This window comes from Mya arenaria, chromosome 12 (genome assembly GCF_026914265.1).
Source record: "Mya arenaria isolate MELC-2E11 chromosome 12, ASM2691426v1".
NCBI lineage: Eukaryota > Metazoa > Mollusca > Bivalvia > Myida > Myidae > Mya > Mya arenaria.
The window spans coordinates 237,628-309,716 of record NC_069133.1 but is presented as its reverse complement, the minus strand read 5'-3'; the positions used below and the strand labels follow the sequence as shown (position 1 = coordinate 309,716).

The 72,089-nt window shown below is 33.2% G+C and overlaps 1 protein-coding gene across 1 annotated transcript; it reads left to right on the top strand.

Moving 5' to 3' along the window:
* The first annotated feature begins 49,020 nt into the window (after positions 1 to 49,020).
* LOC128212256 (uncharacterized) lies at positions 49,021 to 51,212 on the top strand. The gene has a single exon (XM_052917621.1). The coding sequence runs from the start codon at positions 49,129 to 49,131 to the stop codon at positions 49,984 to 49,986; it is 858 nt and encodes a 285-aa protein (XP_052773581.1). The 5' UTR covers positions 49,021 to 49,128; the 3' UTR covers positions 49,987 to 51,212.
* Positions 51,213 to 72,089: the final 20,877 nt, after the last annotated feature.

Below are 72,089 nucleotides of genomic sequence, written 5' to 3'. Positions count from 1 at the left end.
TATGTATATATTGAAAATATAACGTTTTCGTTTTCAGTTTCATTTTCATTAAAGTCGAATGCAATATTGATTCCGTCAGAACCATACAGAACGGTTGTTCAAGTAATGGCATTTAATGTTGTAGTGGAAGTGAATAGAATAACCAGATACTGATGGCTGTTAATTTATTTCTGTTCAACTAGACGTGAAGCTAATTTTCTGTGTAGCAACCCACGGCTATCCCTAAAGATTATTCACAATGCACATTTGAAATGAGCACCTGCGACATCCAGTACTTTATTTGCTTTATAATGTTATTGGTTAAATATACCGGCTGATTATCGATTGTGGACAGAAAAAACTTCGCATTTATTATGTCATGAAAGAAATACGTCTCCGCGTCGCTGAATCAGGAGGGTTGTTTAAAAAAGAACATAGTTACAGCTTGCCGATTCTTGTCTAAGATAAATTCAAACTTAAATTTGGCCGAATCGGTAATTTTACCCAATTGTGCGTATTTCTTTAAGAACATTGGGTTGGGGGGGGGGGGGCTTTGTTAATACTATAATAGCAAAACAATATCGAAACCTCTTGTTTCACGGTTTAACAATTGTCATTGTTAATACTGTAACATACAAATGAGCTGAAGTAGTTTCCATTTTTGGTGTTACATTCATAAAATGTTATTTGTGTTCCATGAAAGCATTAAAAAATATAGGGTTAATTGAATGCTTATCTAGTCACAGTCCTATTTTAATTTTGTATATTCGCATTAACGTATTTCAACATAAGACAATCTGTTTCTTAATGTAAAATGTGTATGTACCTTATTGTATTTTGTTTCGTTTTTTATTAAACATTAATTTCACTATCCCATGTTTAACCAAAAAAGACAGAGTGCATTAAATATTGTATTATAAAAGAAAATAAACATTAATAAAATTAATGGAAAATGTTTAAAATTAAAGCATCAAGTCGTGTTTCCGGTAAATATAGAAAACAAATGTTCACCGTAATGGCCTATTAACTTCAGCGATGTATACAGTTAATAAAAATAAAAATTGAAAACATTGATGTTTCAAATTATTCGAGAAAGGTTTTCAAATCAAATTTGTGTTATTTCCATCAAGACAAAAACTTCACAAGTCTATATAATCGTATAAAAGCACGCGTTGTGTGTAGAACGACATGTGTTATGTGTAATAAAGCGGTTAAACGCAGACTTTATTTTGCAAAGTAAAAAAAAAGAACTCGAAGCAATCCAATGATTGTCAAGGAGGCTATAGTTAATTTCCAGCATTATTTCAAACAAAGAGGCTGAATGGAGCAATATTCTAAAAACATAAGATGAAGTTAAATTAGACAATGACAACTACAGTGACAATAACGTCAAAACAACAAATATATATCCATTAAGAGGCACTAGGTAATTGATCATTTTGCAAAAAGTATAAATTCCAAGTTGTGTGCTATTGCATACTACATCTCCCTTACATACGTTATACACATGTGGTAACTACAATGCCTAACACTTTGGCGTCATTTTCCAATTGTTTGGATGCTTCAACATTTCCTTATTGGTATAAATAATTCGTCATCGAATTTTCCTATCTACACAATGTTTGTTTGATTAACTTTCTACGTATATGTTAATTTTTGTCAGGAAGAAGATACGAATTATACACAATTGTGAAATGTTTCGACTTTTCTGTAATTTCATTTTACTATTTTTTAAACTGCAATAAAAATTCGTTGTTTTGTCATCGAATATTGTGGCTTTAAACACCATATCTTCCAAAAAGCAAGTTTCAATTTTCGGCACAGATTTTAAACAGTTTGAATGCTAAATAGTTCATTACAAACTCGTTAACTTTGCTTTAATTTAATATAAGTTTAATTTTTAGCGTTGTTTTACTTCGCTATTTTTTCAACACTTTTTGCGCTTCAATAAATTCTTCATCACAATTCGTGATTTTTATACACAAAACGTGGCTCAATTCATCCTACTTCACTCATTTGATCTTTTGCCTTACTATCAAACAAAAACCAAAAACAAATGGCTTTAGGTAGAATTTCCATTCTATACATTTGTTTATGTAAAATGAATGCAATAAAGATACATATGATCTGCTACTGTACTCTTTCAATTTGCATTATCACATATGATAGAATGCCTAAAATATGTCAAAGTGATTATGTCTTAGGAACATCTTCACATGGGGATTGGCAAAATGGTAGAGATTATTCCTGAACGCACAGACAAGTTCATTGGGAAGTCGAATAAACCGAAATGTTAAGTTAGGCAATTTAAATTTGCATATAATGACCATGTTTAAACTAATTGAGAGATACAGCAGGACCTGCGTACGATAAATGCTGAAAAAGACCTTAACACTCCTAATAAATCTCATCTTTTCCAAGGTTTTACAAACTTTGCTTACAAACATTTCAAAATAAGTACGTGTCAAATTTTGTTTTTGATATATGCATGAAATATATCCAATACTGTATAATATTTTGACTTATGGTGATTGTTTTTCCGAATTGATTATGGCTACACTAAAAATAGAAATTGCTGCCTTATCTTCTTACACCTTGTGTCCAAAATCAATTATATAATACACATGACCAAGTTTTTTTTATTCATTTATGTGGGACATTTTTTTCCGCATTTCGCGAGTGAAATAAAGATCTTTGTTGTTTTGTGATCGAACATGTTTTTTTTCACACTATGTTGATCAATTTATTTACTACGTAAGTGTTATCTATTTGTCTCGACCTATAGACCAATAATATTCAATTTTATTATTTTATTATCCTTCAACATTATTTTGCGATCCAATAAAGACCTTATCTTTGTTGCATCAAATGTTTTTTTTAATTAAAAATTAATTTATTTGTCAAGGTGATGTTACTTACACTGTGTTATTCTTGTTTACCAGGGGTAAAACATAATCTGTGTGACACTTTTCGACTTTTTATTACTGCTTTATACATTTTGCACAATGCTATACAAGTCTTTAATACTATGTCATCGCTGCATTATTTACTATTTGTCCGCAATTAATATAAGACACTTGTTTTTACTTTTAGGGTTGACACAGATATGACAGACAGGTAAGACACAGACAAGAACAATGGCCATTTTTTGTGTTTGATGGATTATTCCCACATCTTTTTGTTCAAACGTTTCGACTACTGTGCTTGTTCCTGTAGTCTTTCATATAAATACTGCAAGTACTCCTATTGTTCGATCTCAAATTCGGTGTTTCTGCACAACATGTGTGTCATGTTTACTAACTTATTATGTTAAAATTTAGTCTTAACATAACACGATATGTATCCACTTTTTTACATTGTTTGTGATTGTTTGCTTGAATAAAGACTTTTTTGTTTTGTCATCGAATACTGTAATTCTACACAACATAATTGCCAAATAATGGACATATCACGTGCTATCTGCTGGTCAACTTAGACAAAGAAAACATTGCGACATGTTTTCAATGAGTGTGATTTTGATCACATTGCTCGTGCTTTAATGAAGGTGTTTCATCAAATGTTGTTATATTTTTCAACACATTTTTATTTCAATCACATTTGTTGCGCAGCATGATATTTATTCATTGAGTTTTGTGATTGTTCTAATGTTTGAATATTAGTATTAAATGTACCTCCACATTACTTACTTCAGCCGAGTTGTTATGAGAAACTTGCGCTATTACTTCACAACAAGTCCATCCGAATGTGTTCTGTACTAATCTCTCTTCATGTCTTAAATTTCACAATACATTTAAATAAAATTAATTCGTAACAGGTGGAAAAACACGTTCTGTTCTGTAAAATAAACAAATTCCTCTTATTCTTGATGTCGTAAGCGTTTGCCTTCCTTGACATTTTTAATAATCAATTTACTTGGACACAGGCGGGCGCAAAATATATTTGACAATCGGCCAGATCTGCAAGACTGATAATCGCTAATAAATAGTAATTATATATATAGTAACATATGTATTAATATAAACATAGTGAGAGAAAATCATATTAAATCTATTTTTATCAAGTGTGTTTTGGATAAGTTAGATAAGTTGATCGGACTCAAGAAGTGTACTATTGCTTGATTAGTGCTTACAAATGACTATAACTTTTAAAAAGTGTTACACTTTATGCTTAAGTTTTCTCAATGCGAATTTTGGGACTAATTTATACTGTTTTGATTGTATTTGCCTTTTTCATCGCTGCAATGAAAGTCAGTGTTGTTTGTCACCGCCTGTTGTTTGTTCCAATTGTTTAACCAACGTAAACCGTTGGTAGTTACTCATGCGAATTAGTGGCATAATTCGACAAGTTTGTGATGTTTGTAAAGAACTTAGTATTTTGTCCTCTACCCTTTTTCTATCATTTTGACACATTTGTAAATACATGTTGCTTTTCATCGGTTTTGTGATTATGCTCAATTGAATATCCACTTATTTTATGTTTTTCTCCAATTAAATAACGTCACATGTTTAACTAACGTCACATGTTTTAAATAAGCGTTTGTTAGTTGAAAGTTGATGTGTGCCGATTTAATCATATACACGAATTTAAACGCTTTGAATTCACCTAAAGCTGTCGAATAACCATTCCGTTTATTTTTTTTACTTTTCCACTTATATACTACCGTAATATATTGTTTAGTTATCAAGTAGTCCCATTGTAAGACATGGAGAAGCATTTGTCACAATGTATGTTTATTTTTATGTTTTGACTAATAGTCATTAAAACAATTTTCATGTAAAATAAAATGAGCTTGTGTTCGCATATTGTGTCCCTTAGTGGTTCTTAGGTAATATCAATGTATGGATTGTTTAAAGGTACACTATATATTGCACCTGAAAAATATTTATACAGCTTCGTGTTGAATTTTTACAAAACATTTTTTAAACTGATTCAAAACACACTTGATTGCGAAAGATTCAAAATGTTTCATCGGCAGCTGTTCTGTAACTTGAACCTATATGGTATACATTCAATATTAAAGAAAGAACTTAGATGACTTGAAATTTGATACTGAAAGTAAATGTTTATAACATATGATATGTGTTTCTCTCACTATGTTTAATTCCATGGTAGATATAAAATGCACTATTGCAATCATTTCGCTTCTTGGTCAAGAACCTAAAGTCATCACGTGTTCAATAATTTGAATTGGCATATCATACTGAATGGGCAAAATTATCAATTTCGATTACATAAAATATATAAATATTAGAGAAAGATATTTCTAAAAAAATACATTTCCTCAAAGAAATGGATAGTTAACAGCTAAAGGTTACTGTTATGCGTAAACGCTTCTGTATAAAATGAATTGGTAACAAATAATCTCTCAACTAACAAATTGTTATTCGAAAAGTGTTAAGTATGTCAGTAAAATCACACAACTCAATGAAAATAAATAGTTGACTTTACATTTTGAAAAAGGTAAAGGGTTGAAAACATTTCAAGCACTACATCATCACTCAGAGGTCGAAAAATGTCACCACATTGCATATATGTCGTACCTATATTAGGACCAACAGTTAACATTAATTGAGAAATTATAGCTTGAAAGAATACTACAACAATCTGTGACAGAACAACACTGGCTTTTGTTGCAGCAATAAAATAGTGAATACAATCAATAAGAGAATAATTATGTTAGCAGAAACCTTTTGGCGACCGTGAAATATAAACTCTGACCATTTCAAAAGGTTTTAATCAACTTCAAAACTTATTCAATCAGTTGTATACATATTCTGTAAATTAATGAATTGAGCCCGAGCAACTTCGTTTTTTCTCATCCAAAGCACACTTGATAACAAGAAATTAAGTATGTTTTAACGCCAACCCTGCTGTAACTTGGAACTTTATGGCGTACACTAATTATCGAAGAAAGGGATCTTGTAAAGTACTCTTCATAACAATTAAATATGTCTCATCGGTGACCCTTCTGTAACTTGAAACTAAATGGCATACATTCAATATAAAATAAAGAGCTTGAATTACGTGTAATTTGATACTTCAAGCAAATGTTTATACAGTATAATCAGCTTGATTCACTCACGATGTTTATATATGTGTACATGCTTTTTGAACAAATAAGACGATGAAAGCATGAATTTTCATAAGTTACGAGCTTTTAAGGTTCTCATTATTCAAATATTTGTAACATTTTGTAAATTTTATCAAATTAAATACTACAAATAATGACACATCAAGCAATAATGGTATTTGATGAGATGGCATTTGTAGTAATTGATGCAAATACATTTACACAACCGAAGAATTTATTCTAAAAAATGATTTTGATAATTGGAGGGTGATTAAATATTATAAAAATAGAGAGTTTAGATAGGGGAAAACGCAATATGCCTCGGGAGATGAAATGAACGAAGCTTAAAGTCGTACGGGCATGTATGATCAAATTTGATTAGAAAGTATAGTGGTCATTTATTTATTTTTACTGCCAATTGGGTTTTTGCATTAAGTATTCAAGTGAAAATAGTTAAGTATTGTTCTTCTGTACTTTGAGCTAACGTTGTAGAATGTTGACTTTCTCGTGACTGTCCGTTCAAATTGTGAAAATAGTTAATTGACATTAATGTTTTAAATAAAGCAACAATAGCTACAGGTCCAAGTAAGCCATTTAATCTTAACCGGACCTCGATTGTTTATATACTATGACAACAAACAGTCAAAACAAATCTTAATCTCAAATTGTTTCGTTTCTTAGTCAAGACCATAAAGTAAACACGTGCGTTATTAGTTAGGTTTCCAAACCTACGCAAGGCGATGGCATATCAACAAAGATTGGAGTTCAAACTATTTGATAAACATAAAAACAGGTAGGAAAATGACACATAATATAGGTTATTTTGCCCTTTATAGGTCAAAACGAATGTTTCCGTTCATAGGTCAAAAATAAAAATCGTAAAACGTGTGTAGTGAGTACATTTGCAACGCATTGTGTGTAAAACCATAAAATTACATGGCATTTACTGAATGACTTGATATGTTACAAGAAGTCAAAGAATGTCGACAAAGTGGATGAATTTTGTTTCTACGTCAAAAACAATCATCATGTGTGTACTACGTTAAATCAGTATACTAAAGGGAATGTGTAAAACCATGACACCGATGATTTATAAACATACGTATATAGTATGAAGGAAAGCGCTGTCTTTCTTGTTTGTGATTTTTTTGTGTTTGTGTTCTATGTCTTTGGCGTTTACCCTGTGCCGTTAAACGGGGTTTATGTTTAATATTTTGGCTACTGAGCTTGTTTCTGTAGTTTTTCGTATTTATATTGAAGGATTTTTTCGAAAGTTTAGCTTAAGTTTAATAATAAGATCAAGGGCGACGTACAAGGAGTGCAATTCAAACATGTGTCGTTATGCAACTTTATATAAGTACACATAAAGAAAAATTTAAAGACCTATACTTCACATACTCGTACCTGAAGACATTATTCACATTACATGCCTTTTCTGAAAACGAAAACGAAATATCTAGATACATTTCCTTTATGAATATAAAATATTTTCTACAGATTTACAGAAAACAAATATATAAAAATATTTAAGTGGTAAAAACGTTATTTGCAATGCATGGCATTTAAACAAATAATTTCGATGCAAAGAAGCATTTAATTTTAACGCGGAAAATTTGGAAAAATCACTTAAAAAATAAAATAATACACAAACTTTGATTTTTATCGTATCTGGATAAGGACGAAATATTTTCATACATGAAGTAAGTTAATTCGGCAGACAGTGCGTAAAACAATTCACGTAACAACCTAATACAGTCTGTATTTCAGTGCGAAATATATTTAAAATAATTGCAACAATTGTAGGGAAATCATAGAAAATGGGTTTCTGTTTGTGTTTTTGGAAAATACAATGTCACATCTAAAGAGTCAACTACAAATATCTTAAGTGAAGCGTCTAAAATGTGTTAACATATCACAACAAGCTTCCAAAGTCAAAAGACTAAGAGTTTCCACATTCGTAGTAAGTTAAATTTTACACACATAGTGTGTAACATCACATCATTCGATGACAAATGGCCAATGTCCTTTTGCTTTCTTTGTGTTTCTGTCTAAGGGAAGATCTATAGTTGACTCTGGTGAACTAAGTTAATTCATCGTGTGTAAAAACCAACAAAGAGGTCTTTATTTTAGCTAGAACATTGTGAAACGCAATCACAAACAAGTCATGTTTAATTGATTAGTGATATATCGCATGCAATCCCACAATGTTCGATTAAAAATCAAGAAAGACATTTTGGCAGAATCTTATAGTTTGCAAAAGATTTCTACAAAAAAGGAAATATCAACAGATATTTTTGAAAAGAAAAAGGTATTTTAGAACATTAGAAACATATCGAATTTTGTCAACAACTATGATGTCATATGTATGTTTAAACAAAAAGTCAACATTAGTTAAATAAATTTATTGGGCAAATATTACTTGCAATACGACAACATTCGGTGACGAAACAGCATTTTTGTTATTGCAGCAACTAATTATGTGAAAACAATAACAAATATAATTAAATTGTAACAAAAATCTACTTGATGACCTTAAAGAATAAAATTCTAATAAACATTAAAATGAACTAAGTATAAACGACCAGTTAAATTCATCTTCTGTATATAATAATGAATTTGGTTGGGTTCATCCAAAACACACTTGATAACAACGATGAACTGTATATGTTCAGGTTAACAATAAATGTTCTGTTAGGTTCTGTTCTGTTCACATCTGTTCTGATAAGCATTAGTATGGAGTATGATTGAAATGTAAGAGATAGAAAGTAAAAATGGTTGGAAATGCATAAAATGAACAAAGCTTCATTTCGATAGGACAGGCACTGATCAGAAAGAATATTTGTCATTAATTATTTATACCTGCAATTACGCTTCTTTCTATTGTCTTAGATTGGATAAAATTTTGTATCATGTTTAATTATTTTGATCCAACAGTGTAGAATTTAATCAAGGCTACGTATTGCAATATGTTTATTGTTGGTTGTATCTTCAGGAAGACCCGATGAGAAAGGGTAAAGGTAACCGCCATTAATACGGTTAATGAGTCATTATTGACTTTAACTATATACAATCATATGTGATTTTAATCTAGATATAACTACAAAAAAACATGATTTTATTAAGTGTTCGCGGTGTGTTTAATTCGAACAAGCATTTTCATGCTAAGCACGTTTAAACAATTTTTCTGGAAGTAAAATCAAAATATAACCAAGTGTGTGCTGGGTTAGGACTAGGGTTATGATTAGGGTAAATGTGTATGCATAAATATACCAAAACTATCAAATATTGGGACATTTAACAATTTTATTTACAGAATCAAAGCTATTCCTTTGATATTTAATGGATACCACTTAGTTTCATGTTACAGAAGAGTCACCGACGAAACATATTTGATAGGTCGTTATTAAGAGTACCTTGCAAGATCACTTTCTTTATTATTGAATATACCTTATATAGTTACATGTTACAGATGATTCACCGATAAAATATACTTAATTGATCGTTATCAACAATACTTTCCAAGATCACTGTCTTTGATATGGAATGTAATCTTTATAGTTTCATGTTACAGAAGGGTTTGCGGTGAGCCATATTTCATTTGTGGTTATCAAGTGTGGTTTGGATAAGTAAGAACAGTTACTCAGGCTCCATTCATTCATTTAGAAAGATTTGTAAGGCTGATTGATAAGTTTTTTTACCGGTTGAGTATTACTCTTACAACTGGCTAGACTTCATACTTCAATGTCTTTTAAATAATTATGTTGATATAATTTTTCTGTTGGTGATTGTTTTATCCTTTTATTGCTCCAATTAAGGCCACCGTTGTTCTGACACCATTTTTTTCTTTCAAGTTATGCCTTTTATTTTCATTGAGTTTGTGATATATTTGAGTATGTCTTTCCAATTAATTTCATACACAAGCGTTCACGCATTACCGACACATAGAGCTGTAAAATATCCATTTCTTTTAGGATGTGTATTTTTCAGATATTTCTTACTCTAATATATTCTAGTGATGGAAGTTATCTACCTGGAACAGAATACCATGTATTGGCACTTATCCTATACGAAGAAAAGGTTAGCAATGATACAGTTAGAATCGAATCTGTCATTTTAAAAAATGATAAAATAATAACTTAAAACTAATTCAACCCATTTAACAGGTGACCAAAAGCAATCTTTGACAAAGGAATATAACACAAAAAAATCCAATAACTCTTAGATTAAAGTTGACCGGAAACTTTCCACTTACGTTAACGGACACCAAGATGAATAACATATACAAATCCAAATCTATATCTTCTTTCAATTTCTATTTTTTTGTGTGAAATGTCCATTTGTTAAATTGATAAGCTGATTTTTTAAGTATTGAGGCTAACAAAAGTTTATTTTACAGGTGATTACGGAATTTATTTACTATTGTGTATAAATTCAATTTAAGACATATTTTTTTAAGTATATTCACTCATTTCGCTGACAGATTTTCGCTGACAGATTTTCATATTAATAAAATTAATTTTGTGCTTATAATTTATGGGCCAGATATCATCAATTCCTGTTTTCTATCAACATTAATATAAATTGTGTTTTCAGAATTGTTGAGTGCTGTGTAGTTACAAGCTTGTTTTGATAATTAATTAGTCAGCGGTGCCAAATTAATTAAGTTCAGTTTATAATAGTTACAATTTAGTTTCATTAGTTCTACTTGCATTTGATATATTTCTTTTGGTTTGTGGTTAAACTTTATTGATTATGGGTGTGCCTATAATTCTTTACTACTATTTTGTTATTTTTAAGTGACAGTGCATTATTGTGTTTATATTTTATTGTGGTTTAGTATTGTGAATATTATTGTTGGGAGGTGGAGGTGTAGGTGGAGATGTAAAGCCTGAGGTAAGACATGTAGAAGTATCGGAAGATGTTACATCTGCGGTGTACGGCCAGAATATGCCAAACATTTCGACATTTTATGGTGTTACAAAGATTATAACCAAAGGCGAAGCCACGTATGATGAATGGAAATATGAAGTCAGAGTACTGATGCGTGGTGGTTTTAAGAAAGAGTTGTTGTTACAAGGAGGTCAGTGAAAGGTGATGCCTCAAAATTTTTGATGAGACTTGTATATGTGTCTCTATTTGATGTTCTTGGAAAATTTGAAAGTGTTAATGGTGTTGTAAATACCAAAGAATATATTCTTGCAGAGTTTTGCCAAGCGCAGCTCAGAGATGAGGAGGATGTGACGGCATGGTCAAGCAGACTGGTGGATCTCTTATCCAAGGCAGTATAGAAAAGACTGGTAAAAAGAAATGAAGTGAATAACATATTGAGGAGAATGCTGTGGATAGGTTAGAGGTTAGACTTGAAAAATGTATGTGGTTATAAATTTGAACAAATTCAGGATATTGATGAACTTAGGATTGAACTGAAAACGATTGAGCTTGAACCTTCAGTAAGAAAGGCTGACACATTTAAGGCATCCATGAAAGTCCAACAACAGAGTGAATTGAGAAAAGAAATTGATGAATTGAGTGATACAGTATCTTCATTAAATAGCAATTTGAAAGATGTTTCAAAATCATTGAATAGTATTTAAGCAGCACAAACAGCTCAGGCATACGTTGAACCGCAGATGCCAGCTTATGGATATTACCACAAACGTCCATGGTCACGGAATACAGTCTATACCCAACCAATATGCAGGAACAGCCACGACAAGACCAGGATAACAATGGCCAAGAATCATTCCTGAAAGGTATTTTTTGCTATCGTTGCAATCAAGAAGGACATTACCAGTGGGATTGTAATGCTCGTTAAGATCATTTAAAGCAAAATTGGTCCTTATGAGAAAGTGTATTATTGGCCTTAAACAACAAACATAAAGCCTTAAAGATGAAATTGTAGGGCATGAGAACATATCAGATTTGAAATTGAATGGCATTTCTACTAAAGCATTGATTGACACTGGCAGTTGCGTTTCGTCAATGAGTTACAACTTTTACCAACAGAAATTAAGCAATTTAGAAATTCAACCACTTGATTTTATTTTGAAAGTTGAATGTGCAAATAGAGAGGAGGCTTCCATATTTAGGATTTGTTGAATGTAACATCAGTATTATTGTTATTCCAAACTTTTTTTATTGTAAACAACAGAGAATGTCATGAAAATAAACCTATTTTGATTGGTAAGAACATTTTGAATTATTTGATGAATAATTAATTGAAATCACATGGACCGAAATACTAACAGCTCAACTGTATTTGCCATGGTAATTAGCTTTAAGAAGTATTTCTCTTAGAGAAAAAGAATTGAATAAAACTAAAAATAGATTAGCTCTTGTGAATTTGGCAAGAATAGCACTGTGGTTGTCAAACCAAATGCTAGTATTATTATCAGAGGTTACATTGACAATTAAATCGATCATATTGCTACGTTTGCTATCACGGGGTCTACAAAATTTTCAACTGTTTCTTCAGATTTAGGTATTGGACCAGTTTTGATAAGCTTTAGTACTAAAAGCAGTAAATTAATTGTTATTCATGTTCGAACGTTGCACACAGAGCCATTGCAGTTTCACTAAAAGCCATTATTTGTAAGTTGCATCCAGTCAAGATGAAGGACATGGAAACAAAAATGAAAGACAAAATAAGTGTCATGGATCATATAACGATTTGAAATGAGGAGTTAAATAAAAACAGCTGTTCGAATTGAAAACACTAGTTAACAGATACGATCATATTTTCTCTCAAAAAGACGATGAAAGACCATTCAATCAGAAATATCGACCTATACCACCAGCGATGATTAATGAAGTTCTCCAGCATTTGGAACAACTTTTAGCAGCAGAGATAATCAGACGTTCACCTTCTCAGTACGCTTCTAATGTAGTTTTAGTTAGGAACAAGAAGGTGCTCTTCGAATGTGCATATACTACATATTACTTAACACTCGATTATACAAAGATCCGTACACGTTACCAAGAATTCAAGATTTAATGGTTGCAATGAAAGGTTCTAAGTATTTCAGTGTTATGGACATGTAATTAGGATATCACCAATTAGAAGTTATTGAAGAACACAAAGAAAGGACTGCATTTACAGTGGGACCCCCTTGGGTTCTTTGAATACAATCGTCTTCCGTTTGGTTTGAATACAAGTCCGAGTACGTAAGAAAGATGTATTGAGTATATTTTAGGTGATTTGAACATACAAATATTTTGTATCTTTTTGGATGACCTCCTTGTATTTTCAAACAAATTCAAAGAAAATTTGGAACGTTTGGAGATTGTTTTCAACAAATTAAGAACAGCAAATTTGAAACTAGCACCTCAAAAATGTGTATTTATGCAAAAAGAAGTTCAATATGTTGAGTATATTGTTTCAGAGAAAAGCATCGCTACAGATCCAGAAAATATCGACAAATTGAAGAACTTGCCTCGTCCAACCAATCCAGTAGAAGTGAGACAGTTCATTGGCTTTGCAGAATTCAACAGAAAGATATATCAAGAATTTTAGTAATTCTGCACTAATTTTAGCATACCCAGATTACTCATTACCTATTGAAGTCGATACGGATGCTTCAGGATTTGCATTGGGAGCGATGTTATGTCAGAAACAAAATGGAGAACAACGTGTGATTAGCTATGTGTGTCGTGTTTTGACAAAGAGTGGAAAGAACTCATGAATTAGAGTTTTTAGCATTAAAGTGGGCAGTCACGAAAATGTTTCTGATTATCTAATTAGACATAATTTTACAGTCATCACGGACAACAACCCTCTAGTGTATGTACTCTCAACTGCAAAATTAGACGCCATTGGCCAAAGATGGGTTTCAGCATTGAGTATATATAACTTTAATATTGTTTACAAACCAGGTGCACTGAACAGAGCAGACCCGCAATCCAGATATCCAGGGATGAAAGAGATCACCGCGGACGCAGTGAAAGCCACATGCTCATCAAACACTTCTACCCTGATTGATACCATAGTGCAAGGAGAAGACATTGACATTATTCAAGCCACAGATGCAGGTACATTAGGAACACAGATTGATGTAAGAGAATTGAGGAAAGCTCAAAGAGAAGATCCCAGTCTGGTTCAAAAATGTCTATATGACCATACAAAACGTAGGAGAAAAGCAACCAATTTTGACAAAAAAAAACACTATTATCGCTAAGAATTTCAAATATTTTAAGATGATAAGAGGAGTCATGTACAGAGAGATAGAAGATAAGGAGAAGACGAAATATCAGTTGGTTTTACCACATTGTTGATGCACTGAATGTTTGCCATAATCAACTAGGCCATCCTGGCAAGGAAAATACCGTCATGCTATTAAGAGAGATATTCTTTTGGCCAGGTTTTGTGGCAGATGCAGAAAACTGGGTATATAAATGTGAAAGATGTGTGAGAAGAAAAAGTGATTGTACAAAGTCACCATTAGTCAACACCACTAGCAGTTATCCACTTGAATTAGTGTGTATGGATTTTCTGAAGCTCGAATCATCTAAAGGAGGAATTTGTAACATATAAGTCATCGAAGGTAGAGAGGTCAGAGACATCATTGTTGTAAAAGAAACAGACCATTTACCAGAAGGAGAACATGTGGAGGAGGAACCAAGAGAACCCCCCGACAGACAGGAATACATAGAGTTAAGACGATCAACTAGAGACAGAAAACATACGAATTTTTACTCGTCTAACGACTGGAGAAAATAGTGTATATCGATCTGAAGAGAAAATGGATATATAGGCCCGGTTGTTGGAACATTCGTTAAATACATAACGATGAAATTTATCGTTAAAATGGCTAAAATCGCTAAATTTTCGTTAAATTCCTTCGTTTAATTAATTTCGCTAAATTTCGGTTGTTGGAAATCTTAACGATAACGAAACCGTTATATCAGTCGTTAAGTTAACGAAAAATTTAAAGTAAATTTTAACGAATCAGTTAACGAAAACCAAAATGGCTGCTGTAATTGGCTGTTTAGTAAATATTCCACGGAAAAATAGAGAATTTAGAGTAATAAACTTCAATGAAAGCCTAAATGATGCGGACTTGAGAAGAAGGTTCAGGTTTGGAAGTAGAGGAATAGAGTTTTTGGCTGATATGCTGAGAGAAGGCCTGGCTACGGAAACAAGTTGTAGCCTGTCAGTCAAGAAACAAGTCTGTATAGCGGTACTACGCTTCAGGTTCATTCATGCAGGTTGTTGGCGACACACATGGTCGACATAATAGTACTGTTGGTAGAGTTGTGGACAAGGTAACCAAAGAGATTGTGAAGCGTCATAGTCAGTACATTCAATGGCCAGATGATAAAGCTACCTGGAGACGAGTGAAGTCTGAGTTTAGCGACATAGCTGGATTTCCATGTGTTATAGGGTGTGTTGATGGTAGCCACGTCCGTTTGATCAAGCCTTCACCAGACCAAGAGAGAGGTTTTATCAACAGAAAAGGATTCCCGTCCATAAATGTGATGCCAGTTTGCGATGCAAAAGGTAGTATATTTAAAAAATATTAAACTGTAAATATAATACAGCTCTATATATAACATGAAATAAACTGAAACTTACCAGTCACTTTAATGCTGGTGTTGCTGAAGAACTCAAATAAGCAAAGTCCAGCCATATTTTGTTTGGTATTTGTTTTTAAGACATAATTACTGCTTCAGTACAATGCTGGTTACTGCCATTAGTAAGTGCTTTAAAATTCTTTGATCATACAGATTTGAAAAAAACTTACCAAGGCAAAAACATTTCTTTCAATGTCAAGGTCAACACATTTTAGTTATAACGTCTAAGAATGAAACGGTCAACATTCACAACTTCATAACCACAGTCATGTTATCTCCCCTTAACATGTTTTTATCCTTTTAGGAAAATTCACATTTATCAATGCGCAGTGGCCTGGATCAGCTCACGATAGCTTTATATTTCGAACTTCCACACTTTGATGCCACCTTGAGAGAAACCACAGGGGTTTGGAAGATGGGATTATTCTTAGAGACAGCGGGTACGTAAATGTAAAATACAATTCAATGTAGCTACATGTACATAATCATGAATTTTGACCAGATTTTATACCAGTATCAACTTATTATAATAAGCAATAACGTTCAACGTTTAAATCACTAATATTAATACTGACCAGGAAAAAAAGGTTATGTTTACTGACTTCAGCACAGTTTAGGAATGATTGTATTTGATTGTATTTGATTTAGATTACAAATGTGTTTTTAAATGTCACGATCGAATGGCCTTTGTTTCTCTTACCTGAATACCACAATAACAATAAGTGTCTTAAGAAGTATAAAACATGTTGTGTATGAAGGTATTAAATGTTTTTGTACACAAAAGGTATTGTATGATTTAATGCCGACTGTGTACTTGTGGCAGGTATGCTTGTTCAAGATACTTGATGACACCATACAGAGTTGCAGACACCAACCAAAAGACAAACTTCAATAGGGCGCTTTGCAGAACAAGGGTACTCATTGTGTATACGTTTGGACGTTGGAAGAGGAGATTTGGAATTCTCCATGGAGAGGTAAATACAAAATATTGGATTAACATATTATTTTTTTATTTATGTAAATTTATATACACAGCACAACTATACAAACAATACATCACATATATCAATTCAAAAACTGGTGTCGTCGGTTTTAAATGAAATTCTGCTCATGAACGTCTGATACTCTGTGTGACCTGCAAACAAATTAATGTGCTATTCTATAATTATTAGAAAGTTACATTAATTCAAAAATTAACGTTTTAGATATGACTTATGCGGTATAAATATGAAAAAAGGTGAGGGGTTAACCAAACCCCAACGCCAATGGCAACTGACCCTCAATGAGGCCTTGATTTTTGTAATTCACCCTAAGGTTCAGGCATAATGATAACTTTTTTCTGATGCCGTAAAAGCTATGACCATTGTGAAATGTTTCAGTTAAGAAAGACACCAGCCAAGGCATCGGAAGTGATTGTGCTGTTCTCCACAATATAGCCATCATGCTGCAAGAACCTGATATGCCTGATGATGACAAGGGCGAAAGTGCAGACGCACAAATGCCATATGCAGGCAGGGAGACTGGCTTCTTGTATAATGCATATTTGTATTATTGAGGTGAATTTATACAGCTTCTTCTTCTATGTATGACGCAAGGAATTTATTCGTGAAATACAACTTGTCGATAGTGTTTAGAATGTGTATAGTTTTGTAATATTTCTTGAATTCCTTTCACAACACATGCTACTTATTAACATTGGACATGCCTCCAACTGCATGAAAAAATGCAGCACTTCAACATTAATACATGTATGGTTAAATCATATGAACTTCTTCTTTTGACTCGTATAACTAGTACATGTAGCTGGTTTGCATTCTTTCTGAAATATGAGGACAGTCACACTTTTGCATTTATGCAAACGCAGAAAAAAAAACATTTGCCAGTTTAAAATTAAGTTTAAAATATATTTCATAGGTCATGTGTTCTTTGTCATTGTATCGGAATAGAAGTACTAAAATACGCCAAATGCACCAATTCAGAATAAAAATGCATACTAAAAATCGACGTGAAAAGACTAAACAATGTTTATGTGTTCAATTATTTTAAAATGATTAATCTTCAACATCTTTCTCATTTCAGCTTGAATAAACCTTTTGTTACATAAAAGACAGTTTTAAATACAATATAAGCTGCAAACCGTAAAATTCGCAGCTACATCCACTCCTTTCTCTTGTCTTGACGTCCCTGGCGTCTCGTCTACTGAATGACTTGCCTTATAAAAGATATATATGCCATTAGTATTAACATTTGTATCATCATTTATTATATTATAATTATATCTAAGTTCAAGTATCTAGCCATCTGTATGTTTATTCTCTCAAGGTTACACTCTTGAAAATATTTATTGTTATAACATTTTAAGCAGTTGCACATTAGAAAACAAACTTACAGAAATAAGGATGTTAATCATTTCATCATCTGCGGGTGCATGCCCTACGAATAAAATATACATATGAAATTTATTGCACTAAAATGTCAATTATTTGATGACTAAGGCATGTCGATTAATCAGTCAGAACAATCACTTTAGATCTTTGATCAGGTCAAACAAAATTATGTTGTTCGAGTTCAAGTAAAACCGTTTCACATTGGAACGTTTTGAGTAACAATCCGCCATTTTTCTTACAAAAATGTAAGATATGTGTGAAAAACTTATCATGTCAATAAGACTTTTTTCCCTTCTTTATCTATATTGTCAGCAAATCACCTCTATTTCTATATCGTAAGCTTATTGGTCAGCACTTTTACACGACCTAGTTTTCATACCGTTTCACTTTCGGACGTTTTGACAAACGTTTGCCATGGCTTATGACAAGCTAGCCGCCAATAAGTGTTTGGGTTTACCTACTTAAAAAGAAACAACGAAATAAAGGAAACAACCAAATACATCTTATAACACGCAGCAAATAAGGAAAATGATTACAAAATAAGGAATAATGTACTCCAGTTTCATAGAAAGTAGCATAATCGTAATAAAATAGAGGTTTCACCGAGCACCGCATAATAACTTCTCTCTTGGGATAAACTTGACCAAATCTCACCCCAAACATCTGGGTGCCCCTTATTAGGGGTCCAAGACGGTGGGGGTCAAGTTTTGTCGAGCTTCGCGTTCGGGGTCTCCTTCTTGCCAAAAGTGCCACTCAAATTTGTGCTATAATATACCCTGGTATGTATATCAAATCTTACGAGAACTGTATGGACAAAAAACAATGACCAACTCTAATATAACACAGTTGTTACTGTTGTTGTTATTTGTTTAATTGTACCAGTAACAATTCATTTTTGTTTAAAAGCTGAAGTAATATTTTAAATGAACGTGTTATCAAACTATTCTCTGGTTTAATATAAACAGCCGCTTCACAGTCTTTTGATGCTTTTTGGTTTGGGCGAATCTACAGAATGTCCAAAAGGTTCCCTTATCGCGCATTATTGTTCATAACTTCAAACCAGGGTTAACTTTTTTCTATACATACAGTGTTATTTTTTTCTTATCTTGTTATATTTCTTTTAACGATTTACATTTAAGATACTGTTTCATTGTGACATTGTTGTTGTTTAGCAGTATACTGTATACTACTATTGATTTTCTACTTATTGACTGCTAGATTCCTTTAACATTTCTTGTTTCGTGGTAAAAGTACTTATAGGCTGCTAAGTTCCTTATTTGCTGAAGTTATTGGCTGCGAACTTGTTATAGGTGAAAGAAAGCGTGTTCAATTATCAAAATGGATCACAATACTATCACGGATGTTCGAATCATGCCAAAATAGTTCAACTGCATCGGAAATGATCAACTACTTTAAAGAGGTAATACTAATTATGTTATAGTATTTGTAATTAAATTAACGATGTCTTCGATGAATATTGATTACAGTCTTGGGATTCCACGACTTTTAATTTTAGATTGCGTACAGTAACGTTACTATTTTTAGACTCATTTATTTTATTCACATATGCAGACGTTTAATTCTGTACTCTGTTTTTTGCATTTTAACAGGTAAAAATTGAGCAAGGGTATTGCTTTTATAAAAAACAGAGCAATAAAATATTGCACCAATAAACTCATTAATAATAACATCAGAAATTGTGTTCATACCAAGATCAATAACTGTCTCCAGTCCTCCAGAAATTCCACTGAAGGTAGCCTGATCCTTGCACAACTCTACAACTTTCTTGTGAAGTTCACCACATTTCTTTTCTGGGGGTCCACCTCCTGTTCCAGCAATTGACCTTTTCCTTACAACCTCATCTTTCTTCACCTCTCTTTGTAAATTATCCCATTAGTTTTTGATCTGGGATGCTGTCCTCACTGAAACTCCAACATTGCTCACTTCTTCGGCAATTTGCTGCCAAACTTTATGCCTTTTTTCTGGCTTCTTCACTACCGTAAATGTTTCTTTGTGCTTTTCATATTGTTCCACAAGAACACTTACTTCAGTGGAAGTGAAATTTAACTTTTTGTCTTTTTTTTTCAATTTTGTTGCTATCTTCGGCCATTTTGGAGGAAGTGAGTCAAGTGCATTATTTGTCAACCCAATAGATTAATTGAGCGTTAAATTTAGCGATTTCGCTACATATCTTAAAAATTCGTTATGTAGCGAAAATCGCTAAATTGATTCCATCAACTGAAAATTAAACGACTCGTCAGGTAACGGTAAGTGGGTAATTTAGCGATTGTTATTTTAACCATTCGTTATGATTTAGCGAATGTTCCAACAACGGGGCCATAGTCAATACATATGATTTAACCATTTTATTAAAAAAAAATTCAAAATATTATATATATATATATATGTAGATGGCATTATTATATTATGTTATAATTCGATGCATACACATATGTAGGTCATGTTTTTATACTTAAGTATTTCAGATAATACATACTTGGAGGGCAGTGTGTCATATTACTGAAGATAATTTTATATTCATGTTTTGTAATACTGGCAGATATTTATTATGCATTGAAAATTAATCATTTTTAGCAGGATGTGCCAGACACATGTATGATACTAATAGTTAAAGTATTGTATTGGGTGTAGGATATTTAAAGATGTTCTTTCATATTATTTTATTTACAGGATAACTTGTAATTTGTATAGACATTATTCAGTTCGGGTTATTTTGTATATTTGGTTGTCTTGACATTTTCAGAAAATGCCGAGACGTCATTTTTTTTCAAAAGGGGGAGCATGTGACCCGATGTGAATCGACCAATTAAAAATAGACGTTTTATCTTAATGATTTATTATAGGGTAGTTATTTTGAATCTGCACTCAGAAATCGAAACAAATCGTGTTGACTTGCATAACTGACATCGACGTGGCGTGATCACCTTCAGCTTTCTTAAGATTCAAAATATAGTTTAACATGATTAATATTATAAGTTTAAACAAATACAACTTGCAGGTTGGTGTTCGCTTTCGTATTCATCAGGTTATTGGAACTCTTTCTTTCGTATTCGCTATTTCTCGAACTAATCCTTCTTCAAATATTTACGGGCTAATATTTTATTATTCTTTACCTTGCACAATGTTTTAACAATGCATTTTGTTAAAAAGCAACACGGCATGCAGTGAGTAGTGTGTGGTAAGGGAGACTTGAGTGGAAATAAAGGGTTTGTGACATCATTTCGCATGTAATAACATAACCTGTTATTTTATGGTATTGCGACTAGACTACTATGTAGTTGTTGTTTTTTTTCTAGTATATTTATTAGTAAGAATGTATTTTTATACAATGTATATATCGACTGTAAAGTGATAAAGGAGCCACAAGCCGGAGCGAACTGTTTTCAACTATTGTGTATAGGAATACTTGTGTTTTTTAGTTTTAACTAAGTATTAATGTATTGTATGTTATGCATGTGAGAATGCCATTAGCACGTTTCAGCGTATCTATTTACAGATCCAGAACTTTGACAAATAGAGCGTTGTGGGGACAGACGAGCGAGCATTGATATGACAGTCGAGCTAGTAGTATTTCTGTGTATATCACATAAATAAGCATAGGGTTACATACATATTCTGAAAATTAATGAATTGAGTCCGAGCAACTTTGTTCTTTCTTATCCAAAATACACTTGATAACAAGAAGTTGATTTTGTTTCACCGCCAACCCTATTGTAACTTGAAACTATATGGCGTACACTCATCATCGAGGAATGGGATCTTGTAAAGCACCCTTGATAACGATTATTTAAATCTGTTTCATCGGTGACACTTCTGTTACTTGAATCTAAATGGCATACATTCAATATAAATGAAAGAGCTTGAATTACGTGTAATTTGATACTTCAAGCAAATGTTTGTACAATATAGTCAGCTTGATTCACTCACGATGTTTATATTTGTGTAAATGCTTTTGGAACATGTATGACGATGAAAGCATGAACTTGCATAAGTTACGGGCTTTGAGGTTCTCATTATTCAAATATTTGTTAAATATTGTATTCGTTATTCGAAATACCACAAATAATGACACACCAAGCCATAATAGTACTAGACGAGATGACATTTTTAGTAATTGATGCAAATACATTTACACATTCCAGGAATTTATTTTAAATAAATGATTTTATAAATGGAGGATAATTAAATCTATAAAAATAGAGAGTTGAAATAGGGGAAAACGCAATATGCCTCGAGAGATGAAATGAACGAAGCTTAAAGTTGTATGGGCAGGTATGATTAAGTTTGATTAGAAAGTATAGTGGTTATTTATTATACTGCCATATGGTTTTCTGTATAAGGTATTAAAGTGAAAATAGTTAAGTATTGTTCTTCTGTACTTTGAACCAACGTTGTACAATGTCAACAATACAACAAAAAGGTAACGATGAATAATGAGTTTTCCGTGACTGTTTGTTCAGAAAGTGAAAAATAGTTCTGTTCCGTGTAAGATAATATGACTATTTTAAGGAATTGTTTTAGTTCATTCCAAAATGGTTGTACCTTTTGGCATTCCCAAAAAAAGATTATAATTTGTCCCAGTATTTGACAAAATGCGCACAAGCGGTAAAACATGAGTAAGTATACAATTTTACTTTTTTCTACCAGTTCATATGTGTTACCCGTGCCCCGTCTCTTAGTATTTATAAGGAATATTACGGTTTCTGGTTTACACTTTATTTAAACTCCAAAGGTTTGACTTTGACAAAATCCTAAAATATACAAAATACTCCTATTAACCTCTTAATACCGGAAAGGTAATAAATTACACAATTCAGATAATATAAATAACTATCTAATACATCAAGCACGAGATAAATTCAAATGCAATTACAATACATCTCCAATAAAACAAAGTACTGTAAAGCAAAATACGTACCGGACAGAGGAATAAAATATGGAAAAGTTATTTTTAAGATGTTGACACCTCAAAACCTGACTCGAAAGTGATTTGTGAAAATAATAGCGGGAAATATGCAAAAATGTAATTTTCTATCAATAAAAATAAATAAGTTGAAAAACCAGTTCTTGTAAACACATACCCATGAAGACAGTGGACAGCACAATACATATACAACACAACTGACCACTCAGTCACACTTGAGTTCACATGTTAAATAAAAACCTGCTGTTTTCCTTATGTATTAACTTAATAAAATATGAATATGAAACCTGGGTAACATACTCCCTCCCAAAGGAAAAAAATGACTCCTGGCTTTTCAAAATATATGAACATATACATTATTACATCATAATACCTAACTAAAATACAAAAAAATTTTTAGGAAATGTACAATTTCCATAGAACATTGAAATCTGAGCTCAAAATACCTAAACATGACATTATACACAATGAGGTACAAAAGGTACATAATGAGCAAAAAGCAAAAAGCAAAAACACACACAAAAAACGTCAAAGTAAAACCCAATGCATTATCTGCATATTTATTCCTATAAAGTTTAGACATAAAAAACTGAAGGAGTCTCAGCTGCTAACTGATACACCCACTTCCCATATCGTTCCGGTGGTTTACAGACTCTGGTTGGCCTGTTTGGGGGTACCTCAGCTAGACTATTAGGGAGTACCTCAACTGAAATGTTGGGGACTACCTCTCCTGGTTGTTCTGAAACAAATGGAAAACTAGAACTTCCTATTATTACTGGCTTGGAATCGTATAGCGCTATGTCAGTCTGCTGCGACAGTTGTTCAGCTAGATCACGAGATGGAGTTCCATTGAGTTGTCTTTGGCCTGAAATTCACCTATGGTATTAGTACTAACAGTAGATTTCAAACTATTGTTATACCGGATAGGCCTTCTCCTTTGAGGTATGACATAACGCTCAGAGGACTCAGAACTCGCGTCAGACTCAGACTGTTGAAGTACCACACACTTGGACTTAGTTGTTCTTTTAGCTTTCTGCAGGCCTTGGACATCAGACTCCTTAGGTAGACAACTAAATTGCAGTAACATATTACGATTACGTGTCCTACCCTGGACATCTTCACGCCTCACTTCATTCACTGGGATATCCGCATTAGGGATGCCTACTACAATGTAAGGATGTTCCTCCCATCGGTCAGCTAACTTGTGTTTACCCTGATGACCTACTGACAAAACAAGAATTCTATCTCCTACTTCAAATTTGGAAGCCTTAGCTTTCCTATCATAATAGCGTTTACCCTTTTCGCCCTGTTTGGCGGCCTCATTTGAAGCTAGTTTGTATGCAAACTCCAGTCTCTCCCGCAATTTTGCAACATAAGTCTGACGTTCAGCAGATCCTCCTTTGGACCCAGTACCTAAATAAACGTCAATGGCTAATCTTGGGTGCCTTGGACAGACAGTATAACCTGGAATACCATAGTTTGGATTTTCTGTCACTACTTTTGTTATCTTATGATCTACATTTCTTGCAACACATGTAAGAGTTGAAGTTTGATAAGGTGCTAATCTCACAGACATTTTACCATGCAACTTTACATCTTATGAAGAGTATCTCAAACTGTCTACTGCCAACTGCCACGCCTCGGGTAATTCATCAGATGAGCTATCACGGAACAACCGAATCACATTAGTACCAAGAATAATGGGACAATAATTACTGAACTTGTTATCGGGGACTACCAACAATGGTACATACAAAGGAGCACTCTGAAAATCAACAGATAAAGTACATTCAATGTGACCTATATAGTCAATTGTTGCACCATTTGCTGCCGAAATCTCCAATCCAAGACTATCCAACGGTTTCATAACTGGTTTGGTTGGCATTTAATCAAGTTAATTCTGTGAAATCAAATAAATATTGGCATCTGTATCAATCAAACATTCCAACATGACCCCATTAATCATAACCACAGTGTGATTTGATTCGCCTACCAGACGTGAAAACAAAGTATCAGGACCCTTACTTTCACCAGCCCCTGTATGGTCAACAACAGAAGCGGTTACTCTTTTGACTGATCCTGTCCAGAGCCTCTGCCTCTACCCCGATATTATCCATATCCACCCCTTCTGTTGTTCTGAAAATCGTTAGAGAAAGATTGAGCAGAAGGTGGGTTACCTATCTGTTGACCTTGTGTTTTGGGTCCTAATCGTCTCAGTATTTCGTCAAGCTTCGACTCATATTTAATCTCCATTCTAGTTTCTACCTTAGAAATTTCATCTTTCATTTTTTTTTCTAACTGGTTAAATCTATCGTCTAAACTATTCATGATTGCTATTCAGCATGTGCATGGGCTTGAGTCTTCTTCGGTGCTGCTACCGACAGTGAAATCTCTTTCTCAATAGTGCGAATTTCCCTAAACAAAGAATTAAAATCAGAAGGAGTGTCATATTTGTGCCTGGTTTGACCTTTCAACGTTTCGCTATTCAGAGAAGTCCAAAATTTGTGTCGTAACAGATCAATTTTTGATTGTGGAGACATATGTCCATTTTCAATTGCAGTTTGTAATAATGGTTCTACCTTGCATGCAAAGGATGTGACATTTTCATCAACCCTTGTATGGCATGACAAAACTCCTGCATAATCATTCCATGAGTGGATACATCCCCAAACATGGCATCTAACTTCTCTAAAATATCTGTCACTGTCGCATTCTAAAAAAGCGGTATTACCAATCTTCTTGCAGTACCTCGTACCGACCGTCTGATAGCCTGTAACAAATAATGTTCATTAATATCCGGTTCTGAAATCAAACACTTAACTTCATAGCGCCATTCCACAAAAGTACATTCTGTTTTTGGTACTGGTGCATCACCTGAAAAGAAAGGGAGTTTAGGTATAAACGTTGACATATTGACAACCTGTGTGGAATTTCCTGGTTAGTTTCAGACAAGGAAATGCAACACTCCATCTCGTCCTTTGGGAAACTGACTTTCACCTATGAAACTTCTCAGGGGTGTGGACTTTGGTCGTGCTGAAACATCAAAGTTATAACCACCCCCTTCAGCTTCAGCCATATTTCTACAAACTGAAATTATACAGTCAAGGATATTTTGAGCTTACTAATAAATGAATAACAATCTACGGCAGACATTACTCAATATAAGCTAGTGTCAATATTACCCTCTAAATGCCTTTCTAATAATTAAATACACCATAAGCATGTAGAACCTAATGATATTGTTACTGAATTTTCTTCACACTGAAAACACACATAAGACAAACAAACAGAACATTACTTCATTCACACACCTCAGAATTTATTGGCAAATACTAATGTTAATCGAACATTAACAGTAAACACCTTAAATTTAAAAAACAAAAAAAAAAAAAAAAAAAACGTTTTACTATTATCCAAAATCTTCACTGCTACAGCATGATCCTATATGTTTATTTTTTAATATAACACAAAATGAGAGCAAATTTTCAAGCAAACATGCGTTACACAAACAATTTTAACTTCATCAAAAGCATAAATGTTTTACCATCAAATATGCAAACAAATGCAACAATTAATACTTATTTAATCTTGGTAAACATCTTAAAAATACTCAACAAAAATTTAACTCCTATCATTATGCTCAGAAAAGCATCCACTGTGAACATCAAAACGAAAGTAGAATTGGCCTAGATTTTTCTTATTGTAACTAAGTCAACAACAAAAGTAAATCACAATAATCCTCAAAGTGAGACGAATTATACTACTATCACGAAGAATTTTACCTTGCATTTACTTAATTTTTCAACAGCATAGAATTTACAACAAAATTTAACTTACTCACTTTAACAAAAATTGTTCTATTTTTTTATATAAACAATAGAAAACTCTATGTAAATATAACAATGAAAATAGTGAAAATTAACACCCAAAAACAACAGCAAAAAAGTATTCAATACTCACAGTTTGTCCAACAAAATTTCACAAAAACACTAAAAATAATCCTTCTAGTCCGTGAATTCCACAAGATCACTTCTCCAGCTCCTTATTGATCCTAACTGTTCCCAGGATTCTGCACGTCCAACTTTCGCACATGAAAATTACATTCCCTCAAACAACCATTCAAAACGACCAGAACGACCACTCGAAACGACCAGAACGACCACTCGAAACGACCAGAACGACGACGCCCAGGTCCGTGTCCCCTCGATCAACCACTCGAAACGACCAACAGCTCCTGATAAGGACTTTTACAAGTCGATACGTTAAACCATGATCTTGACTTGACCACAAATGTATCATTCATGTGCACACAAGAATGTTTAAATACTATATGTTTCAGTCAACATATAAGCATGTAGCAAACATCTCTCTGCAGATACTCTTTTACAGATGTATTTTACAAGTTACTTTCTGAAATATCTCCTGCATTCATATATTTACTTCCTCGCAGAAATACACTGCTGTTCCACAAAGTTCAGTTGAAACAACTTCAAAAATAAAGTTTAGAATGATGGGTAGGGCTTAAAATCAACAAAGAGGTCTTAATTGTAGCTCGACCATTGTGAAACGCAATCACAAACAATTCGAGTTAAGTTGATTAGTGATATATCGTATGCAATCCCACAACTTTCGATAAAAAAAGCATTTTTGCAGATTGTTATAGTTTGCAAAGGATTTCTACAAAAATGGAAACATCAACACATATTTTGCGGTAAATAGGTATTTTAGAACATCAGAAACATATCGAATTCTGTCTACAACTCAGATGTCGTATGTATGTTTAAACAAAAAGTCATCATTTTTGTTAAATAAATTTATTGGACAAGTTTAACTTGCAATATGCAATACGACATCAGTCCATGACGAAACAGCAAGGATTTTTATTGCAGCAACTAATAATGTGAAAACAATAACAAATATAATGAATTGTAAAGTTATCGCCTGACGGCGTAAACCACGCATCCACAGCTATTCGTGTAAATGCTCCACACAGCGTATATCATACTCCGCGCTCATACACTTCAGAAGCCACATGCGGCCCACCAGGGCCGGAGCCACGAAGCCACGGGATTAATGTGCAGTCTTCTGAGACATTCAAGATCCCGGTACTTGTTTCCTTGCGGCAAGAACAGCCCCCTTTTGGAGATGAAGAAGAATATGTTGAAAACGTCCATGCAGACAGTACAGGGTTTGAGTCTCCTATAAGACGTACGACAAAACGCTTCTTTATAGTTGGTTACAACAAGTCAATGACAACCACACAGCTGGCGGCCTACGTGAATGCCCGTCGCCCAACAGTATCGAATATTCGTATATTTCCCATGCGAAGGTATCCGGACAAAGTTATTGTCCGCCTGAACGCTTGCTATCTATGCTGACAGTTAAGCAGATCTTGTTCTGAATGACAATTTTTGGCCCGAATTTGTGAACTGCCAACCCTGGCAATCCTGGACCAATGTAAGGAAACAGCGACGGAGGTGGTCTCAAGGGCGTCCGCCTCGTTTCCAAAACGGAACCGGGAATACTGATACACGCCACCAGCCCGGGTATTGCGTGGATTATGACCGTTCCGAAGTGCAGCAAGAGGACGAGCGTCCCAGAAGTGAGGGAAGCATACAGAGTGAACAACGTAGCCATAATTATAATAGATTCGAACACTTGCGATATCTAAATAACACTGAATATAGCTACTAAAAGAGCAATGTTTACAAGGGTACTAGTTTTGACATATTTTCTAGTTACGAATGTAAACATTTTGACGTGGAATGTCACGGGTGTCTTTTCCAGTGCGACATTTCTTATTGATACACTGATTAGCAATGAAATTGATATATGTGGTATCTCTGAACATTGGCTGTATCCGGATAATGTGCATTTTTTAGACAATTTAACTTCCGATTACTGTGCTTATGCCGTTTGTGATAATGACTTATATGACATGACTAGGCATAGAAAGGTAGGAAAAGGCGGTGTTGCTATACTATACCACAAACGCTTGAGAGATAGAGTTGTGCCTTTACATATTAATGACGACAATATAATTGGTATTCAAGTGCAGATAATCCCCGATAACTACATGTTCTCTTTTCAGGTTTATCTTCCTTGCACGAATCATTCAATTACAATGTATAGGGAAAATATAAATAAACTGTATGACTTATGGAACATTTACTCCCCTGAAAGTATATGCTTGTTTCTGGGAGATTTTAACGCAAATATCTATAACAGTTCTTGTACTACTAACACTCGTAACATACACTTTACATATTTTTTAAGCAATTGCAACCTAGTACCAATGAATTGTACACCACTTTGTACTATCTCAAATTCTACCTTTGTTTCATATGATGGTCAATATCATTCAGTCATAGACTATATTTGTTTGCCATTAGAAACATCTGACTGTGTTGTTGAATGTAATGTGTTTGGTGACGATTGTTTAAATGTATCACGTCATAGACCGATATTTGTTAAATTAATGCTGCCTGATTTCGTGAATGCAAATTGTTCTAGTAAATTCATAAGTATCAATTGGGACAAGCTTAAGGCCGATAATATTTCACAGTACGAATGACAGAGATTTAAGTTCATTAAAATACGACAGCCTTAATAGTGTGGATATCGATAATGCATATGATCTGGTGAAAAATCGTATTTACGACTATTCTTCGAAATGTCTCCCACAGAAGTCGTATGCAAAGTTTCTGAAACCTTACTGGAGTGAAAATCTTAAAACAGCGCATAAAAATATGAATGACTGAAAACCGCATGGTGTGCAGATGGCCGGCCGCGGCAGACACTGTGTTTGTCGTACGTCAATTATAAAACTGCTAAACGTCAATTCAGACGGCTACACAGGAACAGTGTTAATCAGTATCTAGTAAAGCTTGACCAGGAAATAGACAGGAAGGCTGAAGAAGATTCAAAAGGATTTTGGTGTGTTGTGAAAAGGCAGAGAAACACTAAGAAGAATCTTGTAGGGGCGGGATTGAACTTTGATGGTTCCGTCGTCAGGGACCCAAGCGTAACTACGGGCAAATGGGCTGAATATTTCCAAGAATTATATACACCAATGACAGATGAAAGATTCGACAACACATGGAAGGAGACTGCTGAAACGGAAGTAAGCAATGGTTTAATAAATATTCAACCGGACCCGAAGTCACAGTTAACCCCGAGTGTGTCTCTAACTCTATAGCTGTCGCCCCAACATGAAAGGCTGCTGGTGACGACCGAATCCAGTATGAACATCTTAAGTGCGCCAAAGAAGTCCTATCACCGATTCTAACTAACTTATTCACACAGATGTTAAGGCAATGCTACATACCTGCATCCATGCAACGTGGAATTATAATCACATTGCATAAAGGTGGCCAAAAAAGAAAAGACAATCCATACAATTATAGAGCCGTTACGCTGATATCTACAATTTTTAAGTTATTCGAGCACGTCTTGTTGGCTCGTACACGTGATAACATTCTGTGTAACATTAATAAACAGCAAAGCGGGTTTCAAGATGGTTTGGGTTGCAATATGACGTCTTTCATTTTTAAGGAGAGTATCTATTTCGCACAAGAGCACGGTTCGGAAATGTACGTGGCATTTCTGGACTGTCGGAAAGCTTTCAACAAGGTTTGGCACTCAGGCCTCTTGTACAAATCAATGACAGAATGCTCCTTTGACCCGACATCGATCCTTGCATACGCCCAGATATACTCCGATGTGTCCAGCTGTGTCAGATATGGAGGCAACACAACATACAGGTTTCCGTCACGTCAAGAGAATCGACAGGGGGCAAAAGTTCACCGATCCTATACCTCCTCTATATTAACCAGCTTATCAACATGCTAGAGACAAGTGGTTACAGCATCTGTGTCTTCAACAACACGGTCAGCTCTCCTACAGTGGCCGACGACATGCTTCTCTAATCTTACTCCGCAAATGGCCTTCAGGCAATGTTGGACATTTGTAACAGTTATTCAGAGCGCTGGCGGTACGAATATAATGCCAATAAATGCTCTGGTCTGGTCTGCAATGACAATTTTGATAATAACAATGTGCCTACATTTCAACTAGGGAACGATATACAACATATAGCTAAGGAATATGTTCACCTCGGAATAAAGTGTGACCCATTCTTGTCCTGCACTGCTAATGTCGACGACGCTTGTGTGGAAATGCGTGGTACATTTCTTAACATCTGCAATAGTGGGTTATACCCGGGGAACCTCAATCCGTTTACATCATGACTTAATACAATTATATCGTTATTCCAAAAGGTTTATATGGCTGCGAGTTCTGGACAATGTCTACAACGGACCTAATTAAAATAGAAAGGTCTCACAGATTTTGTGTCAAAATAATACAAGTTCTCACCAAAACTACAAATACAGATTTTACATTATGTGCACTACAACCGTTGCCGTTGAAACTCTTGTAGACTTAAAGAAGCTTCAATTTGTGTGACAATTGTGTCATCTTCCGAATAAATATTTCGCAAAACATGCTTTAAACTACCGACTTGTTAGCTACTGTAATCTAGACAACCAGTCAAAGGGATTTGTGCCTGAAATACATAGAATCATGAAGAAATACAATCTTGAGGATATACTGTGGGACTATGTTCACAATGGAAAGTTTCCTTCGAAGTGTATCTGGAAGAAATTACTTGATATGAAAGTCAGGAAACCTGCACAGAAACCTTGAAGGTTCGTCATCGTTTGTTTTTGTGCCGGCGCATGTACTAAGGGAAAATACTGCCTCTGGCGTTTAGTTTTCAGCGAGAAAACATCCTCGACTATTGTTAATAAGTAGACAGTTACTACGTTCAATTGGTGCGCTCGGCTCAACTTTCATGCAAATGTCTGAAAAGTGTTATGTACATCACGACAATTACATAATACATAAATTGTGTTTCTGTCCGAGATTACCACAGTCAGAGAGAAACTGAGGGGTCAACTTATAATCCATCACGGATACACCAACTTCAAGGAACTATCAACTAGCTCTCTGAAAAATCAATGCCAAAACATACTAGGTATAACCACGGCTACTAACGATAATCAAGAAATGAAAAACGTATATATTGCAATACTCATTTGCAATATGCTCCGGCTGAAATGTTATATAGTTTCTTTTTAATATTTGAACTCATGCTTATTTGAATCTCTGGTACAATGCAAAACACGCTTAGTTATTTTAGGGTTTCGCTTTCGAACAGGTTCTCTAATTTAACGTACATAATGTTGTGCAGACACAAAAACCTAACGAATACATATTTAGTTGTATGTATTTTTGTTTGAACTTTGTATATAACTCTATTAAAACACGTTAATATTACTGTAAGTGATTGTGTACTCGTGGTTTGTATATAACTACTAATATGTACATATCATTTCATGGTTGTAAATATAACTCTGTTCAACTCTTCATGTATTGGAGGAAATAAAGATTCATTCAGTTAAATTCATCTTCTGAATATGAATGAATTTTGTTTGGGCTCATCCAATACACACTTGATAACAGCGATGAACGGTATATGTTCAGGTTAACAATAAATGTTCTGTAATATTCTGTTCTGTTCTCATCTGTTCTGATAAGCATTAGTATGGAGTATAATTCAAATGTAAGAGATAGAAAGTAATGATTGTTTGAAACGCATAAAATGAACAAAGCTTTGATTCGATAGTTCAAGGACTGATCAAGGTCTATAAGAAAGAATATTTGTCATAAACAATTTATAACTGCATTACGTTTACTCTATTTAGTCTTAGATTGGATAAAATTGTGTATCATTTCTAGGTATTTTGATCCAACAGTGAAGAATTCAATCAAGCTTACGTATTGTAATATGTTTATTGTCGGTTGTATTTTCAGGCAGTCCCGATGGGCTAGGGTTAGGGTTACTGCCATAAAAACGTTTAATATTTTATCATTGACTTTATACAATCATATGTGATGGTAACGTTTTTAAGAGTACTTTCCAAGATCACTTTCTTTGATATTGAATAAACTCATTATAGTTTCATGTTACAAGAAAGATCGCCGGTGAACCAAATCTTATTTCTTGTTATCAAGTGTGTTTTGGATGATTTCGAACAGATACACAATTGCTCAATTCATTCATATAGAAATATTTGTAAGGCTGATTGATAAGTTTGTACAGTTGATGATAACTTTTAATACTGATTACACTTCATACCTAATGTTGTTAAATTTGTAATGTTGACATTTTTATTATGTTAGTGATTGTTTTAACCTTTTTATTGTTTCAAAAAAGGCCACTGCTGTTCTGTTGTTCATTGAGTTTTGTGATTTTACTAACATACGTAACACTTTTCAAATAACAATTTGATAGTTGACATAGTATGTGTTCCCAGTTCATTTCATACCCAAGCGGTCAAGCATTACCGTCACCTAGAGCTGTAAAATTATTTTAGTATATGTATTTTTCAGATATTTCTTACTATAATATATTCTAGTGATGTTAAGTTATCAACTACAAGGTTTTGGCACTTATCCTCTACGAAGAAAGGTTTAGCAATGATACAGTTAAAAACGAACCTGTCATTTAAAAAAAAAAGATAAAATAAAAACTAATTCAAAACATTTTACGGGCGACCAAAAGCAATCTTTGATAAAAGAATATTACACAAAAAATCAAATGACTTTTAGATTAAATGCCAGCAACTTCCCACTTACGTTTACGGTACCAAAATGAGTAACATATACATATAACATATACAAATCCAAAAGAAATGTATCTGTGGTGGACTGAAACTTGGATGCTTAAAATGGCAGCTAAGTTTCCTCCAAAAATATTAGCTCCACTAGCTACGGGTATATTTTGTGGTTTAGCAAGTACTGGAATTGATAAAATATTTAGTTCAGGTATGGAAGACAATGCTACTATTGATAAAAATAAAAAAAAACATACATTGTGACAAATGCTTCTCCATGTCTTACAAAGGGACAATATTTATGCAAAAAGCTACAGAAACAAGTTCAGTAGCAAAAAGTTTAAACATAAACCCAGTTTAGTGGCACTGGGCAAACGCCACAGACATAAAACACAAAATCACAGACAAGAAACATAGAAGAACAGCACAAAACTCCACAAACAGCACAGTGCATGCATACTATATATATATATATAAACTAGGTATGTTTATCAAGAATTGTTAGGTAGCGCCTTGGAACGGTCAGTAAAATGTAAATTTACTGGGGGTTTATACCAGTTTATGTGCACAAAACTCACTCTTATCCCAACAATCCTTAATAAAGATCAAACGCAAAAGGTCAATCTTATCAAAGTATACAACTTTGCTTTATTACTAAATCGAACGGTAACATTCCACTAAGAATAACATTATCTCAACAGCTAAATGAAGGGCTTTTCTACAACTTGTGTGGGCATAAGCGGCACCTATAACAGCACCAATATATTCGGTATTGGTCAAGATTTACAAGTAGATTCGCACATAGGTCGATTGAATAAGTTCCCGGATAACCTTTTGATCTAAAACTATTCCAATCTCTAACTTTGACAATATTTTATGGGTAACGAAGTTAGTAAATAAGAATTTTAAGGGTGTATACACTTAAGATAAATTTATAAAAAAAAATGATATTGATTTTAAGGAGAATACTTTAGATAAAAATGAATGTCTTATATGACAAAACCGGAAATTCACATCATGGTGCTGCATAATTTCTCACTTTACTTTGATACATTTGGATTACCTCCATATAATAAAGTACATGCATCCCCTCAAATACAGCCTATTAAATGTCACGGAAGAAGGTGAGTACTTTAATGTGTGGCTACTTTTGTTCATTTTTAAAGAAGCTACAGGGAGGTTATTCTTATTATGACATACTCTACAAAGAATTAAAATCAATTAACCCATCCAAATAATGACGTCATTAACGTAACACGTACAAATATTTCAGATATTCAGTTTACTATCAATGGACATTAGGGTAAATAAGTGTTAATAATTGTTAAAAAAAATGAACACTTAGGATAGTGTAATTATGACACTAAAGACTAAGTTATCTTAACAATAAAGATATTGTTAGTTTTTCAAAAAAAATGTTTTTTTAATACAAGCTATAATGTCATTACTGAAAAGGAAAGAATAAAGATTTGCAGCAAAAAAAATTAAGAATTTGGTAATTAAGAACCTAACATTTAATTTAAACAAGGCGCTAGTCGTGGTATGTAAGAATAGTTATTTCAACCTGATACATAGAAATAGAGTTACCTGGGAAATGAGAAGATTGTGGTAAAATCAGTTAATTATGTAGAAGAACAGGAAAATCTCTAACAGTACATGTACATGTAACAGTACAGTAGACAATCGTCTTGACAGTTTAATCGATCCAAATTTAAACAAATGAATATTTAATACAAAGAATGTTTACTTAAAAACATACAACGATTTGTTAAAAAGTCTTACACGACTATCTTCGATTGAACCACATAAAATAAATAAAAAACATTTTTATATAATGAAAGGAGGATGCGAAACAAAATATACAATTATCCTGATGAATAAATTGACTTTCTAAAATTAATCAAAGTATTAAAAACTGTCTGAAATAAAAGACCACATATAATTAAAAAGGGAAATTAAATTAAGATGAATTACTAATGTTGTGGGCAATTACCGGTGGATGAACAGCAACAACGTTCAAAAATATGTTGATAATATATAATGAAGGAAATTGCATCAAAGAGAAATAAGGTTATCCAATCAATGCTAAGTGTGTATTTACAAAAAATAACATATTGATGTAAAAGTCTACATATGCTTTTTGTAAATAACTTAAACTAAGTGTGATTAGAATGAATGATAAATGCAGTCATAAAGGTGATACTAAAGATGTAAAATAGACATTCATTGGATAATGTTGCCATTTCTTCCACAAAAAGGATACACACTCCCAGGTACTGAATACCAGGTAATCCATTGAATAGTGGACAACCAGTTAATGAATTAGATGACATATGTGAACAACACGAACATTGTTATGACAATTATATATGATTTTGCGAAAAACAATGTAATATAAATTAAAACTATGTATGAGCAATCGTTTTGAGAAAGCATTGCAAATCATTTAGTTGTCAAATCTGTAACTAGTGCGATATATGAGACGTTTATATTATGTTAATACTGTCAAGTGTTATAATTTTCTAGAACTTACGTTCCTAGCCATCTCAATGAACAAAGTGTTATTAATCAAATTGATTATAATGTTACAGTGAGATTGGTCTGGGGATGGGCAACTTGTCAAGTGAACTTGCTGTGTAATCTTGGTAAAGTGGGCAAAAGAAGAAAAGTGCTATGTGTATTCAATTTGCCAGCACTAGCAACATCCCAGCAAACAATTGACGTTGGAATGACGTTGTAACAACGTCAGACACCGACGTTGGATAGACGTTGTATATTGGTTGATAATCAGTTTTTTAGACATCGGAATTACGACGTTGGAAGAACATTTATCTACATTCATTAGCAAACAACTCAGAGAATGTACACGTTTTATTTTCACAACAAATCTCTACAGACACTAAAGTGTTAACTGATAAAGGCACATTAAATTAAAAGACACATGGTAAGTTTATAAGTTTAGCGATGTAGGTTAATTAACTTGTGTAAACAGTTCGTCGTCCTCCACCTCCTTTTCTGTCTGGAGCGTTCTTTAGACAGGATCCAATTGACCCATCAACCTCATGTTCAGTAGCAGTAAAAACAGTGACACTTGCTAAATACATAACAATCTTGTCAAATAAAATAATAATGACTTGAAACTGCTGAAAATATAGTTTTGATATCAAATTCCACACAGCAAAATTGCTCCAGTTTTGGTACAATATTTGCTGTATTTTTTCACTATCTTTTAATTGCTATACTTATTTCAGTGACTAGAATCTGGGATCAAAGCTATCGCGTATGAAATTATTTTCAGTGAATAATTGCTTTGTTTTCCTTGAGCGGGCACTAGTGCCATTTTTATAAGAGGTGAATGCATAAGACTATACCTGGTACTCACTTTAATAATAACATAATTAAATGATTGCTGTCAAGAAGCCGATTTGACTTGGCTAGTATTACCTTGAACACCTTGAAAAACTGCTTTTGGAAAGTCATTTTCTCCTTTTTCCCTTCATGGTAAAGCAAGGCATTACATCATCCATCATAAACCTGTCAAAAAGGGGTACAGAATAATATGAATTTAATAACAATATATAGAAGTTTGCTGGATGACAGTGAATTTAACAATAACAATTGTAAATAATATGGGCCTTTCTGATCCTGATCAAAGATCAAAATTACACAGAAAATACTAGTATTTTCAGATATTATTTAAGACAACAATTAACATTGCTTTTTTTCATACAAAAAAGTACAAATCGGCGCGATTCCAATTGAGGGTGAATCGGGTTAAATTACATGTATGCTAACATTTCATTGAAACAACCTTGTAAAACACCAGAAAATTATTGCTATAAACCGTTAAACATGCATTGTATCAACTAACCTTGTTGTATTATTTAAAATATGAACCGTCGAGTCTCTAGAGGAGTAATTGACTCTTTCTCTCTCGTCAATATTCGTACACCTCATGAGCAATATGGCTAATCGAAATGGGTTCAAAATTGCGCGCGTCTATTTTAAGATAAGGACGTCGCGACCTAAATCCAACCTATATCCGACGTTGATCCAACGTCATGTGTTTGCTGGGATGGATTATCTACATCATTTTTAGGGAACAAGTGCTACTTAAGCGAGCTAAATGCATGCGTAACCTAACATGGTGCAAACTCGACTTTCGATATTTTTCGTAATAAATTTGAGGAAAAGTTAGGTAGGTTTTGTTCAGATTGGGTTTGAAAGCTGGAAGGAATAGGGCTGATCGAGTTTTGTCACGTAGAGCATTTCACGAAGAAATAGTTAGCAGTAAGCTGTAGCTGAGATCGGCATATGATGTAGCGGATATTTCTCGAGTTACGAAGATGATAGGTGGTAGTTTTCCAACAAGAAAGGGAATCATTGACAACAAATGGTGCGGAGACATTTAAATAATTATCATGTAAAATAGGATGAGCTTGTGTTCGCTTATTCTGCCCCTTAGTGGTTATAGGCAATTTCGATGTATAGATTGTTTAAAGGCACACTTTGTGTTGCACCGGAAAAAAATATAAAGCTTCGTGTTAAATGTTCTCTAATACTTCTTGAAATTTGATACTGAAAGCAAATGTGTTTACAACATATAATGTGTGTTTTTCTCACTATGTTTAATTCCATTGCAGGTACAAAAGGCATTTTTGCAATGATGTCAAGAACCAAAGTCATCACGAGTTTATTAATTTGTATTGGCATATCATACTGAACGTGTAAACTCATCAATTTCGATTGCATAAACAATATGAATATTAGAGAAAGACATTTCTAAACAAATCCATTTCCTTAAAGAAATGGATAGTTTACAGCTCAAATTTACTGTAATGCGTAAACGCTCGTGTATTGAATGATTTGGGAGCACATAATCTCTCAACTATAAAATCAAATTGTTATTCGAAAAGTGTTACGTTTGTGAATAAAATCACACATTTCAATGAAAATAAATACTTAGTAGTTGACTTTACATTTTGAAAAAGGGAAAAGGGCCGCAAACATTTCGAGTACTAAATCATCACTCAGAGGTCGAAAAATGTCACAAAATTCAATATATGTCGTACCTATATGAGGACCAACAGATGACAATAGTTGGGAAATTATAGCTTGAAAATATACCAGAACAATTTGTGACAGAACAACCCTGGCTTTTATTACAGCTATAAAATGGTGAATACAATCACTAACAGAATTATTATGTCGACATAAACATTTTGACGACATTGAAGTATAAACTTTTACCATTTTTAAAGGCTTTAATCAATTTTAAATCTTATTCCCTAAGTTGTATACATATTTTGCAAATTAATGAATGTAGCCGGGAGCAACTTTGTTCTTTGTCATCCAAAACACACTTGATATCCAGAAATTAACTATGTTTCATCGCCAACTCTGCTATAACTTGAAACTTTATAGCGTACACTCATTATGGAAGAAAGGCATCTTGTCAAGTACTCATGATAACGATTAAATCTGTTTCATCGGTGACCCTTCTGTAACTTGAATCTAAATGGCATACATTCAATATAAAATAAAGAGCTTGAATTACGTGTAATTTGATACTTTTAGCAAATTTGTATTTAATGTAATCAGCTTGATTCATTCACGATGTTTATATTTGTTTAAATGCTTTTTGGAACATGTATGACGACGAAAGCATAAAGTTACGGGCTTTTTAGGTTGTCATAATTCAAATGTTTGTAAAATATTGCAATCTTAATTAATTTGAATACCAAAAATAATAACACACCATAATGTAACTTGACGAGATGACATTTGTTGTAATTGATTTAAATACATTTACACAGCAGAAGAATTTATTTTAAATAAAGGATTTTAATAATTGGAGGATAATAACATATTAAAAAATAGAGAGTTTAAATAGGGGAAAACGCAATATGCCTCGGGCGATATGCTCGGTACTCAGCAATAGAGTAATACAACCATCAGCCGCAATAGCTTTACTCAACAAGACAGTAAAATAGTAATCGGCCCAAAAAGTCGCACTCCACAATCGAGGTAATCTAAAATTAGGCATCAATAGCTGTACTCCACCATAGAGTAATACAACAAAAAGGCCCAAATAGCTCTACTCCACAAAAGAGTTAAACAACTAAGGGCAAACACACACATTCCATAAAAGAGAAATATAACAAAAGGCTCCAATAGCCGCAGTCTACAATAGAGTAATATAACAATATGCTCCAAAAGGTCACTCAACAATAGAGTAATTTATAATAACAATATGTCCCAAAAGCAAAACTCACAAATAGAGTAAAACAACAATCGACCCCAATAGTCACTTTACAATAGAGTTAAAAACAATAGGCTCCAAGAGCCGTACTCCACAATAGAGTAAAATAACAAAAGGCCCCGAATAGCTGTATTCCACAAGAGTAAAACAACAATAGGCCCCAATAGCCGAACTATACAATACAACTCAACAATAGAGTTATCTAACAATAGGCCCCAATAGCCGAACTTTACAATAGAGTTATTTAACAATAGGCCCCAATAGCCATACTCCAAAATAGAGTTATATAACAATAAGCCCCAATTGTCACACTCCACAATAGAGTTATATAACAATAGGCCCCAATAGCCATACTCTACAATAGAGTTATATAACAATAGGCCCCAATAGCCGAACTCTACAATAGAGTTATATAACAATAGGCCCCAATAGCCGAACTCTACAATAGAGTTATATAACAATAGGCCCCATATGTACTCCACAATAGAGTTATATACCAATAAGCCCCAAGAGCCGAACTCCACCATAGAGTAATATAACATAAGGCCGCTATAGCCATTCTCCACAATACAGTAATATAACAATAGGCTCAAATAGCCGAACTCCACAATAGAGTAAACCAACAGAAGGTCCCCAAGAAGCCGTACTCCACAATAGAGTAAACAACAATTGGCCCCAATAGCCGAATTCCACAATAGAGTTATATAACAATAAGCCCCAATAGCCGTACCCTACAAAAGAGTAATACAACAATCAGCCCCAATAACTGTTTCCTACAAAAAGAGGTACACAAATATCGGCTCCAAAAGCCTTACTCCGCAAAAAAAGAGTTATACAACAATCGGCCCAAATAGCCGAACTATATAAAAGAGTAATACTACAAAAGGCTCAAATAGCCGTACACTACAATAGAGTGAAACAACAATAAGCCACAACAGCCATTCTCTACAATAGAGTTATACAACAATTGACCCTTATAGCCACATCCCACAAATTATTATGAATAATTCAACAATAGTCTCTAATAACTGCACTCTACAACAGAATATAATAATCAACTCCAAAAACCGTACTGGACACATTAGAGAATAACAAGAATAAGTTGCAATAGTTTCACTCCAACATAGAGTAAAACAACAATCGGCACCCAAAATCCTTACTCCTAACTAAAGTATTACAACAATAGGAATGAAAAGCCGAACTGCTCTTAGAGTAATAGGACAATCAGCTCCATAGCCAAATATGTAGCAATATATATGAAAATAGTGGTAGATATAAATAAATATATATATATGTACCAAGGCTCTCGCGAAGAGCTGACTTTGGCAAAGTGGTCGGCTAAAATTCCCTGACTTCATCTATATGTCACATCAAGTGACATTGACTTGCCGACAATATTTGCACTTGCAAATCAGTCAATAAGAGAGTATTTGGCCATTGTCCCATCCGATATAATGATAGTCAACCAATCAGAATGTACATTGAGAAGACCCTGATCAAACGACACAAGTTTGCATAATTATTAAAAATCGTGTCAAGCATGAATTAAGTAAAACATAATTGATATACATGTAAGTATTGTACGAACAAGCTAATTCATTCTAAACATTTTTTTTTGTAATTGCAATATAAATATTTCTTGCTTTATGAAGAGTTCACTTACGATATTGTCCTCAATAAATTACGTTGCCAGAAACGCCATTTTGTCAGAACAATTTTAATAGAATATCTCCTGATAATTTTTTAATCAAGGAATGTGACATTCGTACCCTATCCTGATCGTACCAAAATCAGATTGGCCCCTGCACCGAATGAGAAATATATATGGCAGGAAGTAATTTATGATTGTGAAAGCATTGAATGTAATTCATGATCAGAAACTTTTAAGGTTGATGGAAATCGGTTATAAATGAATGTGCATACTGTGCACTGAAAAATTTAATATAAATTAAAAACAACAAAAAAACAAAAACAATATTACTATGCTCAAACAAATTCAAATTAATTGTCAAAGTCTCTCTGTGTATGGAGAAATTCGGCAGGAGTTGAGCAATGGACAAAGTTAATGTAGTCTCTAACACCGAATAACAGCTCCTAAGAGTGCCGTGGAATAAAAACATGAGTCCTCTGGCGTTGAAAAGTATATTGTCCAGGCAGATAACATTGGGGTGGGAGGGGGGGGGGAGTCCGACAGTTGTAGCAATTTCCAAGACCAGTAATGAAAACAGTCCTGAGATCCACATTTAGTTTTCAGGGCTCGATGCAATAAACCTGAACCTTGTTGAATCTCACGACACTAATGTTCCTTGTGTCTCATTGAGGAAGTAGCTGTGGAATAAAAATTCCTTGTAGATGGAAGCGGGTTGCCCATAGCGATACCAAGGCAAACATGCACAACACAATTGGGGATCCACTAATCTTTTTGCACTGACCACGCCGTTTTCTCCAATCATCATGATAATATAGAGATAATTTCCTTTCAGAGTTGCAGATAACACGGCAGACTGTGAATCGTCCACTATTGGGTCTAAACAGTCCGATAGCTGACCATGAGTCAAACGATAAACATCTTCCTGCGAACTAGCATCCTCGGGGAGGAAATGATAAAGTCCATTAACGAAGGGATCGTTCAAAATAAGTTCATCCAGTGTCTTTGTTTACATCCGAAACTTGTCTTATGTTACGTAAACACCCAAAGAACTGAAAAAAAACATGTTCGTAGCGGGTGGAGACTGCCCAAATGCGTATATCCATAAAAGGTTATTCATCATATGAAATCGATCAAAAAATTAACACTGAAGACCCTCAATTGGGAATTAACTTGAAAATAAAAAGCTTATGAAAATACTGCGTAATTCAGGTTAGCATAAGTTATCTGTGAAATTATTGCGTTGTGTTATCCGCAAGATGAGACGGTTAAATAATACTATCAAAATTGTAAACTCGGTACTAATAATTTACTACGTAACGAGTTATATCCCCTGAAAGTATCATAAATAAATTTATTCTTAGCAATAATTTAAATTATAATACAAAGTTATGATAATGATACTGTAAATTGTGACAGTAACAAGTGTAAAGTATATATTATGTGCTAGTATGCTTAGTAAATTAGTCTTTACGTACTATATATAAAATATCAATGAAAACATAGAATATATTTAAACCAAATATGTTGACTGTACAGATGATTTTCTCTGAGAAGCAGCTAATGCTTTAATCCATCTTCTGTAAGTTGCATAGCATGGTACACATTTCGCGATGTTGTTAACAGTTTTCTTATTTTTACTACCCATAAGGTACTTAAATTTTGCCAGTGTCGGCCAGGTTGATTTGATACAATATTTATTTCTAAGATGTTCATAAAACTTACAGCATAACATAAGATGGTATTCTGATTCTACAGTGTTCTGAGTACATAACTTACAAGTTCTATTTTCCCTAACGCTATTTGTATATCTACCAGTTTCTATCTCTAGACAATGGGCAGAGAGTCTGAATTTAGACAATTATTTTCTATATTTATCACTTTTAACGAAAATGAGATAATCTTCGTAAATAAAATCCGTTTTGAACATACAATAATAATGCATTTTTGTTTGATTTGATAAAGCCTCATGCCATGTCTGAAGATACTGATCTCTTATTCTTTGAGTTAATAAATGAAGATAGTACGCAGTGTTTTCAGGATTGAAAACGTTAACAATATTACCAAGACAAAGACTATATATATATTTAACTAATGAGGCTTGCCATACAATATTGTTACGTGGGTTATGTATACCGATGTCTCTTTGTTTAAGAAGGATTAAATGCATAAGCGAATCTGGAGTTTTCATTATTTTAAGCCAGTACTTTAAAGCTCGTTCCTTACATAACAATGATAAGGGAAACCGTCCAAGTTCCCCTAAAACTGCAACATTAGATATTTGTGATTTAACACCAAGTACTTTCTTACAGAATTGCATATGTATTAAGTCTATCTCTTTAAAATCGTATATACCCCATACTTCGGAACCATACAATAATATTGGTACAACAAGAGAATCAAACAAAGAAAGTTTTGTTTTAACATCAAGTGGTACCCTAAATATGGAAAGTAAATGATTATATGCCTTTAGAGCATGTTCACGTAACATTTAGACAGCATTGCGCATATTACCAGTATGAGTAAAATTAATTCCTAGGTAACAAAAATTATCAACTACCTCAATAGCTTCATCGTTTATACACCATCTAAAGTTGTTAACAGTTTTCCTACTTTCAAATATACATATTTTAGTTTTATTAGTGTTAACTTTCAGTCCCCATTTACACCAATACTCATAAACAGAGTCTTATTGGTGTTGTAAGCTAACAGGGTTTGTTGTGAAGAGAGCAATATCATCGGCGAATAACAGCATAAAGATTGACAACATATTTAAGTCTCTCAGTCATATCTGTAAGATTAAGTGAGTCCTTTACGTCATTTATAAACAAAATAAATAATAGTGGGGAAAGAGGTTCCCCCTGTTTTACACCAAGTGTAATATCGAAATATTCAGAAAATGGCATACTGCTAAAGTTTTTAATACAGGACTTAACATTTTTGTAGATTGACCTAATCATATTTATCATTTTGGAACTAATACCTGACTGAACTAACTTGATCCATAACGCATCGTGTATTACAGTATCAAAAGCCTTTTCATAGTCTATAAATGCACAGTACAGTTTGTTTTTACTATTTATTACATTTTGAATCAACAGATGAAGAATGTATACACTGTCGGCTGTACTCTTATTACTTCTAGCAACAAGAGTATAGATTTTTTCAATCTAAATATTTTTTTAAGAATAGAAATGTACAAAAATGTATTTCACAATACTCTTCGACCCTGTTGGACATATTGTTATAGGAGATTTTACTTTTATTCAAGATAATCACCTTAGAAAACGGCTAAACAAAGTCCTAAATACCGGATATCATCGTAAATTATGTAACTAAACGGAAAATATCGACTTCTTTCTACTTTATGTTTCCTTTCAGATACGTCTTAACGCTTACTGGATAGGGAAGCGGAAAATATCATTCTGAGAGCAGATTGAAGTATGAATGCGCTTGTGTTGTTAATGGTTATACAAAACATTACCTTCATCCTACTATTGAGAATGGTGATACACGTAAAAAATCGTATTAAACTTTCTTTTAGTAACAAGGGTATATACATCCTCAATTTAAGTCGTTTATTCAGGAATAAAAATGTAGAAATTTGTTTTTTGCAGTACTTATAAGAAAGTGCAAATAATATGTTATATAAAAAGCCTTTTTGAAATTCCATATTAAATATAATAAAGTAGTAGCAGAAGATGACATTTCTGCACATACACTTTCTTCGTGAGATTGAATTGATTCAGGGTACCACTTTGACCATGCTAGACATATTTCTACAGGATATTTGTAGTTTATTAATAACAATCTCCCTAGAAAACTGCTAGATAAATGTCCATTACCCCGTTAAGTATCGGAAATTAATTTCCATACATGTGAATTAGAATTGACACTAATCCAAATAGAGTAAAAGCTGGTGTTAAAGAGAAGGGGTCGAACGTAATGCCTTAATGCCGTGGATGAATAGAATATTGTACCTAATAGATAAGAAAATAGAGTTTTTCACCAATAATCCATTGGCCCTTCCCCCAAAGTCTATTTCGATAACTCCAAAGCTGATCATGGCTATCAAAATCTACTTGTACCAGCTGAAAAAGCAGCTATTAATGTAATCATAGTTTGACGTTTACATTATGCTAATATTATTATTGAAGAGTTATAATATTGTCAAACTTACATTCATAGCCAACTCGATGAAGAAATTGTTATTAAAATCATCTTTATTCTAATGCTAAATTTCAAGTTCTGTTAAATGATGATCATGAAAACATTCATAATATACACTGATTGCCTAAATTGCATAAAATCCGTATAAATCACGATTTATTGTTGTTTCCATTTCTTGTTCAACTAATCAAGTTTCAATTTTACTAACATCATGCTTAACTGCATTTAATTTTCATGTGAAAAAAAAATGTAGCAAAGTTTTCTGGAATTAATCTTTTTTGGTCTATCAATGATTCTTTAGATTTAGTTAATGATTTTGAAAATAGACGGTATAAGGTCTCAATGCTTAATACCTTTAAACGCTCTATACATCTATTCCACAATCTTTAGTTACAAACAAATGGACTCCTCTGATCGAAAAAGCTTTTGCGAGGGAAACAAACTACTTACATGGCAGTTAATTTAAAAAAAAAGCTTTTTTACTAATGATCGCACAGATAAATATATCTATTGGGCATGCACAGATGTCATTGAAGTTTTAAATTTTGTACTAACTAATTCTTATCTAAATTTCGGTAAATGTTTATTTAAGCAAACAATTGGAATTCCAATGGGTGCCAATTATACCTTGACTTGCAGACTTCATTTTATACTGCTATGAAAGTAAATATTTGTTGAAATTATCAAAGTCTGGAGATTCGCTCTTGTTGATTAATTGAATAGCACTTTTAGATATATTGATGAAAAAGTTTAAATACTCCTGTGTTTACAGATAGTATTCAATCGGTATACCCGTCACAATTGCAACTTAACATCCGTTTTAAAAACATCCTATTTAGATCTGCAACTCGAAGTTAAGGCATATAAATTGAGTATCAATCTTTATGATACACATGATGATTTTAATTTTAAAATAATGAATTACCCTTCTTTAGATGGAGATGTTCCTAGTTCACCATCATATGGTGTTTTTATTGCACAGTTGATAAGATTTGTTATAGAATGTACGGTTTTAAAAAAAGTCAGCTCTCGCAGTAAACTTATGACGTAAAAACAGGGTTTCAGATATTATAAATTAAGGTACACTTTCTCAAAATTGGTCATTATAATCTCATATCAAAGTACAATAGTAGTCTTAAATCGCTGATTGCTAGAAGTATTGCTCATCCCGATTTTTATGTTGATGTTATAAAGAAAATTCGTAAAATTAAAATGTTTCCAGCAGGTAGTTGGGTAGATAGACTCAATGAATTACTTGGATTTTATTTTAACCGTGGAAATAAAGGCAATATTTTGAAGAGCACTTGCCTTCTAGATTTTAAAGATGAATTTCTGAAACAAAATATAGGGTTGAAAATAGCATCATTACACAACTTAGCTTTCAGTACTTTGATTTTATGAAGATTTTGCTAATTCATGTTATCTTTAGAACCTTTTTTGGCTAAAACGTTTTTTGGCTCACTCTGAGTGTTTTGGCATGTGACTTCATTTTCTTCAAATATTTTACATTTTCAAATCATTTGGAAGGAAAGATTAGCTAATACTTATCGCTTTTATTTTTAATATTTTTTTTCTTTATTTCTTTCAAGTTTTAGTACAAAGATGATTTTTTTTATGAAACTTTATTTACACACACTTTTACACCTTCAATTGTATAAGGCAGACTGTGTGTTTCAAACAATGACTGCAGCGTATCTTTGAAAAGTTTTTACATTAGGTGCTCTGAATTGTATTCCTCCGTCTGAAGATAGAGTTGGGATCTATAATCATAGAAGTACTTGGGGTTTACCTATAAGTTTATTATTTATTTATTTATTGTTAAGTTTCCTCAAGTTAATGCATACTTTGATAAGATTTACCTTTTGTGTTTTATCTTTATTTAGGATTGTTGGGATAAGAGTGAGGTTTGTGCAATTAAACTGGTTTAAACCCCAAGTTAGTTTACATTTTACTGACCGTTCCAAGACGGTACCTAACAATCCTTGATAAACATACTTAGTTTTATATATATATATATATGTATGTATGCACTGTGCTGCTTGTGGAGTTTTGTGCTGTTCTTCCATGTTCCTTATTTGTGACTTTATGTCCTATGTCTTTGGCGTTTACCCAGTGTCATTAAACCGGGTTTATGTTTAAACTCTTTGCTACTGAGCTTGTTTATGTAGCTTTTCGCATAAATATTTATATCAGAGATTGTAAACCTGCAAATATTTTAATAGGTTAAGAGTAAATTATATAAGTTATGAAGTAAGTCTTTATGTATGCATTTGTTGCCATTATAATCGTTCTATAAATACAATACAATGAAAGCTACAGGTAAAAGCCCAGTTGCCGAAAGTTCAATAATAAATCAAGGCACGGGCCCAAACAACAATGATCTAGAGACACAAACGTATAAAGGTATAAACACCGTATACACGAACACCACAAAAGAGCACTCACGCACCAAAGTAGCTTGACCGATAACTGATGGGATAACCGCGCAGGAACGGTCAGTTAACCGTCTATAGGCAATGTTTTAAATGGCATTATAGTGTGTCGAAGGAAAATATAGTGTTTTAAAGGACAAGCTTGTGTTTAAATATTTTGAATACGTAGACCATTAGTATAACGCATTTTAAGTTTTATTTTAAGTCGTTTTATTTGATAGATGAATTCAAGTGTGAATTTCAGAACAAAAAAGGGAGAAAAAACTTTTTAAGTGTACTTAAACATAATAAATACGTTTAGAATATGTATTGATGGTATTCCTGATTGTGGAACCGGTTACACGTGCCGTCCAGTTTGCCTATTGATGTAAGTATTAACTTCCATATAAGTCAAACTATTTCTCCTAATGTATCTTTAGCAAATTACTGTGTGTTTTCTTTTTTTGTTTTGTACATTGATTAATTCGCATATCACCACGGTTACCAAAATAAAATCGAACCCGGATATATCAAGAGTTAATATATGAAACAAAAGCATCGTATTGTGTTTCCTGTTTACTGAACATGAAAGGGCTTTCAAATGCATCCTTGTATGAAATCGGTTATAAAACAAATGAAAAAACATGTCAAACTGATAATATATACAATGTACACAGTTTAACAAATAACTCGAACCAAGACTAAAATAGAAATAAAAACAATTTAAGTGATGATACTTTTCAACGTCAGATCTTCTCTGTCGGCAATTTCCACTTTTATGCAGAATGTAAATATGAATAGTTTAGGAAGTATAATGTGAACCCTTAACCCTACCTAAATATCATTGTTTCGTAAAGGATACCATTTTCGCGTCAGCCGAGCCGATAAGATACCGTGATATCATGTTTCTGTAAACATCGGGCTGTATACATTATATAAAGAAACAACTTGAATCTAAAGAATTGTAAATATTCGTGCATTTTAGTGATATTTGTAAAACAACAGGTATGAAATCTATTGGTAAAACGATTGTCGTATTTTGTGTTCTCGGTTTACTCATAATCTCAATTAATTTCAAATATAATTACATTTATTATGGACGACTTGGAAAATCCATGTTAACTCAAAAAAGTAATCGAATATATGATAATGCAGTGCGCGAGTGTCGGTATGTCTTTCTGGATTTGGGTTCAAGTAAAGGTGTGCAAGTTCGGAAATTATTTGAACCAAATCTTTATCCAAACGCTTCAATTATCCCCGTATTCGACCAAGTTTTTGGAAACATCTCCGAAAGGCAAAAATATGCCTGTGCATTTGGCTTCGAAGCGAACCCGAGACATATGAAGAGACTAAAATTTATTGAAGAGTCGTACAAAAACAAAGGCTTCCAAGTGAATTTCTACAACCTTGCTGTTTCAGATAGGGACAATGCCATAGTGACAATTTTTTCGGAAACGAATTTTAATTTGGATTGGGGAGCTGGAATTTTAGATAAAGCCATCAACAATAAGGCCAAAATGACAATGTATAAGGTACACACAGTGGATATAGTGACATTTATCGTGGAAACAATAAATCCTTTGAAATCAAAAGCAGTTTTTATGAAGATGGACATTGAAGGCTCAGAATATTTAGTATTGCCTTATATGATAAAGAATAGGATTTTATGCAAAAACATCATAACTTCAGCGGGTATCGAAATCCACGAATGGGCACGAAAACCACTGAATATGTCATTAGATATGAGCAAATTAAAGCAAAATTTGAAACAACAATCGTGCGTCCCAACAAGTGTGATTCCGCTTGACGATGAATCATATAACATAGATGTAGCAATTAATCCTGATAGTTCGATCAATAGCTGACCTTATATACATATATAATTTAGGGACGGACCCATGATGTGTCTTTAAATATTGTCATTTGTAATAACTTTTTCTTTTCTTTTCTTTATTATTATTCAATATTAACAAATAGTATACAACACAGCTCATTGCAAACATATATATACATATCATTGAGAGATTTATAAAGTGTACTTGTTATTTGTATTACATAATATTTGTTTTTTAAGTAATGGTGTATGAATGATACAGCATGCAAAAAAATGTTGTAGAAAAGGGTCTATATAGGTGACTGCCAGAACAGGTAGCAGTTATTTAAGCTTCCAATGTTTAAGTGTTTAAAGAATCTTGAGTAAGAAGATAATAATGGAGAAGGGTAGAACGGATAGAAAGGAGGTATTTATGCATATATGTAGTTATTCAGCAGATGGTTTTTTTTTTTACTAGATCTGTTTCGCGCTCTATTTTTTTTTCTAAGTTTTACATAGATCAAAAAGATGTAAAGGTTGGTAAAGTGTTTCTGTTGTGCATGCTAAATGTTTTAATATATGACAAAAAGCGCACGAACGCTGAAACATGAGTTAGTATACGAATTTCCTAGTTCCTACACCATCGATTAATATGAGTTCGAGCATTCTAAGTGTTAAAATTGTGTGTTGTGTTATAGCTTTAGAGCCAAGAAGGCCATTCAATCTTTTTAACCAGGTGTCAAATATGCGTATTTATTTGAATTCAAAACATAACACAAACTCAGATTGTTCGTGTCTTGGTCAATATTTATATGACAAAACTACAGAAACATGTCCAGTAGTCGGAAGTTTAAACCTAAACCCCGTTTAATGACACAGGGTCAACGCCAATGACAAAGAACACAATAGTAAACAATGACAAACCAGAATGATAGAACAACGACACAAAACTCAAACTACACACTACATATATATTATTTAACCCTAGGAGTGTTTATCAAGGCTTGTTAGGTACCGCCAGTACGGTGAGTAAAATGTATATTTACAGGAGGTTAAAACTAGTTAGTGTGAACAACCTCACTCTTATTCCAATAATCCCGAATAAAGTTAAGACATGAAGGGTAAATCTCATTAATGTATGTGTTAACTTGAAAAAAACTATGCAAAAAGCTATCAAAGATATAATGCAGTTATTGTTTGAAACCATAAAAAATCCCACACATTCTGCCTTAGCAAATTAAAGGTTTAAAACTGTGTGAGCATAAGTCTCATAAAGAATATCACTAGCTCTGGAAATAAACAAAGAAAACATTATTAGAAATAAAAATACAATATATATATGCCATTAAATCTTCTTCCAAATTGTAACCCTAAGTAAAATTTAGAAATAAAGTGATATAATAGTTATACTGTGAAACATTTCGAGTGAACCAAACGAATGAAAACGCAGTTTTAAGTTGAAACAAATCTGCAATTGTTTAGATAAATCAAAAGAATGAACGCTTTATCATGTAAGGACGTGATATTCAATTTAATAAGGAATTCATCCTTGAAAACCAGAAGGCAAGTACTTTTCAAAGTAGTGCCATTATATCAACGGCTTCGATAAGATCACAGCAATTCATTCAATGTATCTGCCAGCTGCTGTGCACATTCTAATTTTACGATTTGTTTTAAAAACAACACCTTAGAATCGCGATGAGTAATACTGTTAACAATCACTATTGTACATAGATATAAAACAAGAATATTTACACATCAGCTTCCATTCTTTAAATGAACTGCCTTTCGACAATTGCCGTTATCATCCGATGAACGCAACACCTTTGGATATATTCAGATCGTTTGTATTGTGTCAGCGGGTCCCGCTAAATATAAATCAACACTTTAGGACGTGTTAATTTATCATATCTTAAATGAAATGTTGCCATAAGTGTTTCAAATTTACGTTTAAAAGTGATTTCAATTATTGAATGAAATAATGAACTATCGGTGTAGATATAGGTTGTTATTAATGGTATCTGAAACCCAGTTTTTTCGGTCATAAGTTTACTGCGACAGCTGATATTTTTGTGCGTTTTTTTGTTAACATAATGTTTTATCAAAACCTTTTTCGAAAAGCCATAATATATCTTTGTGTTTTTGTTAAGGAATTTTTTTTCTTTTCTTTTTTTTTCTTCACATATGATCTTTTTTTTATTTATGCATTGATGAATTTTGTTCAATTTTCTGGGTGTTTACGATAATCAAGATGATCTAAAATCAGTCTGAGTAGTTCCAATATGTTAAAGAAATGACACAACGTATGTTGGTAACTACCGCCCGGTTTCTATTCTAAGTATTGAATCAAAGATGATGAAAGGGTTGTATATGACCAAGTTGAATCATACTTCAAGGTAAACAATATATTGTATAAAATTCAGTCCGTGTTGAGAAGTGGCTTTTCAACAGATACATTTAAAGTGACACTGTTATCCAAAATCAATGAATACAAGTGTATAACAAACATAAATTTTGAGTGATTTTTTTAACAACTTACTTAATAATGCAATTATTGAAAACACTAATTACTGATAACAAGAATGGATCCGTGTAGCTGAAAAGCTGAAAATGCATAAAAAATAAATGATTGGTAAATACTAAAATATTTATTGTGATCTACTTTAGTTTCATAAGTTAGAAATACCGTGTTTTCTGTACATTTCTTTCAAATTAAAATCGTTATCCTTCATAAGAACCATTGTTTTCGACATTTATCCAACTTTCTAGTATATTAAAACAATCGTTTTTATTATGGTGAATCTTATTTGGGAGTAAATAGTGCATCTTTAACATATTTCTTAAGGATGGAGATAAACAAAGGACACGAAGTAGGTATGATTCTTTTAGACCTCATAAAGGCTTTCGATACAGTGGACCACTCAATCCTTCTTTTGAAGCATAGATCAGCACGACTTGTTGATTACATTTTGAGATGGTTTTAATCATATCTTTCAGATAGAAAGCAACTATTGGATGTCTCTATTACACAATCTGCTACTGCTCCTGTCTCATGTGGAGTTTCTCAGGGTTACAATCTAGGCCCTCTTTTATGTTTGATTTATGTTAACGATATATCAGCCGTGGTTTACAGACTCTTGTTATATGCTGATGATTCTGTTATACTTGATTGAGGTTAATGTAAGTTTTTTTGTGGCTACATTCTTGAAATTACCTGCATCTTTTCTGTTCATGGTTGGTTGATAATAAGTTGTCGCTTCATTTAGGTAAAACCGTTTTAATTATATTTGGGTCTTAAAGGTTAAACTCGACATTTGATAGTACACCAATCAACAAACTTGTGCTGTTAAATACTTTGGCGCGACTATTGATCAGACCCTATTTTTTAATTTAAGGCTCGTTCCGTATTAAAAAAAACAAATGCAAGGTTATATATATTAATATCGGAAGAAAGGTAACTTGAAAAACACCAAGAAAACCTCGTCATGGTCTTAATTCAATTTGATTTTGATTATGCCTGTTTCATGTGGTATCATGGCCTGATCAAGTTACTTAAAACCCGGCTCCAAACCCCACACAAAATAATGAGGTCTGTTTTGGATCTTGATGCAAGGTAGCACACTGGCCCATGACACTTTAACTCATTGAAATAGTTATCTGTCGACATATTGGCATACATTGGAATACATAAGAGACAATTCTATCTCCAAAGACACTGTACATTCACATAGGACAAGATTATGTCAGAAAGGGGTTTTTGCTGTTCCAAAAGTCAAAGGTTTAGGTTTATAGTCCTTCTTTTTTATTGATATTTCCCCACTTGTATTTACAGTTTACAGTGCCTCCCTCTGCCATTCCACCAAAACAAGGGACCACAATGGAAATGAGAGTTTTCTGTGTTTCTGTGTAATCCTTGGTTTAGTGGACTTGTCATGGCTATTTATAATAACAGGTATGTTTCATGTTTTTCATCAAATGCATGTTCTTCTTCTAAGCATACAAGAAGCTAACTTTGCAGCATGGACTGTTACTAGAGCGCACTATTTTTGTAGAAGTATTAGTTATAAAAAATAAATCGTTTTTTGGTGTAAGATCACTATACATTTCCCCTCGTGAACCCGTACAGTAATTGTTTTCTTATTGGCTACGCCACTCGTGCAATTAAGGTTTTGGTGCTTACTTGGTAAATTATATTACTATCTTACACTGAAAAAAGACTTGTCCTCTATGTTTTATAAGTGTATACGTTAATACGGAAATATCAAATTAATATAAGAGATAAAGTGACTAGATAAACTTTCCATATACCCTTTAATTTCTAAAGCTATCGTGGAATACATCTGTGTAAGTATACTTACTCATGTCCAACCACACATACGACGAAATAAGCCGTATGATTTTCTAATGATTTATAAGACATGTACAGAACATAATGACATCAAAGGGCTCATATTTCATTAATTTAACACTAAAATGTAAACTACTTCAGCTTATTTGTATGAGTGTTACATAATTTGAAATAAAGATTGTTAAATGGTGAATCAAGAGGGAGAGATCGATTACGTATATGCAAAATATGCCATTTTAAAACTTTCTATGAGTCCTTCGCACATGACTTATTAAATAGAAAAAAATCACATAAAATTGAAAATAACTCAAGCTTTGTGTGTTCATATTTTTTTTCCTATTATAATAATACTCTCCCCCACGCCACCTTTGTAAAAGAAATACGCACAAGTGGGTACAATTAACGATACGGTTTTGTTCCTTGAATTTGCCAATTTCGAAGTAATTTTAGAAATGCATCGACAATCTATTAATATGTTTTTTGCATGCAATCCAGTTGTTTCAGCGACGCGTAGAGGCATTTATTTCATGAGCTAATAAATGTGAACAACTGCCTGTCCACAATAGAAAATCAGTTGGTATATTTAACCTATATTACATTATGGAGCAATTACAGTACATGATGTCGCAGGTGCCTTTTTCAAAAGTCCATTGATAACATTAAATATTTGTTTTCATGGTGGCCACAAGGCAAACCTTACTTCCCGTCTGAATGAATAGAAATAATTTAACAGCTTTTAGTGTTTTGCTATTCCATCCATTACCACTAATCGCTCTTAGGCTAATTTCTTGAACAATGATTCTGCATGGTTAAAACCGAATATATATTGCGTTCGATTTAAAGAACTAAATCAATGTTTGGGAAATTAACTAATTAATTAAATAATTAGTTAATAAACGTTATTTTTTACATTGATCCTAAGGAAAAAAACAAGAATAGAAAGTTCATTGAAATGAGAAATAGCCAAATTCTGAGTATTTCTCCTCAAATGTTTTGTGTTGTTAGATAACGACTTAGAGAAATATACTAATCAAAACCTCTGTGAAAAACTACAGAAAAAGCTCACTAGCAAAGAGTTTAAACATAAACCCGGTTTAATGGCACAAAACTTATTAAATGAGTGCACTTGACGTTTTCCTCTGATTCCAAACTGTCGAAATTATTATGATGCTATATGAATAATTAAAGGTTTTGCCTTTTTGCATCTTTAATGATTATGTGAAATAATATTTCACGAATGATGTGTCTTAATTAACATAAATTATTAATTTTATCAGCCTTGAAGTGCGTTTTAATCAATCTTTATCTATCAGATTGAGCCTGTTTGGGATGTATTTATGTATAAAGGAAAGTGCTTTTCATAAAATATGCCGACACGGGTTTACTCAAAGGTATTCTGATATTATCACTGTTAAAATCTTCAATCGAATCTGATTCCACTGAATGTACTTTACTTTTTCTGAGTTGTTTTGAGGTTGAAGGCCAATTCATTCGTACAATTCTTTGCAAAGTGGTAATTATGAAAAGTTTTAGGGTGCTTAATCCGTATTCCGGAAACTTCATCAACTCGCGATTTGTCCCAATTGATGGCATTTCATGCTCGCTTTGCTACGTCTCTATTTGTCACTTTTTTGACTTAACAAAGTTCAAATACATGTCTAACAAAGTTAATTTCATTGTTTATACATTATTGTCAGATGATTCCGATACTCCAAATACCAAAAACTCTCTCATATGTGATGTTTTCCTTAAAAAGTGCATTGTCACCTTTAAAGCTTTAACTTAACCCAATTCACTTGAACTGTCTCAAATCCGATTAATCAGTGCGATTAAGAAAATACAACGGTCTTGCAAACATCACAAATATCAGTCTTTCCGATACATATGCCTTCAACAGTACCTCTCCCTTATCAGTACAGCTCAACATATTAAGTTCAATTTCATCTATCGATTGCTGACTTGTGGCGAAGTTATTGCACTTTATAGTAATTATGAATATGTTGGCAATAGTTGAAGCTTCTCATAAGTTTTGGCGGCCATTTTGGATGTTATTTTGGAAAGCAATGTTGTACCACTGTATTCACAACTGCAACATGTTTTTTTTTATAAACTTCAGACTTAGCCCTTTATTTTGATAAATAGAAATCTGTGCTTACAGACACAGACCGGTATGGTGTCAGATTTATCATCATATCTGCTATACTAATACCAATACATCATTTTACAAATATTTAAATAATGAGAACATAAACAGCCTCTTTCATATGAAGTTAATGCTAAAATCGTCATCTACATGTTCCAAAGATATTTTGATTCGTTCAAACATGGTGACAGAAACAACGAGATTAACTTGTATAAACATTTGCTTAATGTATCAAATCTCACGTAATTCAAGCTCTTTCTTTGATACCGAATGTACGCATATAGTTTCAAGTTACAAAAGGGTTGTCGATGAAACATGTTTACTTTATGGTTATAACGTGTTTTTTTTTTGGATGAATTAAATCTGTTGCACGGGCTCAATTCATTCATTTGCGGAAAATGTCTGCTTATAATGAATGAGTATTTAAAGTGATTATATTTTTAAATACTGTACATTTTTGCATACTTCAAAGTCTTGAAAATATAGTTGCGAAACATTTATCCTGTTTTTGTTTGCTTTCACCTTTTTCATTGTTGCAATCATTTCTTATTTTTATTTTGTAACTGATATTTCTAGTTTGTCAAGCTATATGTGCGAAATCCAATTGTTTATCCAAAATAAGCTTTGAGGATTAACTTAGATTCGAACAATATGCAATTTTGTGACATTGTGTAATAAATTAAAAAGAACATAGATTTTTTTCCACTGATCATTTTTTTCCTTTACTAATTTACCAACATTCTCAATACAAGTTCTTTCTTCAACGAGATATGTGATTTTACACGTAGATGTCTTCAATTAATTGTAACAATTGTGTTTTCGATTAATTTACTTCAAAACGTTAAACTATGAATTTGTTCGATTTGTCCCGAGTAAATTTAATCAATAATTATTCACGACCGGAATTCACCAAGACCTAGTAAATTATCCTCGTATCTGGGCATTTAATTGAAAATGCCATAAAATATACTTATACATCAGTTGTTCGAACAATATGGTACACATTGATAACTTAACTGGTGGTAAAAAACCGCCAGCCAAATACATACACAGTATAAAGTAAGTATGTTAACAAAGACATTAGACTAAACCGAAACCCCGACGTTAAAGTCGAGAAAAACAATGATTATTCAATACAAGCAAGTATGACAAATGCAAACAGGCTGCAAATAGAGTAAAAGTTATAGGATCTTCGTTCATGCTAAATTGTGGTGGAAGAGAGACGGTGGAGAAAAAAAAATGGATTCACATGATGTTCATTCGCGGAAGACAAAGAAACAATGGTAAATGATATTCATTGGCTGGGTATAGCATATGATGACTGTCCAGCAATTTGATTGGCTAGCGCTGTCTGATAAATATAGACAATTTCTTTCAGCCCGACAACACGACAAATAACCAAACCAATAAAATCGTCAACCTAGCAAACTACATAAATACTTTTATGTACCATAAAATTTTATTTATATAGTTTAAATGCATTCCTTTTTAATCATTTTCTTATGTTGTTTATTCATCAACTTTGATAATGGTCTCTCACCTTGACTATGGTATGTCATATTACCTAGATGACTTATATTCAATATATTGCGATTTGATACCTCTTATATTAAGCTTTTGTAGAGTTATACTAGTATAGTGAAGGTTTACGAACTATGCATCTATATAAAACTAAAAAGTCACTCGTTAACTTGTGTTCTTGACCTACATATGAAAAATAGTCATTTTTAAGAGGTCACGTGAGCGCAATGGCGGCTAAAGCGAACTATTTGAACGAGAAAGAACACAATACCTTTTTACTGATTTTAAATGCTTATTCAAAAGCTAAATCCTGAGGATATAATGAAACAAACTGTCTCTCTACAAAGCGTTGTGTGTTAGATAACTTAACTAAAGAACTCTAGCGTCAAAAGGAGTGAAAAAAATAATAAACTACGAAACAGTGACTATATAACCGGATAAATGCTAAAATCATCAGACTAGTTTTGCCAGTTGGATAAAGAAGCCCAATGTTAGCTTTGTTCTTGTAGCAATTCCAGAATTCCCAGCTTCACAGCCCTAGTTTATGCTAGCTTGGTAGTTTATGTGAATATTTGGATGAGAAATGCGTAAAAGTAAAACTGGGGTGAAGGAGGGCAATGCATATCAGCGTTAAAATAGCCAACAGAGTGTTCCGCAGCAACAATCCCCATTAAACCAACAAATCGTGCTAATACAAACTCTTATACACAGGAGTTATTAGGGAAAACAAGAGAACTGCTTTACGGGCAAAATCAAGGCCAGTTCAACAGTGTAAATATGAATAGTGGAAATGGATTTATACTACATGTACATCTGATCAAACCAAGTGTGGGTCAGGACCAAGGACAGACATGCATAACACGCAAATTAACCAGCATGGATTCAAATGGATTAAAAAATTTGTAAGAATAACAAACTTTTCATACCTAATAGTAGAATAAAAACTGACCATGATTGTCCAAAACTTACTTGTAAGAATGCAAGTACAGTAGACTACTTGTTATACTCATCTCAATATGTTATTGAGTGTAACGTTCTTGATTCTGTCCACTTTTTTCTGATGTCACCATAAAACAAGTATAAAATTAATATTTTGTATAGACAATCACAAGATTCAAATACACCAGATTCAAATACACTTCCCGAAATTAAATAGCAACAATATAGATATGACAAGGTAACTGATATTGAAGAAAACCCCGAAAATATTGGATTAATAATGACATTGATCAAACATCAATCAACCATATCACAGAGGAAATTGCTCAGCTATACAAGGATTGCTCGAAAAAAAACATTCGGCACTCTAACAAATAACTCCCTGGTTTGACCCAAGCTGTAAAAATATAAGAAATAAATAGCATAAAAAACAAAACGAGCATATAATAAATACAAAACCAAAATGAACTGTTAATAACAGTCAGCAAAGAATACAAATGTTCCCTTAGAAGAGCAAGGAATAATTATAACCTTGTTAAAGTTGAAGAATTGAAACAAATAAAATAAAAATATCCTTAACAGTACTGGCAAATTTGAAACACAGTAAATAAAAGTAAAACCCCTAGCGCATCTCTAAAAAACTTTTATAAGTACTTTAAATCTATAAATGGCACATATAATGACACAAGCACCAACAATGCTCACGAAAACACAATATTAAATGAAGCAAACAATAATGATGAAATCAATATCCCAATAACTGAAGAAGAAATTCGAAAAACAGTACGGCAACTTAAAAACAGTAAGGCACCAGGAGTTGACAACATCTTAAATGAACACTAAATGAAATATAAAGCAGATATAATGATGCCAATTTATGTTAAGGTTTTTGATATAATTTTCAAAACCAGAATCAAACCAAAAAAATTGTCCATTTGGTTTATCAAACCAATTTACAAAAAAGTAAATCCAAATCTCTCAAAGAATTTTAGACCTATTTCATTACTTAGCTTTTTTGGAAAATGTTTACTTGTCTTATAAATAATAGGTTAAATATTTATGCTAAAAACCATAATACTTCACTGAAACCCAAGCAGGATTCCGCGATTCGACCACTGATGACATATTTATACTTAAAGGGTAAATTGACTTATTTCTTGCTTAAAAGAAGAATTTCTTGTGCTGCTATGTTGACTTTAAATAGGCGTTCGATTCCGTCTGGAGAATAGGACTTTGGCAAAAAATAACCAAAGAAAACGTAAATTGAAAATGCTTCAATGTGATCTATAGCCTGTATCGAAATATAATATCAAAAATAGTAACATCTGAAGGTTCATCTGCTTACATCAATTGCATGATGGGGGTAAGGCCTATCTACCTTTTTATGTAGTATTCCTAAATGATCTCCGAGACTATCTCAGTAATAAAGATGGTATCCAAGCACACGATGGAGCCGATATATTTCTGAAGCTTTATATTCTACTATATGCAGATGATACTGTTATATTCAGTAATAATGTTGAATATTTTCCAACAGCCTTAGATCACTTAAAAGATTACCGTGAAAATTGGAAATCGAATATCAATTCTTCACATTGTAATATACTAAAAATAAGCAACCATTAATCGCAGTAGAAGCTTCGAAAGAAGAGGTCGACAGAAACGATGTATGACTGGGATTATCATTAACATCAACGAAGGGGATTAAAGGCATAAACAAAGAACAAATTCATTTAAAATGAATCAATCGATTAGTTTAACCAATGTTAAATTTTGGTATTACTAAGAAACGAAAAATATGATCTTTTGTATCATTCTTCGTCCTCCTTGTAATGTTTGAAAAAAAATAAGCGTCATGGAATTGTTTGTCGACCATTATCATTTCATCCACATTTTCTATTAAATGTTTCTTCTTTGAGTTTTGTTATTTAACTCACTTGTGTCTCCAGTTTATTGTTTCATCTACGCCTTCTATTAATTTAATTTACACGTTTTATCTAAATATTTGGTAGTTTACAAATATATCGTGCGCAATAATTTTTATACACAATAATTGTTTTACCCATTATTTATTTTGACTAATATAATACACAAGACACATCCATGGATACAAAAACATACACTATAAGATCGAAAATAATGCAATTTAGAATTATGGATTTACAGAATTAAGAATAAAGCATATTGCATTTTCTTCTAAACATTATTCACCATTTATAGGTGCATACATATGTAAACATGTACAAAATTTGTTAACAAAAAATAGTTATACTTAAAAACTGTTGTTTTATTGATTAAACTTTTGTAAAAATTCCTGTAACGAGACTCTTTATGAATCGTTAAAGCAAGTATTATACCTGGTATTTACAATCACTTTCCGATAGGACTGCTATAGTTAACATTTTAATAGTACGATCGCTGTTCTTGAGTTATGATTATGCAATATTTTCTTTCTTCAAACTGAATCCCTTCATATGTTAACCTAGGTTATAGTTATCCAAATTGTATCCAATTATATGATTTTTGACAGATAAGGCGATACACCGAAACTGGACCCCTTTCAGGCAAATACACACTTATTAAAAATAAATTTATAAAGAAATGAAAATTACTTTCAATTGACCCCCGTACAGTCAACAACACGTAGTTCTTAGAATGGTTACACTGCTTACAGCTTTCAAAACTTGACCCCATCTAGTAATGATCTACCCATAAAATTCATTTTAGGAAAACTAAATCCCTTATAGCCAACTGCAGCAGTACTTAGTATGGTTGAACGTTATAAAGTTATCAAAACCGGATCCCATATAGTAATGCTTTAACCACGACATGCATGCATTTAACCAAATTTGCATTCCTTTAAATTAACTTCAGGTAGTTCTAAGTATTGTTAAACGGTTTAAAGTTATCAAAACTGAATTCCATATAGAATACCCATTATATTCATTGGACTGAAAAGCAACTGTCCGGTGTAATATGACTATTTATATGTTGAGTTATCAGTACTGGATACCACGAAGGAAAATGTGTTTTTACCAAAACTAGATCCTTAATAGTCAACTGTTCGTTTCAATATAGCGTTCACGGTTTAGGGATATCAAAACTGAATCACAGTTGGATGGTCATGCTACACACATATTATGCAACTAACCAAAACTTTTTGTTTCAATATAGCGTTCGCAGTTTAGAGATACCAAAACTGGATCTCATATAGCGGGGGAAATGTGTTTTTTACCAAAGCTGGATCCCTTATAGTCAAATGTTCGTTTAAATATAGAGACAACGGCTTGGAAATATCAAAACTGAATCCCATAATTAAAGTGTGTAAAAAACATTTCACCAAAACATGATCACTTAATTGTTCGGATCAAGATAGTTTTCATGGTTAAGAGATATCAAAACTGGATCCCAGGACAATTTCAAGTATTTCAATCATAAAAGTCCAATAGAAGTCAAAGCTAGTAGTAGTAGTAGTAGTAGTAGTAGTAGTAGCAGTAGCAGTAGCAGTAGCAGTAGCAGTAGCAGCAGCAGCAGCAGTAGCAGGATTGGCAGCAGTAGTAGTAGTAGTAGTAGTAGTAGTAGTAGTAGTAGTAGTAGTAGTAGTAGTAGTAGTAGTAGTAGTAGTAGTAGTAGTAGTAGTAGTAGTAGTAGTAGTAGTAGTAGTATAAAGTAGTAGTATAAAGTAGTAGTAGAAGTACTAGTAGTAGTAGAAGTAGTAGTAGAAGTAGTATCAAATAAAGCAGGTATGCATTTAATTCAAGAAAAAAAAATAGAGAGAGGCTAAACTTATTTCTTTTCTTCCAGATGTTAAAATTGTATTTCTTTAAGGCCACACGGAAAGTAAATCGTCTCAGGTTTTCCCAATGATTGGTATCTCCTTGTATTTGATTGGAACATCTGCGTTCATACAACGAATGTTCCATTAAATAAAGACAATACTTCTCATTTGTAATATCATGACAAGTTCAATGCCTCTCTAAATCAGCTGAATCGTTTTGATTAGGACATAATTAAATGGTACAAAAGGTATTAAACTTAGCTCTCTTTGTACTTATTTCACCACTGTGCACAAAAACTACAAAAAAGAGCGCAGTAGTCCAATATCAAGACATAAACCTCGTTCAATGGCACAGAGGTTACGCAAATGCAATAGAAAAAAAAAACATTCACAAAACAGAAACACGAAAGAACGACACAAAACTCCACAATACTCCACAAAACTCACTGTATATAATATATATATAAAATAGGGGTGTTTATCAGGTATTGTTAGGTACAGCATTAGAATGATCAGTAAAATGTTGCCAGAATACTTTTCGGTGCGTATTTCTGCATGTGCTCCTTGCGGACAAAATGAAACTGCCACATTAATTATTTCGTAGCCAAATCGCCCACGGTACAAACGAAGCATTGCACGCAGAAGTGAATCGGGGTATCCGACGATGTTTTTGACTTGATTGATACTCTTATTCTCGAAAAAACAACAACAATACATACGTATAAGCAATATTTAGCTGAGGTAAGAATGAAACTTAAATTTTGATATCAACATATACGCGTGTGTTGAAGTTTTGCTAGACTCTGCTTGTTCCGAACTCCAGCTTTGTGCTAATACAACACTTACTTGCAAGCCTCTACTGTTACTGTCAATGGTACGTCGGATTGAACGTCGACGTTGTCATTGATTGATATCGTTTATATGATGATGCCTCTAACATTTTCCAGTCATATACCTTATTCCGGTTCTCTTTCTTTCATTTTCTGTGAGAAGCTCCATGCAATACGCATTATTCGGTGGGCATCAAATGCTGTTATTGTGCACTTATGGTTCATTTCGATGACCGTGATGTTTCTGGCAACATCTTTATGTCTTTAGAGACTTTCGTGTACCGGGTAACACACTGGTCCATCGGCAGTGTCTGACTTCTTGTGTTCGGTGGTAGATTTACCAGTTAGATTGTTTGAATGTCTTAAATCTCTGTTTGTGTTGGGCAATTGCCAGTGATCAATAACATTTTGCTTTGATGCTTGATCATTTACTAATTCAGCTTTATATCAAACTCCTTGTGAGCACCGCTGTCATCGAGGCTTGTTTCTTCTGCGTTTATCTAAATCTATTTACATTTTATCATACATATTTATAAGATTTTAATAGTTTGCATATTTACTATTTTTGATCAAAATTTAATACCTTCAACATGTTATTCTGACTTCTTTTCCCTGGTAAAGTTTTACACAAACGCAAATGAAATCTTCATATTTGAGGACTGTTAAAACGACAGGATATATAAGTTCATGAAAAATATCTAATCAGTGCTTAAATACATTAAGGAAGTTCATTTTGTGATATCTTTAGAATTGTTTTTGTATTTTTTTCCTCATTCATCGCCACGGATTAAATCACTTTATAATTCGGCCAAATATCTTATGTTGTCACATTTTCCATTTGTTTTTATTTGTATTCACGGGTTTAAACCTGCATTATACACCTGTATTGTATTGTCATCAGAATTTGCAGAATTGCACATCGTCCGTGCCAAGTTAACTATCTAAATATGCTCGAATTGTCCTTTATGTATTCCTTGTAATGGAGTAGAAAACTACAAACACTTTTCTACTAATGTCCAGTTTGGTTAACTGTATGGAATGCTTTACATGAGTTTTTTAAAAGATGTGGAATATAGAAAGATATTTAGAATATAAGATAAATAGTAATAGGTTACGAAATAGTTAAAAAAGAATGATTTATTGTAAAGATTGTTTATGTCAGATTGCCTATTGCATTTATAAGACCTGATTTATTTGTGAAAGGAGATCCAACCAATCAATAATATGTATTATTTATATAATGATCTAAAAAGTCTTAGTACATAACGTATTTCAAGAAAACGATATCTCAACACTTAATGTTATCAAATGGCATTGTTTCAGGTTTCAAATGTCATAAGATATCAGTACCAAACCAATTCCGTTCAAGCGTAACGGACTCCTAAACATGAAAGGGGTCAAAATCAGGCGTATATCTGGTTGTCAACAAATTTGGAAAGTCAACAGAATATCTTTGAACTTTTCTTAAACCAATGTTAGTAGCGGGTGTGATGTTCACGAGCGTCCATAACGGCTTGACATCGCCTCTGCATGTTGCTGATAAGCCTCCGGAGCTGTTGCTGAGGGAATCTGGCCCATTCCTCCTGAAGCGCTGTTCTGAGCTGAGGAACCGTTGTTGGCTGGATCGGACGAGCAGAAACAGCTTTCTGAATCATGTCACAGGCATGCTCGATCGGGTTCATGTCGGGAAAACGAGCTGGCAAGTCCATTCTCTCGATGGAAGCATTTTCCAGAAATTGGTTTGTAATGTTTGCTCTGTGTGGGCGCGCATTATCATCCATGAGAATGAAATCAGGAACGATTGCACCTGCATACGGTCGAACATATACGTCCAGGATCTCGTTACAATAACGAACAGCCGTCAACGTACCGTTTACAATTACGTGTAAGACCGTTTTCCCGTGCATGCTGATTCCGGCCCATACCATGACTGAGCCCTAGCCATAACGGTCATGTTCGGCGACACAAACTGGAGCAAAACGTTCATTACGTCTCCTCCACACTCTGGAACGTCGATCTGAATAGTCAATACAAAACTTTGACTCGTCTGTAAAAAGCACTGTGGTTCATTCGTTTAACGTCCATCCAACGTTTTGACGTGCCCAGTCCAAACGCTCCTGTATGTGGTATCGGGTCAATGGGATGCGAATTGCCGGTCGTCGTGCCATCAAGCCAGCACTATGCAAACGATTTCTGATGGTTTGCGTTGAAACTCTTACGTTTGTGGCGTTCTGGAAGTCATTACGTAGCAAAGTGGCATTACGAAAGCGGTTACGTCAGGCTAAAACCGCAATGTAACGATCCTGAACGCCGATGTAGCCTTTGCACGACAACCACCATTTCGATGTTGAGCATTTCATTCGTTTGATAACGATTCCACATCCTGCAATTTACACTTTGTGACACTTTCAGGTGTTCTGCAACAGTCCTCTGAGACAACCCTGCCACCAGCATTCAAATGCCAACATGCATTTCATCAGGAGTTCAGCGTTTTCTATTTTGCATTTTGAACACATGTGGTAGATGTTCCGAGCAAACATCGAATACACGAAGCGAAGAGAAAAACAAGAACTAACCACATGTTCAAGTTGTTACATGTATGCCAAAACGCCTTATTTCGTGGGTATGCAGTTTTCCGTGCCGCCCGTGCACGCGCTGGTAGCAGTACAATCAAAATCATCGAACATTTTAGAGGACTACGAAGGGATAAAACTATTGCTTTGAAATTGAATAAGCATGCTTATTTGGTTAAGTTTTTACAAATAACTAATCAAGTGATCCTTATCAAATTTTGAGTAGTATATTACAGTATAATATTAATATAAATGGGCTAAAAAGGAAACATACATATATACATATATTGTTCTTTAAAATCTAAACGGGTAAAAATATATGCGTAAAATTGACGTATAATTTATTTAGACAATTTTGTAATTGTGTCGAAATTATCGATCTGCAATTAAGCTTTCTCCTCTGTTTATGCTCATGTGTCCATATCTAGTTTATACTAAAATATATTTTCAACCTGATGTAGATGGATAAAATATCAAATTTCGAAAGTTTGAAACTTTCATGAATCTGCACCAAAGATTGATATTCTTTAACAGAATTTGGAATTGTAGGCAATATCTCTGATGTAGATTCTGTAAATATTATTTCTTGTGACAATTTTCTGTGTTGTTTTGTCACAGATTTATGTGGATGTATACATGTGCTAAATTAGACAAGAAGACAGAGATAAATTTTGGCTTTGAAATAGACAAGAAACTTTAAAGAAAATCCAAATTTCTACATATGTTTTATACATTCAACCTGCAATAGATACTTTAATTCTTTAGTCATAATCTTTTGTGGTTTTATATAACATGCATGTCCAATACAAATCCTACCTTAATTTTGGTCTTAATTAATATACGAGAAATATACAAGTATTTGATTTTTTTTCAATATGTTTGAGACTTTTCCATATTTATTAGATTGCATGGAATACCTTTCTGATATTGGTATCTATTATTTTAAGATATATACTTAACGGTTGTCCAGACATAAATATAACAACATATATATAAAAAATATCTTTCTGGCAAAACTGCAGTTTTGAACTGTGGGAACAATCACGAAACATCCATATCAAAATAGAGTTTTAGCAAACTTGTAGTTATATGGACACGTGAGGATAAGCTAAAATAATTATTTAAGAACAGTATGTTTTGCATGTCGAAACATGTATCTGTCAGAATATATATAACTAAAACAAAACACTTCAAAATACTTATTATTAATGATTTTTGTCCATTTGTTGACCGAATTTTAATATCTAGTTGTAGACTTATTGTTAATTAGACCTCATGCAATTAATAAACGTCTTCAGTGAATAACCATTAATAAGAATAAATACACTGCAAATTAGTTTAAGATAATTACCACCAATAGTACGGATATGATTGTTGTATTTAGTAAATGTTTTTATCGATCAACACCACCATATGAAGAGCTGCGTCTTCATCGTCAACCTTCTCAAGACATGGAGTCATCGTTGTTGTTGCTATCGTTGTTGTTGCTTGAGAGTTTATGGCAATTGGCAACATGACTGTGGTATGTCCTCATAACATCTGACCTCGTTTCGAAATGTTTTGCCCTAATATGACTGGCTAGTCGTGGAGTGTACTAAGATAGATGTGTGCAAGTGTTCATGTTCACTGGAGATAAGTTGCAAAGATCCCAAGTAGGTGTTGTTCAGGAATCATCACGATCCTGAAGACTTAATCATGTGACTTTATGCCAAAAACGAGAGTGTGTGCGTAGCTCTTCTGGTAATTCCGAAGTATAAACTGATTTGCACATCAAACATACGCAAAACCAGAATATAGTTCGATCCTGTATGATTCACCGATGGTCACTTAACACTATATCGCTAAAAGGTTTATTATCTCGATATCCGCTGAAGAAAGTATGTTGTCATTGACTGTTCGTATCACGTGACATATTACTTGTACTTCTGAAACCTTTCATTGACATAGGTGTTGCTTTCACTAATACAATATTGTGTGGATGTTTTCAGGCACGCCTATTATTTGAAAGTGATCCTATTTCACAATTAATTACCGTATTTTTGTAAGATTTAATCAACGTCTGTCCTAGGTTTTCTTTGAACGTTGTTTTATTTAGGAGTAATATTTACATTTTAACATTCAGAACGTTTTAATTTTCATACATTATTTTATTTTTAAAGGTTATATTTTTACTAAACTTAAAATACCCTTTCATTCAATATTTGTATTCATTCCTTTTCAAGGGTTAAAATAAGTTTCTGTCCTGCTTATCAGCCCATAAGTAAGACAATCATTTAGACCAAGATATATTAGTTGTAAGAAGGCCAAATCAATAAGCTTAACATGAGTATCCCCTGCTACAATCTTATAATTAACCCATTATTTTAAGAAAACTAATCCGTAAATGATTCAATTGATTTATTAACTAACTCACAGCCTTATATTAAGTTTCATAAGTGACATCACAGGAGTCCAACAATTTCATTGGAATTCAATATATATATTGAATAAATCATCTCCATTCATTTTTTTAAAGAAATCCAGTACTTCTAGACCACTATATATGTAAATACACAGGAGTTGTAATAAAGCTAAAACAACAGCTTTACATGGATATCCGTCATGCTTATTTTGTGTTACTTACAGCTTTATAATTGTGTCATTAGTTCATCAGTGATTTTCAGCAGCCAAACTTTTCTGTTTGAATATAATAACATTTGTATGAACTACAGTTTGACAGGTCTTACAATAGCATGACAACTGCTGAAATTAAACCTGCCATTTTTCTCTCCTTTTTGACATAAAAGTGTCACATTTTTTGTATTATTTTCAGTGTTTGCAATACACTCTGTATATAAGTCATTATTCTTGTATTAATGTAACTTTCGTTTACGTTAGACCTGCGTTTTACGTTTACTCCGACTTAATTTTAATAACATTCTTTTATCATTCGATTATTGTACTTATATGCCTAAGTTTAATACATGGCAATATTTGTTTGCATTTGACAATGTTTTTCTTTGCTTCATTTTTACCTTATTTTTCTTTAAATTTTCGTAACCTAAAATACTTGTTCTTTATTTTTTCTCCAACATTAAAATGTAATTAATAGTTATAAATGTTTTTTTAACATTGTTTAGTCAGTATTGCTCTGATCTCATTTAACATCCGAAACTTAAAAAGTTTGCCCCATTAAATTTCCCAGAATTATAGCAACATATGTCATATTTAGGCAAGAAATACAAAGCAATAAACCGTCACTAACTCTCTTCCTGTGGTTCGAATCGTCGTAAATAAGCTTCCATCACGTGGCCTGAATCGTGGTAAGTACTTCTCGCTCGTTATGTAACTTCTCGCCGTTGTGCAACCCATTTCGTCGTTGGCTGCCCTTTTCTCTTTTCAGATGTGATAGATTCGTCGCCAGCACTTCGCCGTTGTGTTCCGCGTCAACCCTGCTCTTGAATATCGTCGGTCACGTTGCACCAAAACACTCGTGTGACGTAATGCCACGGAACTCTCCACAACTTTCTAGAACGCTAAGAGTCTAACCAGCAAAACTCATTAAACCAACAAATGATCAAATGTTATTTCTTTATTAAAATGTTCCTTCTAAATATAATAATATAATTCTAGATACAATATAACGTTATGTATGTCTTTACCCTAACCTAACTCTAGCTATATAACATGTGAGTCCCACACTTCCAAACTCACCCGAACTCCCCGGACTCTTGACTCCCGACTCCTATTTCCCAAAACGAAAGAGCACAAATACTCTGCATATAGTTCAATACAGTCATAAACACAATTCACCATAGTATATATTTTGACAAACACGAACCTACGCTTATTAAAGCTTTTATAGCTACTAAACGACATATTCCGTATAAAAATAGCAATTCTTTATACAAATGTTTACAATGAACTGCCAAAAGTCCTATACATTTTACGTTCTTACTAATTGTTCTGTCGCATCCCATTAGACAACCATATGCTGTTGACAATTTATATGCCCAAGATGCGCGCTTATTAGTAGTTTATTACCCATAAGTTCTGAATTAGCATCAGTACTAATGTGACCATTATATGTTACATTGAATAAATGTATTGTTAAATCAATGTTAGTTTAATAATTTAAATTAATCTTTATACTTTGAAAGAGACTCTGTTACTTTAACCATTTAAACTCAACATTTTAGTCGCATTACGCGACAGTGACGGTAATGCGTGAACGCTTGTGTATAAAAGGAATTGGGAAAACATAACGTGTCAACCATCAAATTGTTATTTAAAAAGTGTAGAGTATGTGAGTAAAATCACAAAACTTAATGAAAATAAATAATTGACTTTACATGTTGAAAAAAGGATAACGGTCTAAATTTATTCGAGGACAACAACATCAGAGGTAAAAAATGTCACAATGTTGCATTTATGTCATGACTAAGTTAAAACCCAAAGTTAACATTAGCTTGGAAATCATAACTTGAAAAGAAATCGTTGTCAAAACAAAAGTGACTTTTATTTAAGCAATGAAAAAGGTTGAATCAATCACCAGCAGAATACATATGTCAACAGGATAATTGTAAAGACATTGACGTATAAAGTCGAACCAGTTTTAAAAGTTATAATTAACTTTTAAAAAAGTATCAATCAGTCTAACATATCTTCTGTAAATGAATGAATCAAGCCTGAACAACTGTTCTAACTTATTAAAAACACACTTGATATCCAGAATTTAAATATGGTTCATCGCCAACCATTATGTTACATGAAACTGTATAGAGTACATTCAATATTAAAGAAAGAGCTCTAGCAAAGTACTTTTGATAACGATCAATTAAGTAGTATTCATCGGTGATCCGTCTATAACATGCAACTATATATAGTACATTCAATAAGAAAAAAGAGGTCTTACGAAGTACTCTTGATAACGATCAATTAAATATGTATGTAAGTAAGTGGGTTGATTATTATAGTGACATGTGCATTACAATACAGATATACATGATGATAACACCCGGCCAATCGGCCCTATAAGTCACCTTAATGTTATAATTTATCGTAAAGTTTTGTAAACATTTTAACATATATAGTGATGTATGTCGCAGTGCTGTTTATCTTTAGCAAAACGTGTATACTAAAAAAAGATTAAAAGAAATCATGATAATATCCAGAAAACCGAACAGTTTACATGTAGTCCGGATCAGATGGATCTCCACTGTGATCTGTGATAGCAGAACAGACAAGGTAGTCGTGATCATGTAGATGTCGACCTAGATCTGTGATATAAGAACATAATAGGCAGTCTGGATCGTGCGGATATCGACCTAGATCAGTGATAAAAGAACATAATAGGCAGTCTGGATCATGTTGATCTCGACCTAGATCTGATATAAAATCAGAACAGGTAGTCCGGATCAGATAGATCGCGACTTTGATCCGTGATAAAAGAATAGACCAGGAATATTTGATCAGATGGATCTTGACTTGGATCTGTGATAAAAAGGCAAACCAGGTAGTCCGGATCAGATAGATAACGACTCGGATTTGTGGTACGACAACAGACCAGATAGTCAAGACAAGGTGGATTTTGACTTGGATTCGTGATACAAAAACAAGCACGAGTGTCTGCATCAGGTTGATCTAGTCCTGGATATGCGATTATGGAACAGATCCTGATCAGATGAATCTCCACATTGATCTGTGATATCAGAACAGACCAGGTAGTCCAGATCAGGTCGATCTCAACTTGGATCAGTGATAACAAAACAGGTAGTCCGGAGTAAATGGATCTTAACCTTGATCTGGGATGAAAGAACAGATCAGGTAATCTGGAGCATGTGGATTTCGACCTAGATATATGATAAAAGAACAGAACAAGTAGTCTGATCAGATGGATCGCGACATGGATCTGTGATAACAGAACAGACAAGGTAGTCTGTATGAGATGCATTTCGACCTAGATCTGTGTTAAAAGAACAGAACAGGTAGTTTGGATCAGATGGATTTCGGATTGGATCTTTGATTAAAGAGCAGACTAGGTT

Coding starts and splice junctions, on each gene's coding strand:
- LOC128212256 (XM_052917621.1), top strand. CDS start 49,129: ATGAAATCTATTGGTAAAACGATTGTCGTATTTTGTGTTCTCGGTTTA.